Raw genomic sequence first — 70338 nt, 5'->3', positions numbered from 1 at the left:
GTTGCTACCTTGCAAGAGAGTAGCTGAAACGTTCGTGCTTGTAGCCTACTATAAATATATCCTATTTTCAATCTCCAAAATGCAACAGCCACAGGACAACTTTGTTTGAAAGTCATAAAGGATCATTAGCCCAAACCGACGAGATAAAGCTAGCTAGCTACCTCATTTTCCACGTGGAAAAAAAGGAGGACAGGGACTTGCTAGCTACGTTAGCTTGCTAGCTAGCTGGCTTTTCTACAAGGAATTTGGTGAGTTAAATAGCTAGCTTCTGTTCAACAACAGCTGTAGGTGGATTAATATTTTTGTGCACTTAAGAGCGACGAATGTTGACAGTCTAGATATGACGATATCGTCAATAATTCCAGTTTAGTGGTTCGTGAACAAACACGGCAGTGTAGGCCCGGCCCTGGCCATTCTGCCGCCCTAGACGAGACGACAACAAAAAAGCCGCCCTCCAAAACTAGAATAGTGTAGTCAGTGTCTGCGTGGTACCGTTTGTAAAACATACATTTCCATTGTGTTATTAGTCCTGATTCCTGTGACTAATCATTTTGGCTGTTTAAGCTCTGAATATCAGCTACCCAATTTTTATCAGTGAGCCTATTTGCAATGAGTCAATCTATTTACACAGCAGGAAATGCTCAACTATTGTATTTTTTTTGCTCTGATCAGTTCGTCAAAAACCATTAAGGAATATAAACTTGTAATCACTGATTATCATGATTTAGCCCGCAGGGTGGGACTCCTGGACAGCAGGTGTGGGTAGCCTGATTTTTAGGATGTAGTATTTGTTAAAATGTCATTCACACTGAATAGCTTTTTTTATTGCCTCAATTTTGTTTAGACTATTTGATCGGAGAAGCGTGCATGCATGATGTAAAAAGTGTGTTTCACGACATTGTCATAGATTTATGTAGATTATTTTTTGACGGAACGTTGATGGAGCGCCATAGCGGTGCATCTCTCTAACAGCACAATGGAGAAGCACGGACCAGCTAAATATTTGGCGAAAATAATTTATTAGTTTGTCTGCCACCAGTAAGAATCATAAATCTGGATGTCATTAGGTGAATGCACCAATTTGTAAGTCGCTCTGGATAAGAGCGTCTGCTAAATTACTTAAATGTAATGTAAATGTAAATAAATTACTCATTATAAATCTTAAAATGTGTCAGTTTCACAACTAAGCCGCATAAAACAGATCTTCGATGTCCCAATACCATGGCAACGGGTTTGAGCTATTATACGAAACAACAATAGATGCATCAATTCGTTCTTTTAAGTATAAGTTATGATGTAAAATTCTCTCCGGAAATAATTCTCAGTGTATATATGGAGTTTTGAACAGACAGACCGGTGCAGAGTCTGCCATGCGGACACAGAATCAATAGCGTGTCTCTTTGGTATTGTCCTTTAGGGCTGGGCAGTTTGGCTCAATAGCGTGTCTCTTTGGTACTGTCCTTTAGGGCTGGGCAGTATGGCTCAATAGCGTGTCTCTTTGGTCCTGTCCTTTAGGGCTGGGTGATATGGCTCAATAGCGTGTCTCTTTGGTACTGTACTTTAGGGCTGGGTGATATGGCTCAATAGCGTGTCTCTTTGGCACTGTCCTTTAGGGCTGGGTGATATGGCTCAATAGCGTGTCTCTTTGGTACTGTCCTTTAGGGCTGGGCAGTATGGCTCAATAGCGTGTCTCTTTGGTCCTGTCCTTAAGGGTTGGGCAGTATGGCTCAATAGCATGTCTCTTTGGTCCTGTCCTTTAGGGCTGGGTGATATGGCTCAATACTCATATCTCCATTTATGTTCAAATTTATTGGCGATTTACGATTTATCTTGATATTTTGAAATGTTATTCTCCAAATAAGTGTTGTTGTATAATGTTCAAGGTAAAATACACTGCATTTAAAAACGGTCAGCAATCATCTAATCAATCCCGAGCTTGTGAAATTATACCAAGACTGAATATATGCCTTCGACAACCATAAGACCCACTAATCATTTAATCAATATATATATATATATATATATATATATTTTTTTTTTTTTTTGCTATCACTGATCTGGCTTTCAGGTCTGTCTATACAAATTCCCTTTTTTGTTATAACTTTAGCTTGAACCATGCACATTCACTAATAATGTAGCAGGCATTATAGAACATTAACACTGGTCTCATAAACAATCTCTCCAGCACAAAGCCCACGTGCTAGTAGTGAGTAGCCAGCTCATATTTATATTTACAGGTTTTGAATCTATTTGCTAACAAGGCAGAACAGTTGAATTGTTATGAACACAGCCTTTCAGTCAGTCTCCAGCTGTTTGAACAGCATGCTAGCCTGTCCACTTTGTTCACATGTTGAAATCAAGTGGCCTACCTTCTCTCAGAATGAGAACGATTTGCCAATTCCTTATATAATTGTTTTATTCTTATTGCACATTCATAAAACACAGACTAAACAGCGAGTATAAGTCTTTATTTGACTGAAATGCTGCTAGCGGTACGTGGTACTGTAAAGCGCTCGCGACAAAATGAGCAGTTTTGCATCTGTTTTAGTAGTGTCTGATCTGCTTGAAATGTGAGGAGTTGTAACACAAACAGGGTTAGAGAGGTCAACTTCCCCTCTATCACAGTAACATAATAGTGTCTGATCTGCTTGAAATGTGAGGAGTTGTAACACGAACAGGGTTAGAGAGGTCAACTTTTCCTCTATCACAGTAACATAATGTCTCCATGTGTTTCAGTGTCCATATGACCGAGTGTTGGACCAAACAGCGAGTTGGAACTGCTTTGTCAGCGACGAAGAAGTGATCTCTCATCTTTGTTGTTGTGAGTGGGAGGGACTTGGGAGAAAGAGGTCCAGAGAGAGGTTTCACTCTCGACCAAAATAAGCCCAATGTGTTTCTATGTGCTTATTTTGAACCTAAGCTTGTCGCCTGTCTTCACTTTGGGACAACAACTCCTGTTGTTAGGGAGGAGACGTGAGCATTTCGTCATTATATACAGATATCTGATGTAAATGGGGAAAGTGCACACAGTAGAGAAGGACCAAAAAGACAGGATGAGAACAAGAGGACATGAACTTGATTCTGCAATACAGGCACTTGTAATCTTTCGCAGAAACATACATTAGAATAAATACAATTTAATGTGATATATCGCCCAGCCCTACTGTCCAGTAGGTGTGTAGTTTCTGGAGTCAGGTTCAGGAATAATATCAGGGTGTTGTTGGACCTGCTCACTGTGTTGCTGGGAGACTTGAAGGACCACCGTCAGTCAACAGGAAATATCATTGTGCTCTTGGGTTAAATGTTTATTTTTTGGGGACGTTTGGTCAGAAATATTGCAGATGGCGGGGTTCAAGTCCCTAGTGAGACACCATGGGAGAATGGAAGGATATATTGCGAGAGGAAATGGTAGAAGGATGATTTACTGGGAAAGGTTGGTTCTGATGCTGTCTGAAGGGTGGAATTAATTATTGTTGGAAAAATTATATACGCAAGTGTACAGTATAAATGTTTGAGGTCCTCCAATCGGATGTGAGGGTGGGGTTATTTAGATCCTCCAATCAGGGGTGAGGGTAAGGATGGGATTATGGATGTCCTCCAATCAGGGGTGGGGGTGGGAATGGGATTATTGTATGTTTTATATTTAGCTATTTATGTTTTGTGTTTCATGCTGTGACCGGTGTCTGCTGGTCCTGGTAGATTCATGCTGTGACCGGTGTCTGCTGGTCCTGGTAGATTCATGCTGTGACCGGTGTCTGCTGGTCCTGGTAGATTCATGCTGTGAGCGTTGTGTCTTCTGGTCCTGGTAGATTCATGCTGTGACCGGTGTGTCTGCTGGTCCTGGTAGATTCATGCTGTGAGTGGTGTGACTTCTGGTCCTGGTAGATTCATGCTGTGAGTTGTGTGTCTTCTGGTCCTGGTAGATTCATGCTGTGAGTGGTGTGTCTTCTGGTCCTGATAGATTCATGCTGTGACCGGTGTGACTTCTGGTCCTGGTAGATTCATGCTGTGAGTGGTGTCTTCTGGTCCTGGTAGATTCAGGCTGTGAGAGGTGTGTCTGCTGGTCCTGGTAGATTCATGCTGTGAGCGGTGTGTCTGCTGGTCCTGGTAGATTCATGCTGTGAGTGGTGTCTTCTGGTCCTGGTAGATTCATGCTGTGAGTGGTGTCTTCTGGTCCTGGTAGATTCATGCTGTGAGTGGTGTCTTCTGGTCCTGGTAGATTCATGCTGTGAGTGGTGTGACTGCTGGTCCTGGTAGTTTCATGCTGTGAGTGGTGTGTCTACTGGTCCTGGTGTAACGGATGTGAAATGGCTAGCTAGTTAGCGGTGGTGCGAGCTAGCAGCCTTTCAGTCGGTTACGTCACTCGCTTTGAGACCTTGAAGTAGTGGTTCCCCTTGCACTGTAAGGTCCGCGGCTTTTGTGGAGCGATGGGTAACGACGCTTCGTGGGTGACTGTTGTTGATGTGTGCAGAGGGTCCCTGGTTCGCGCCCGGGTCGGGGCGAGGGGGACGGTCTAAAGTTATACTGTTACACTGGTAGATTCATGCTGTGAGTGGTGTGTCTGCTGGTCCTGGTAGATTCATGCTGTGAGCGGTGTGTCTGCTGGTCCTGGTAGATTCATGCTGTGACCGGTGTGTCTGCTGGTCCTGGTAGATTCATGCTGTGAGAGGTGTGACTGCTGGTCCTGGTAGATTCATGCTGTGAGAGGTGTGACTGCTGGTCCTGGTAGATTCATGCTGTGACCGGTGTGTCTGCTGGTCCTGGTAGATTCATGCTGTGAGTGGTGTGTCTGCTGGTCCTGGTAGATTCATGCTGTGAGAGGTGTGTCTGCTGGTCCTGGTAGATTCATGCTGTGAGCGGTGTGACTGCTGGTCCTGGTAGATTCATGCTGTGAGTGGTGTGTCTGCTGGTCCTGGTAGATTCATGCTGTGAGCGGTGTGACTGCTGGTCCTGGTAGATTCATGCTGTGAGTGGTGTGTCTGCTGGTCCTGGTAGATTCATGCTGTGACCGGTGTGTCTGCTTGTCCTGGTAGTTATGGGTGCGCTCACATCCATGCCCGCCTGGGCGTACCAAGTCCCGCCCTTGAAAAATCCCTTTGGGCCTGGGCGGGACCTTGCCGATGTCTCTGGGCGAGTGGGGGCACGAGCACCCACTGACCAGAGCACCCACTGACCAGAGCACCCACTGACCAGAGCACCCACTGACCAGAGCACCCACTGACCAGAGCACCCTCTGACCAGAGCACCCTCTGACCAGAGCACCCTCTGACCAGAACACCCACTGACCAGAGCACCGTCTGACCAGAACACCCACTGACCAGAACACCCACTGACCAGAACACCCACTGACCAGAACACCCACTGACCAGAACACCCACTGACCAGAACACCCACTGACCAGAACACCCACTGACCAGAACACCCACTGACCAGAACACCCTCTGACCAGAACACCCTCTGACCCTCTGATGTGTGCAGCCATTTGTATTGTTGTTTTAAAGAAAATAAGAAAATCTATCTACATACAGTATCAGTCAAAAGTTTAGACACACCTACCCATTCCAGGGTTTTTCTTTATTTTGACAATTTTTTTCTACATTATAGAATAATGGTGAAGTCATCAAAACTATGAAATAACACATATGGAATTATGTAGTAACCAAAAAGGTGTTAAACAAATCAATAGTCAAAATAAAGAAAAACCCTTGCATGAGTAGGTGTTTTTAAACTTTTGACTGGTACTGTGTAAGAAAAATGGGCACTGCTTATCATGGGGTGACTTCAGCGCTCACTTAAATAGCCCATATGCCACTTGGGTGACAGAAAATGTCATTGTTTTTGGGCAGAATTATGTGAGCTGTTATGTGTTGTTGGAGGTGCGTCTTGTTCAGTTTAGCTCAGAATATACCGCCTTCATCAATTAGCCACACTTGTCGACCGCCTAATCCTGGCTAATGGGGCTGGGACCGACTATTACCCCCAAAAGTTCCCGCCCAACTTTGTCGGTGAACGTTAGTCTGATAATGACCTGTTTTAAAAAGACGATTAGCTCAAATCAACCATACAGTTCAATTTGCATGTCGCCTTTAAACTACGTTCTGAATAGCTGCAAAAATAGCAGCAGAGTTTTGTAATTGATTTGGTTGCGGCCATGTTGAAATGACGTCATTAGTCGAGATCTGAGTTCCCTTCTTTAGATCAGGAGACTGATAGCCCCAAGACGCTAATGTTAAGCAAGACAAACTCATTTGCACGATTTCACTAAATATCATCAATATCATTTTGGTGGGTAAATTAGAGCTTGTTTTGTGAAAACAAATCGTATTTTGTTGGCCTCTGGTACATTTTAAAGCCAGATTATATTTTCTATTTGCAACTATCAGGGAATAACTCTGATCACATTTTTTTCACACGTTTTACAGTGTTAATTTCATCAACTGTTGTATGATATGAGATAAAACACAGGAACATTTTTATTCTGCACTGGGCCTTTAAAGGATTTCTGTAAGAGTAGAGCAATGTAGGTATGAATTGAACAATCAAAACACATTTTATTTGTCACGTGGCAATTACAACTGGTGTAGACTTTAATTTAAAAATAAAATAGTAACATGAGGAATAAAATACAATACACAAGAATTGCGCTATATACAGGGAGTACCAGATCGATGTGGAGCTATATACAGGAAGTACCAGATCAATGTGGAGCTATATACAGGGAGTACCAGATCAATGTGCAGCTATATACAGGGAGTACCAGATCAATGTGGAGCTATATACAGGGAGTACCAGTACCACATCAATGTGGAGCTATATACAGGAAGTACCAGATCAATGTGGAGCTATATACAGGGAGTACCAGATCAATGTGCAGCTATATACAGGGAGTACCAGATCAATGTGGAGCTATATACAGGGAGTACCAGTACCACATCAATGTGGAGCTATATACAGGAAGTACCAGATCAATGTGGAGCTATATACAGGGAGTACCAGATCAATGTGGAGCTATATACAGGGAGTACCAGTACCAGATCAATGTGGAGCTATATACAGGGAGTACCAGTACCAGATCAATGTGGAGCTATATACAGGGAGTACCAGATCGATGTGGAGCTATATACAGGGAGTACCAGATCAATGTGGAGCTATATACAGGGAGTACCAGATCAATGTGGAGCTATATACAGGGAGTACCAGATCAATGTGGAGCTATATACAGGGAGTACCAGTACCAGATCAATGTGGAGCTATAAACAGGGAGTACCAGATCAATGTGGAGCTATATACAGGGAGTACCAGTACCACATCAATGTGGAGCTATATACAGGGAGTACCAGATCGATGTGGAGCTATATACAGGGAGTACCAGATCAATGTGGAGCTATATACAGGGAGTACCAGATCAATGTGGAGCTATATACAGGGAGTACCAGATCAATGTGGAGCTATATACAGGGAGTACCAGTACCAGATCAATGTGGAGCTATAAACAGGGAGTACCAGATCAATGTGGAGCTATATACAGGGAGTACCAGTACCACATCAATGTGGAGCTATATACAGGGAGTACCAGATCAATGTGGAGCTATATACAGGGAGTACCAGATCAATGTGGAGCTATATACAGGGAGTACCAGATCAATGTGGAGCTATATACAGGGAGTACCAGATCAATGTGGAGCTATATACAGGGAGTACCAGATCAATGTGGAGCTATATACAGGGAGTACCAGATCAATGTGGAGCTATATACAGGGAGTACCAGTACCAGATCAATGTGGAGCTATATACAGGGAGTACCAGTACCAGATCAATGTGGAGCTATATACAGGGAGTACCAGTACCAGATCAATGTGGAGCTATATACAGGGAGTACCAGTACCAGATCAATGTGGAGCTATATACAGGGAGTACCAGATCAATGTGGAGCTATATACAGGGAGTACCAGATCAATGTGGAGCTATATACAGGGAGTACCAGATCAATGTGGAGCTATATACAGGGAGTACCAGATCAATGTGGAGCTATATACAGGGAGTACCAGTACCAGATCAATGTGGAGCTATAAACAGGGAGTACCAGATCAATGTGGAGCTATATACAGGGAGTACCAGTACCACATCAATGTGGAGCTATATACAGGGAGTACCAGATCAATGTGGAGCTATATACAGGGAGTACCAGATCAATGTGGAGCTATATACAGGGAGTACCAGATCAATGTGGAGCTATATACAGGGAGTACCAGATCAATGTGGAGCTATATACAGGGAGTACCAGATCAATGTGGAGCTATATACAGGGAGTACCAGATCAATGTGGAGCTCCAGAAGACAGCTGGCGTGTGCTGTGTGGAGGCATCAACTCGTGTACTCTGCTCCAGAAGTTGTGACTCGTGGGATTATGGTGGTGCTTGAATGAACGGCCAATCATATTGCTCAACTACAAATAGCATGACATTTACGTGTGTAGTCTTCAAAGGTAGACTGCGTCAGAGCAGGAAAATGTTGAACTGGAATGCAAAAATGAGCGGAGAAGTTACTGGCCCTGTCGTGCGAGTGACTGATGAGATCCACTGGCCTGACTGACACGTTTTTTACGGGCCCAGCGTTCATGTCGGGCCCGGCACGCAAAATAAAATGTATGATTGTGCCATAAAACAACAGGCCAAGTGTTAGCAGGTGGGCTACAGTCATTGGACCGTATCCCCAACGCTATAGACCACGTCTCGTTAATGAATCATTAATCAGAGGTTTTAAGTGTCCAAATTCATCAATATGCTGAAATTAGTTGTGATTTTGTTGAAGACCAAGACATTCCTCTCTACACACACACACGACACACACACGTCACACACACACACACACACACATCACACTTGTTCAGATTACTTGTATTTTGCTAAAATACTACCTTTTTTAAAAAAGGACTTGGACTTCCTGCTGTCTTCTTCTACTACAGGTCATCTAAAGTGTATGGACTTCCTGCTATCTTCTTCTTCTACAGGTCATCTAAAGTGTATGGACTTCCTGCTGTCTTCTTCTTCTACAGGTCATCTAAAGTGTATGGACTTCCTGCTGTCTTCTTCTTCTACAGGTCATCTAAAGTGTATGGACTTCCTGCTGTCTTCTTCTTCTACAGGTCATCTAAAGTGTATGGACTTCCTGCTGTCTTCTTCTTCTACAGGTCATCTAAAGTGTATGGACTTCCTGCTGTCTTCTTCTTCTACAGGTCATCTAAAGTGTATGGACTTCATGCTGTCTTCTTCTACTACAGGTCATCTAAAGTGTATGGACTTCCTTCCGTCTTCTTCTTCTACAGGTCATCTAAAGTGTATAGACTTCCTGCTGTCTTCTTCTTCTACGGGTCATCTAAAGTGTATGGACCTCCTGCTGTCTTCTTCTACTACAGGTCATCTAAAGTGTATGGACTTCCTGCCGTCTTCTTCTACTACAGGTCATCTAAAGTGTATGGACTTCCTGCTGTCTTCTTCTTCTACAGGTCATCTAAAGTGTATGGAATTCATGCTGTCTTCTTCTACTACAGGTCATCTAAAGTGTATGGACTTCCTGCCGTCTTCTTCTACTACAGGTCATCTAAAGTGTATGGAATTCATGCTGTCTTCTTCTACTACAGGTCATCTAAAGTGTATGGACTTCCTGCCGTCTTCTTCTACTACAGGTCATCTAAAGTGTATGGACTTCCTGCTGTCTTCTTCTTCTACAGGTCATCTAAAGTGTATGGAATTCATGCTGTCTTCTTCTACTACAGGTCATCTAAAGTGTATGGACTTCCTGCCGTCTTCTTCTACTACAGGTCATCTAAAGTGTATGGACTAACTGCTGTCTTCTTCTTCTACAGGTCATCTAAAGTGTATGGGCTTCCTGCTGTCTTCTTCTACTACAGGTCATCTAAAGTGTATGGACTTCCTGCCGTCTTCTTCTACTACAGGTCATCTAAAGTGTATGGACTTCCTTCCGTCTTCTTCTTCTACAGGTCATCTAAAGTGTATAGACTTCCTGCTGTCTTCTTCTTCTACGGGTCATCTAAAGTGTATGGAATTCATGCTGTCTTCTACTACAGGTCATCTAAAGTGTATGGACTTCCTGCCGTCTTCTTCTACTACAGGTCATCTAAAGTGTATGGACTAACTGCTGTCTTCTTCTTCTACAGGTCATCTAAAGTGTATGGGCTTCCTGCTGTCTTGCCATTGACGGCATTGTCATTGTTCCCACCAGCAGGACAACATGAGTGGAGAGAAGGAAGCATTGCTGGAAGAAATTGAACAGAGTTTACACCCTCTAACGGAGGATCATTTACGATACCTGTGTAACCGCTGTGGAATAGATGGCTCCCAAGTTACAGGAAAGAACCATCGCTCGTTGCGACGTAAAATCATGGAGGAAATGTGGGTAAATGCAGATTCGGTCAAATCGGAGGAGCAGGGAATGTCTTGGTTACTCCGACTGAAAGATGACATCAGAAAGATACAGGAAGAATCTAGTGTGGCACCCATGAGTCCCAGCCAGTCTGATGATGATGATGATGATGATGATGATGATGATGCTACAGACTGCGATGAAGAATGGAACGTGGAGAACAATGATGAAGAGGGAGATTCAGATTCGATGTCATCAAGTAGGAACAATGGTGTGTATTAGACTACAGTCTGCTTCTGTAACAGTTCATTGATTGGTAAATATTTATTTATTGAGCCATATTTCCTGAACGTAACTATTCAGTGTTGTATAGCAGCTCATCTGTGTTGGATGGGGAAGATACTTAAACACTAGTTCATTGTGAAATACTTTGGTACATGTGAGGAACCTTAACTTCATGTCTTTGTTTCACAGGGGACAACCCTAACGGTCGCTCGCTCAGTGGGAGGGTCTTATCATCTGGGAAGACTCCAGGGTTGAAAGAGATCCAGCGACCTTATAGCTGTGATGTATGTGAGAAAAGTTTCCCACATTTAGGAGACCTAAAGAGACACCAGAGAATACACACAGGAGAGAAACCATATGGCTGTGATCAATGTGGGAAGAGTTTCCGTCAGCCAGGGCAACTGACTAAACACAAGGTAATACACACTGGAGAGAAATCTTTTCGCTGTGATCAATGTGGGAAGAGTTTTGCTCGAGCAGATTCCAGGACTGAACACAAGCGAACACACACAGGATGGAAATCTTATGTCTGTGATCAATGTGGGAAGAGTTTCACTACCTTAGGAGCACTGACTATACACCAGAGAATTCACACAGGAGAGAAACCTTATGTCTGTGCTGTATGTGAAAAGAGTTTCCGTCAGTCAGGACAACTGACTATACACAAGCGAACACACACAGGAGAGAAACCATATAATTGTGATCAATGTGAGAAGAGTTTTGCTGAAGCTGGTTCCCTGACTGAACACAAACGAACACATACAGGAGAGAAACCATATGTCTGTGATCAATGTGGGAAGAGTTTCACTACCTTAGGAACACTGACTATACACCAGAGAATTCACACAGGAGAGAAACCATATGTCTGTACTGTATGTGGAAAGGGTTTCCGTCAAACGGTACAACTGACAAGGCACAAGAGAACACACACGGGAGATAAATCTTATAGAAGCTTTGATCAATGAGGGGATTCGATCATCTCGCCTGGGTTGCCTCGGTACGAAGTGTTTGCATCTGGTGAAAGGTGGATTGCGTTCGTTTTGGAACCAGGAAAGCCCATGGCAAAGTCGGCTCAAAACAAAAGTGACATAGATTTAAGCTCGTGAAGTAATGACTGTGATTCTTTTTTTTTTTCAAAAGCAAGAAGTGATTGCTTTTGATAAAATCATCTTATCTGCCTTCTCAATGAAAACTCATTTGATGTTTTATGGAGAAGATATGTATGTTTCTGATGCACCGTGGTGGCTTGTTGACAACATGACCGAGCGATGCAGATTACTGTTACATTTCAGAAGGGCGCTCCTCCAACGCTTTCGCCCGTTTTACGTCACGGGCCATAGACGGGGGGGGGGGCGTGGCTTAGCATGATCCAATCCGCCCACTGACTTTACACAAGCTAACACACACACTGGAGAGAAGCCTTTCCAATGCTCTGTGTGGATAGAGTTACACCAACATAAGGCTTTTTTGAAATCTCAGGAGAGAAACCAAACCTCTGTGCTATATGTGGAAACAGTTTTCCGTCAGGCATTACACAACTGACTAGACACATGCTAACACACAGGGGAGAGGGCTGTGATCAATGAGGGAAGAGTTTTGCTCGAGCGGATTACCTGACTGATACTCACAGTTGAAGATGCATCAGCGAACACACACTGGAGAGAGAGACATTATAGATGTGTGGTCTGCTGTGAGTTTAGTTTATTAGGATCCCCATTTAGCCACAGGATTTTGGATCCCCATTCTTCACGGTTTTGGTACCGTGAATAAACTCCGTGGTGTGTCTGCTGGGGTATCTACAGTGTATTTGGAAAGTATTCAGACCCCGGGGGAGAAGGACCTTGGCCAGGGCGGTGACCAAGAACACGATGGTCACTCTGACAGAGCTCCTCAGTTCCTCTGTGGAGATGGGAGAACCTTCTAGAAGGACAACCATCTCTGCACTACTCCACCAATCAGGCCTTTATGGTAGAGTGTCCAGATGGAAGCCACTCCTCAGTAAAAGGCACATGACAGCCCGCTTAGAGTTTGCCAAAAGGCACCTAAAGGACTCTTAGACCATGAGAAACAAGCATCATGCTGTGGGGATGTTTTTCAGCAGCAGGGACTGGGAGACTAGTCAGGATCGAGGGAAACATGAACGGAGCAAGGTACAGAGAGATCCTTGATAAAAACCTGCTCCGGACCTCAGACTGGGGCGATGGTTCATCTTCCAACAGGACAATGACCCTAAGCACACAGCCAAGACGACGCAGAAGTGGCTTCGGGACAAGTCTCTGAATGTCCTTGAGTGGCCCAGCCAGAGACCGGACTTGAACCCGATCTAACATCTCTGGAGAGACCTGAAAATAGCTGTGCAGCGACGCTCCCCAGCCAACCTGACAGAGCTTGAGAGGATCTGCAGAGAAGAATGGGGGAAACTCTCCAAATACAAGTTGGTGTCATACCCAAGAAAACTCAAGGCTGTAATCGCTGCCAAAGGTGCTTCAAAAAAAGTACTGATTTAAAGGGTCTGAATAGTTATGTAAATATGTCATTTTTTAAACTTTATTTGTATACATTTGCAACAACAACAAAAAATTAAATTATCAGGTTTTCTTTCATCATGGGGTATTGAGTGTAGATTGATGATAAACAATTTAATCAATTTTAGAATAAGGCCGTAACGTAACAACGTGGAATAAATCAAGGGAACAGAATACTTCCTGTTCTGAAGTGTAATTACAAATACATTATACAAGTGGTGAATTCAACACACAAATATTTCTGAAGACAAGAAGTAGTCCATTTCTCCTCAACTCTCAACCATACAAGACTATCATCCATGTTGTTGATGTTAGTTATATATGCGTGTAGTTAAAGGGCAAGGCGTGCTGCTTTATTTTGAGCCAGGTTTGCTGGGTCTTTTCTGCACCTGATCATATGAGTAGACAGTCATCAAGATGGGACAAGACCAGAGTCTGGACAACTAGTACAGTTGATCTTTGTGTCAGAAACACAGAACATATTTTTATAACAGACACACCTCTCTCCATCTTCACAACAACTTAGTCAATATGACTAGACCATGTTAACTTCTCCCCATCTAAACAACAACTTAGTCAATATGACTAGACCATGTTAACTTCTCCCCATCTTCACAACAACTTAGTCAATATGACTAGACCATGTTAACTTCTCTCCATCTTCACAACAACTCAGTCAATATGACTTGACCATGTTAACTTCTCTCCATCTTCACAACAACTCAGTCAATATGACTTGACCATGTTAACTTCTCCCCATCTTCACAACAACTTAGTCAATATGACTAGACCATGTTAACTTCTCTCCATCTTCACAACAACTCAGTCAATATGACTTGACCATGTTAACTTCTCCCCATCTTCACAACAACTCAGTCAATATGACTTGACCATGTTAACTTCTCTCCATCTTCACAACAACTCAGTCAATATGACTTGACCATGTTAACTTCTCTCCATCTTCACAACAACTCAGTCAATATGTCTTGACCATGTTAACTTCTCCCCATCTTCACAACAACTCAGTCAATATGACTTGACCATGTTAACTTCTCTCCATCTACACAACAACTTAGTCAATATGACTTGACCATGTTAACTTCTCTCCATCTTCACAACAACTCAGTCAATATAACTTGACCATGTTAACTTCTCCCCATCTTCACAACAACTTAGTCAATATGACTTGACCATGTTAACTTCTCTCCATCTTCACAACAACTTAGTCAATATGACTTGACCATGTTAACTTCTCTCCATCTTCACAACAACTTAGTCAATATGACTTGACCATGTTAACTTCTCTCCATCTTCACAACAACTTAGTCAATATGACTTGACCATGTTAACTTCTCTCCATCTTCACAACAACTTAGTCAATATGACTTGACCATGTTAACTTCTCTCCATCTTCACAACAACTCAGTCAATATGACTTGACCATGTTAACTTCTCTCCATCTTCACAACAACTTAGTCAATATGACTTGACCATGTTAACTTCAACTTGTTCAATGGATACACACCCTTCACGCAACAACCCCAGTTGAGGTTTAGGTCTAAGAGAGAAAGGTTTGAGCCAAACACAATGCTTTTAGATGTATTTAAGTCCAGTGTATTCTGTAAGTCCTTGCTAAGAGTCTCCGTGAGCTCCCTGGCTGTTGGTGCTGATGTGTGGAGTCTGCAGTCGTCAGCAATACATCGTCATTTTAGCTTCTTGTAAGAGAAATGGCAAATCATTTGTAAACATAGAGAAGAAGTAAGGTGTGTTGGTTTGATGGCATGTTGAGGGTTTCACTCTGTGAGGGGTTATATTTACTTTACGACCTACTGTTAGTGCTTTCATCTTAAGATGGCGGAGAGACAGTCACTTTAAAAACGGGTTCATATTGTGGGCTCATATTGTCAATTAAAATGATGTTATAATGTAGAATGTTTTGCCAATGTTATAAGGTACAGTTTTCATGTTGGAATTTAATGTTATAGGTAGGAGTTTTCATGTTGTAATTCAATCGGTAGAGTTCATGTTTTTAATTCAATGTAATTAAAATTTAACGCATATGTGCTTTTAGTTTAATACATGCCACTGTATTTTTTGCTTTTAATGAGAATAAATACGAAGCTCCTATGAACTTTGGCATTCTTTTTTTCCCACTTATTCTTCAGAGAACAACTAAAAATGCAACAAGTTTTACCTGAAGTAAGATTAGCAACACGAAACATCATCCACGTAGACACACAATAGTTTCGTATCTCCTATTGGGGAAAGACTAATGAACTGACTGCACAGTCACTATGGGAGCTCTGTCTACAGCGCCCGGTTAAATTGTGCATACAAGCAATTATTTTTTTAAACTCTGCAAACGGTTAACCTCGTGAGATATACACTGCTCAAAAAAATAAAGGGAGCACTTAAACAACACAATGTAACTCCAAGTCAATCACACTTCTGTGAAATCAAACTGTCCACTTAGGAAGCAACACTGACAATACATTTCACATGCTGTTGTGCAAATGGAATAGACAAAAGGTGGAAATTATAGGCAATTAGCAATGCACATTTGTGGCCTGCTGGGGGTCATTTTGCAGGGCTCTGGCAGTGCTCCTCCTTGCACAAAGGCGGAGGTAGCGGTCCTGCTGCTGGGTTGTTGCCCTCCTACGGCCTCCTCCTCGTCTCCTGATGTACTGGCCTGTCTCCTGGTAGCGCCTCCATGCTCTGGACACTATGCTGACAGACACAGCAAACCTTCTTGCCACAGCTCGCATTGATGTGCCATCCTGGATGAGCTGCACTACCTGAGCCACTTGTGTGGATTGTAGACTCCGTCTCATGCTACCACTAGAGTGAAAGCACCGCCAGCATTCAAAAGTGACCAAAACATCAGCAAGGAAGCATAGGAACTGAGAAGTGGTCTGTGGTCACCACCTGCAGAAGCACTCCTTTATTGGGGGTGTCTTGCTAATTGCCTATAATTTCCACCTTTTGTCTATTTCATTTGCACAACAGCATGTGAAATGTATTGTCAATCAGTGTTGCTTCCTAAGTGGACAGTTTGATTTCACAGAAGTGTGATTGACTTGGAGTTACATTGTGTTGTTTAAGTGTTCCCTTTATTTTTTTGAGCAGTGTAGATTTTTTCTGTAAAGTGGGTAACATAATACTATCATCCTAAATTGAAAATGTTGATTTATTTGTACATATTAGATTATTTTATATTATAAACTATCACTCAAATACAGTGCCTTCTGATAGTATTCAGACCTCTTGACTTTTTCCACATTTTGTTATGTTACAGCCTTATTCTAAAAATGGATTACATTGTTTTTTTCCTTATATAATTTCCACACAATGCCCCAATAGACAAAGCAAAGCCTGGTTTTTAGACTTTTGCTAATTTTCTTTTTTAAGCGGAAATATCACATTTACATAAGTACTCAGTACTTTTGTTGAAGCAGCTTTCGCAGCGATTAAAGCATCCAGGCTTGGGTGTGATGCTACAAGCTTAGCACACCTGTATTTGGGGAGTTTCTCCCATTCTTCTCTGCAGAAAGGCAATTCCTTCGACCTCATGGCTTGGTTTTTGCTCTGAAATGCATTGCCAACTGTGGGACCTTATATAGACAGGTGTGCGCCTTTCCAAATCATGTCCAATCAATTGAATTTACCACAGGTGGACTCCAATCAGGTTGTAAAAACATCTCAAGGATGATCAATGGAAACACGATGCATCTGAGCTCAATTCTGAGTCTCATAGCAGAAGGTCTGAAGAGTTATGTAAATAAGATATTTCTGTTTGCAAAAATGTCTAAAAACCTGTTTTTGCTTTGTTATTATGGGGTGTAGATTGCTGATTTTTTTATTTTATTTAATCCATTTTAGAATAAGGCTGTAACGTAATAAAATGTGGAAAAAGTCAATAGGTCTGAATACTTTCCGAAGGCACTGTACTTTCCCAACCCTTGTCGGTTTTGATATCTCATGTCAAATTAAACAAGTTAAATACCAAAGCAATTTATTTGTTTCCTCACCCCATTTCGGGCAGCCTTCCAGAATCTCCATCTGACATTCTAGAATTTAGATGACTGTCTTCAACTAATTCTCTTCTAACCAGTGATGTAAAAGTTATTCTCAGATTCCGTGTGGCTTTTGAGTAGTGCTAGTTTGATTTCAAGGTGATATTGATAGAAGTGATGAACAAAAACGTGTAGCGTTACACTTATCGTGATGTGGACCCACTTGAATCATAATGCAACACATTGAAATGCATCCTGCCTGTCTTCTGCAGGTTGTCCTCTAACCAGTGATGAAAGAAATATCTCCAGTTTCCATGTGGCTAGGGAGGTGACCGAGAACCCAATGACCACTCTGACAGAACTACAGAATTCCTTTGCTGGGATGGGAGAACCTGACAAAAGGACAACAGTCTCTACAGCACCTCAACCAATCTGGGCTTTATGGGAGAATGGCCAGATTGGCTTCCATCTTCAGGAGTGGCTTCACTCCTGTGAAAAATGAAAAAGTCACATGACAGCAGGCCTGGAGTTTGCAAAAAGGCACTTGAAAGACTCAGAGCATAATTCAAAATATTCTGTGGTCTGATGAGACAAAAATGTAACTCTTCAGCCTGAATGCAAAGCGCTATGTCTGGAGAAAACCAGGCATAGCTCATCACCCATCTAACACCATCCATTCCTTGATGCATGGTGGTGGCAGCATCATGCTATGGGGATGCTTTTCAGTAGCAGGGACTGGAAAACTGGTAAGGATAGAGGGACAATGAATGGAGCCAAATACAGGCAAATCCTTGATGAGAACTTACTTCAGAGTGCAAACGACCTTAGGCTGGGGCGGAGATTTACGCTCCAACAGGACAATGACCCAAGCATACAGCGAAAACAATGCTGGAATGGCTTCAGAACAAGAATGTAAAAGTCCTTGAGTAGCCCAGCCAAAGCCCAGACTTGAATACCATTGAAAATCAGTGGAAAGACTTGAAGATTGCTGTTCACGCTGTGCCCCATCTAACTTAACAGAGCTTGAGAAGATATGCAAGGAAGAAAGGGAGAAAATCCCCAAATCCAGATGTGCAAAGCTGATCCAGACATACCCAAGACGACTCAAAGCTGATACAGACATACACAAGACGACTCAAAGCTGATCCAGACATACCCAAGACGACTCAAAGCTGATCCAGACATACCCAAGATGACTCAAAGCTGATCCAAATATACCCAAGACGACTCAAAGCTGATACAGACATACCCAAGGTGACTCAAAGCTGTAACCACCACCAAAGGTGCTTCTACAAAGCATTGACTCTGGGGTTTGAATACTTATGTAAATTTGACATTTCCGTATTTAATTTTCAATAAATTAGCTAAAATTGCTAAAAACATGTTTTCACTTTGTCATGATGGGTTATTGTGTGTAGATGGGTGAGACAAACATATATTTAATCCATTTTTAATTCCGTCTGTAAGACAACTAAATAAGTCAAGGGGTGTGAATACTTTCTGAAGGCACTGTATAAGTGTAGAATAGATAGTGGATTTTCCCCTGCCTGTAATTCTAAATCGATACTCGATTGCTTTGGCCTGTGTGACTGAACGCAACAACGGCAGTCAAGGCGGAAGTTGCTACCCTGCTAAATATGGATGCTGAAAGAGTCGTGCAGGTACTAGCCTTTACGCAAGATATCCTCCGAAATACATCAGCCACAGGACAGCTTTGTTTGGACGTCGTAATGGACCATTAGCCTTAACTGGATATAGCTAGCTAGCTACCTCATTTTCCACGTGGAAAAATACTTTAGCAAGCTATCTGGGATTTTCTACAAGGAATCTGGTGAGTTGGCCAGTTTCTGTGCACTTAAGGGCGACTAATGTTTGCAGTCTAGCTATTTATGACGACAATGTTACTAATTAGAGTTTTGTGAAGTGCAAACAAACACGGCAGTGCAACTATCACCCCGAAGTTATGTTCCCGCCTAACTAGTCGTCGGTGCATGTTAGCCTGATACTGTTCCCTTTTAAAAGATGAATAGCTCAAATCAACCATACGGTTTTATTTTCCAGTCAATGCCTTTAAACGACGTTATGAATTCCTGCCAAAATACCAGAGTTTTGTAGTTGATTTGGTTGCGTCCATGTTGAAATGACGTCATTAGTCGAGATCTCAGAATTCCCTAATTTGGCTAAAAATAATTCTGCAGTTTTTACCTGATAAAAAGCACGTTACCATTGGCAATGAATGTTGAAAGTTGCATTTATATTTATAAAACTTAAGTTGAAAATGATGCTGGCATTGCTTCCTGTTCACGAGACATTTTGATAAATAGCCAAATGTCATAACACAGTTTTAATGTCACTCCATAACCAATACGCAGGAACAGTGAAAACCTAAACATACAATTTGCTATCTAAAAAAAATTATAATGTTGGCACTGGAGGGGATGGCTTCCGTTTATGGGCTACTAACCATTTGTAGTATTTTCTTCCGGCTTGTTCAACACATTTTGTAAATATTGTTTCTGCCACCAGCGCTTATGACCATAAAGTGCTTATACACTGCTCAAACAAATAAAGGGAACACTTAAACAACACAATGTAACTCCAAGTCAATCACACTTCTGTGAAATCAAACTGTCCACTTAGGAAGCAACACTGATTGACAATAAATTTCACATGCTGTTGTGCAAATGGAATAGACAAAAGGTGGAAATTATAGGCAATTAGCAAGACACCCCCAAAAAAGGAGTGATTCTGCAGGTGGCGACCACAGACCACTTCTCAGTTCCTATGCTTCCTGGCTGATGTTTTGGTCACTTTTGAATGCTGGCGGTGCTCTCACTCTAGTGGTAGCATGAGACGGAGTCTACAACCCACACAAGTGGCTCAGGTAGTGCAGTTCATCCAGGATGGCACATCAATGCGAGCTGTGGCAAAAAGGTTTGCTGTGTCTGTCAGCGTAGTGTCCAGAGCATGGAGGCGCTACCAGGAGACAGGCCAGTACATCAGGAGACGTGGAGGAGGCCGTAGGAGGGCAACAACCCAGCAGCAGGACCGCTACCTCCGCCTTTGTGCAAGGAGGTGCACTGCCAGAGTCCTGCAAAATGACCTCCAGCAGGCCACAAATGTGCATGAGGTCAGAGACCTGCATCCGACCGCAATGCACTACAGAGGTTAGTGCGTATGGCACAGCACATCCAGGACCTCTGTACCAGGCTGTATCAGAGGAAGGTCTTAAATTAAAGACTCCAGCCACCTAAATCATAGACTTTTCTCTGCTGCCGCGCTGTACCGGAGCGCCAAGTCTAGGTCCAAAAGGCTCCTTAACAGCTTCTACTTCTACTTGTGTTCATCCTCCTTTACAACATTTTTTTATTTTCTTCTTCTGGAGAAGGTGTCTCAAGATGAACATTTTCACGATTTCACTAATATCATCAAAGTCAATAAATCGTCGCAGTTTTTTTTTTACCTGATTAAGTAGAATCCTGTTGAAAACAATAAGTTGATATTCATACTGTTGCTGCTTCCTGTAATTATAGCAAAGTGTCAAAACACCGGTTTTAAATGTCCAAATTCATCGTCAATATGCTGAAATGACTTGTGATATGTTGAAGACCAAGACATTAAAAATGACTCCCTACAAACACGTGTCACTCTTGTGCTCAGATTACTTGTATTTTAGTTACGACACAATTTAACAAAATACAAGTATCTTAACTACTCCCTGAACTACTCTCACTCTCTGTGAAACTGGAAACACTTATCTCCCTCACTAGCTTTAAGCACCAGCTGTCAGAGCAGCTCACAGATCACTGCACCTGTACATAGCCCATCTATAATTTAGCCCAAACAACTACCTCTTTCCCTACTGTATTTATTTATTTATTTTGCTCCTTTGCACCCCATTATTTCTATCTCTACTTTGCACATTCTTCCACTGCAAATCTACCATTCCAGTGTTTTACTTGCTATATTGTATTTACTTCGCCACCATGGCCTTTTTTTGCCTTTTACCTCCCTTATCTCACCTCATTTGCTCACATTGTATATAGACTTATTTTTTTCTACTGTATTATTGACTGTATGTTTGTTTTACTCCATGTGTAACTCTGTGTTGTTGTATGTGTCGAACTGCTTTGCTTTATCTTGCCAGGTCGCAATTGTAAATGAGAACTTGCTCTCAACTTGCCTACCTGGTTAAATAAAGGTGAAATAAATAAATAAAACTCACGCACCAACATTTACCAAGCGGTCACTCCAGACTGAAATGTATTAGCTTTTTCTAATGTTAACTATAGTGCGCACAAATTAATCACTCACATCAATATTGTATTGAAATCAATGAAACTGGGACAATCGCTGTGGCAGCACCTACCATTTGCTCTCTTCTAAAAGACAAACCAACACATTCCTGGGTATACTACATATATACCTGTTGATAGATGAGAACCTCATACCCAGCCTTATTGTGTTGTGATGTATCATTCTTCTATTACAGGTGTATGGACTTCCTGCTGTCTTCTTCTTCTACAGGTCATCTAAAGTGTATGGACTTCCTACTGTCTTCTTCTACTACAGGTCATCTAAAGTGTATGGACTTCCTGCTGTCTTCTTCTACTACTACAGGTCATCTAAAGTGTATGGACTTCCTGCTGTCTTCTTCTACTACTACAGGTCATCTAAAGTGTATGGACTTCCTGCTGTCTTCTTCTAAAGGTCAACTAAAGTGTATGGACATACTGCTGTCTTGCCATTGACTGTATTGTCAGTGTTCCCACCAGCAGGACAACATGAGTGGAGAGAAAGAAACATTGTTGGAAGAAATCAAACAGAGTTTACACCCTCTAACGGAGGATCATTTGCGATACCTGTGTGAACGTTGTGGAATTGATGGCTCCCAAGTTACAGGAAAGAACCATTGCTCGTTGCGACGTAAAATCTTGGAGGAAATGTGGGAAAATGCAGATTCGGTCAAATCGGAGGAGCAGGGAATGTCTTGGTTACTCCGACTGAAAGATGACATCAGAAAGATACAGGAAGAATCTAGTGTGGGACCCATGAGTGTCAGCCAGTCTGATGATGAAGAAACGGGTAAGAAGAATGGGGTCGCGGTAGGGGCCCGTGTGGGTCACAGGATAAAAAATAGCAACGATTAAAAAATAAAAATAAATTTTATAAATAGAATTCTGGGATGTAAGAGCGCTGTCAGTGTAAATGACTGAAACCAAATAAAATATGTAGAAAAAAAGAATGGAGACATATATATATATATATATATATATATATACTTTTGAATAATAGGCTGTAATCTATGAAGAACTTTGAAAGAGAAAAATCTCCCAGACAATCAGGCCGTTTGATAGGGTTCTAAAGTTTGAGCATAAGAATACAGCATTAGCCATGTCACAATGGGTAGAATTTTAGCAAATGGTCTTAAACTGCAACATGTTCTTTCAGTTCCATGGCAATGTGTGTGTGTATATATTTTCACTGCTCAACCGTTATTGGTTGGTTGTGACTCGATACATCTGTATTGGTGGGTCAAGAAGCAACATTTTTTTTGGCTACAATCTGCTTCTGCAACAGTTCATTGATTGGTAAATATTTATTTATTGAGCCATATTTCCTGAACGTAACTATTCAGTGTTGTATAGCAGCTCATCTGTGTTGGATCGGGAAGATACTTCAACACTAGTTCATTGTGAAATACTTTGGTGCATATGAGGAACCTTAACTTCGTGTCTTTGTTTCACAGGGGACAACCCTAACGGTCGCTCGCTCAGTGGGAGGGTCTTATCATCTGGGAAGTCTCCAGGGTTGAAAGGGATCCAGCGACCTTACAGCTGTGATGTATGTGAGAAGAGTTTCACTCAATCAGGAAACCTACGAAGACACCAAACAGTACACACAGGAGAGAAACCTTACAGTTGTGATCATTGTGGGAAAATCTTTTCTAGTTCAGGAGCCCTGACTATTCACAAGCTTCTACACACTGGAGAGAAACCTTACAGCTGTGATCAGTGTGGGAAAAGCTTTTCTAATTCAGGAGCCCTGATTATTCACAAGCGTCTACACACTGGAGAGAAACCTTACAGCTGTGATCAATGTGGGAGGAGCTGCAAAGATGCCACAGCCCTGAATGAACACATGCGTACACACACAGGAGAGAAACCTTTTAGCTGCGATGTTTGTGGAATTCGTTTTTCTCGACAAAGCAACCTGAAAGTACACATGCGCAGACACACAGGAGAGAGGCCTTACATCTGTGATCAATGTGGGAAGAGCTTCACTCGGTCAACGGACCTGACCAAACACAGACGCGTTCACACCAGCGAGAAACCATACAGCTGTGACCAGTGTGGGAAGAACTTCACTCGGTCAGGAAACCTGGCGAGTCATCAGAAAACCCACACAGTCAGAGAGAAAAACGAGGCCGGCGGCGGGAGAAGTCAGGCAGGTGGAGAGGGAACCCACACAGGAAAGATACAGGAAGCATCTACTGTGGTACCCGTGAGGCCCAGCCAGTCTGATGAAGATGCAGGTAAGAAGAATGGTGTGTATTAGTCTACAATCTGCTTCTGTAACAGTTCATTGATTGGTTAATATTTATTAATTGAGCCATATTTGCTAAACGTAACTATTCAGTGTTGTAGAGCAGCTCATCTGTGTTGGATGGGGAAGATACTTCAACACTAGTTCATTGTGAAATACTTTGGTACATATGAGGAACCTTAACTTCGTGTCTTTGTTTCACAGGGGACAACCCTAACGGTCGCTCGCTCAGTAGGAGGGTCTTATCATCTGGGAAGTCTCCAGGGTTGAAAGGGATCCAGCGACCTTATAGCTGTGATGTATGTGAGAAAAGTTTCCCACGTTTAGGAGACCTTAAGAGACACCAGAGAATACACACAGGAGAGAAACCATATGGCTGTGATCAATGTGGGAAGAGTTTCTGTACATCAGGACAACGGATTATACACAAGCGAACACACACCGGAAAGAAACCTTATCGCTGTGATCAATGTGGGAAGAGTTTTGCTCGAACTGATTACCTGACCGAACACAAGCGAACACACACTGGAGAGAAGCCTCATAGCTGTGATAAATGTGGAAAGGGCTTCACTCGGCCTAACTGCTTGGCTGCACACAAGCTAACACACACAGGAGAGAAGCCCTACCTCTGCTCAGACTGTGGGAAGAGCTTCTATACACCGGCAAAGTTGAAAGAGCACGAGCGTTCACACACAGAAGAGAACCCTTACGGGTGTGGTCTGTGTGGGAAGATCTTTGCTTGTTCGGATTCCCTGACTAAACACAAGCGTGTACACACTGGAGAGAAACCTTACAGCTGTGATCAGTGTGGGGAGAGCTTTGCTCGTTTGGGAGCCCTGACTATTCACAAGCGTCTACAAACTGGAGAGAAACCTTACAGCTGTGCTCAATGTGGGAAGAGCTGCAAAGATGCCACGGCCCTGAATGAACACATGCGTACACACACAGGAGAGAAACCTTTCCCCTGCTATGTCTGTGGAATGAGTTTTTCTCGACGAAGCACCCTGAAAGTACACATGCGCAGACACACAGGTGAGAAGCCTTACATCTGTGATCAATGTGGGAAGAGATATGCTCATCCAGGTGATTTGAAAATACACATTAGAGTACACACCGGAGAGAAACCATACAGCTGTGACCAGTGTGGGAAGAGCTTCACTCAGTCAACAAACCTGACTAAGCACAGACGTGTTCACTCTGGAGAGAAACCATACAGCTGTGATCTATGTTGTATGAACTTAGCTTATTTGTATCTTATTTCATGGGCTCATTGTCAATTAAATCATGTAGAATATTTTATCATTGTTATAGTAAGAGTTCATGTTTTTAATTCTATTTAATTCAAATTAAATCCATATGTGAATACATACCACTTTATTTTACTTTTAATAAAATTAAATACAAAGATCCTTTATAAATAGCTGTTATGAACTTTGGCATTCCTTTTTCTTCACTTTGACCCTGCTGGTTATCTATGAACAGTTGAACATCTTGGCCATGTTCTGTTATAATCTCCACCCGGCAGTGCCAGAAGAGGGCTGGCCATCCCTCATAGCCTGGTTCCTCTCTAGGTTTCTTCCTAGGTTCTGGCCTTTCTACGGAGTTTTTCCTAGCCACCATGCTTCTACGCCTGCATTGCTTGCTGTTTGGGGTTTTAGGCTGGGTTTCTGTACAGCACTTTGTGACATCAGCTGATGTAAGAAGGGCTTTATAAATACATTTGATTGACTTGACCTGTTCTTCAGAGAACAAGACAAAATGCAGCAAGTTGTTTCCTGAAGTAAGATTACAGCGACACAAAGCATCATGTGTTTAACGAAGGTGTTTCATCTCTTTTTGGGGAAGTCTAATGAAGGGGCTGCTGCACAGTGACTATGGGACCACTTTCTATACTGATCCTATGTAGAATTAAACAAGTTAAATAACAAAAAGCAACTGATTTGGTTTTCCTTCCCCGTTTCAGCAGCCTTCCAGAATCTCCATCCCATGTTTCAAAAATGTAGGTGACTTGTCTTCAGCAAATTCTCTTCTAACCAGTGAAATAAAAAATTATTCTCATATTCTGTCTGGCCTTTGAATAGTGTTAATTTGATTTCAACGTGATGTCGATAGGAGTAATTAACAAAAAAGTGTTGTGTTACACTTATCGCGCTGGCGACCCACTTGAATCAAAATGCAACACTCAAATGTAACTGGCTGTGTTCTACAGGTTTCCCTGTTTTTGAATCCAAAATAGGTGACCTACGTGATTCATGTAGATCCGATGACAAAAGTTTGGGGCTGGTGGGGGGCTTTGGATCACTACTGGCTGTAAGCTGGGGGATCACTACTGGCTGTAAGCTGGGGGATCACTACTGGCTGTAAGCTGGGGGATCACTACTGGCTGTAAGCTGGGGGATCACTACTGGTTGTAAACTGGGGGATCACTACTGGCTGTAAGCTGGGGGACCACTACTGGCTGTAAGCTGGGGGACCACTACTGGCTGTAAGCTGGGGGATCACTACTGGCTGTAAGCTGGGGGATCACTACTGGCTGTAAGCTGGGGGACCACTACTGGCTGTAAGCTGGGGGATCACTACTGGCTGTAAGCTGGGGGATCACTACTGGCTGTAAGCTGGGGGATCACTACTGGCTGTAAGCTGGGGGACCACTACTGGCTGTAAGCTGGGGGACCACTACTGGCTGTAAGCTGGGGGATCACTACTGGCTGTAAGCTGGGGGATCACTACTGGCTGTAAGCTGGGGGATCACTACTGGCTGTAAGCTGGGGGATCACTACTGGCTGTAAGCTGGGGGATCACTACTGGCTGTAAGCTGGGGGATCACTACTGGCTGTAAGCTGGGGGATCACTACTGGCTGTACGCTGGGGGCTTTGGATCACTACTGGCTGTAAGCTGGGGGATCACTACTGGCTGTAAGCTGGGGGACCACTATTGGCTGTAAGCTGGGGGACCACTATTGGCTGTAAGATGGGGGATCACTACTGGCTGTAAGCTGGGGGACCACTATTGGCTGTAAACTGGGGGTTCACTACTGGTTGTAAACTGGGGGATCACTACTGGCTGTAAGCTGGGGGGGTTTGGACCACTACTGGCTGTAAGCTGGGGGACCACTACTGGCTGTAAGCTGGGGGATCACTACTGGCTGTAAGCTGGGGGATCACTACTGGCTGTAAGCTGGGGGATCACTACTGGCTGTAAGCTGGGGGATCACTACTGGCTGTAAGCTGGGGGATCACTACTGGCTGTAAGCTGGGGGATCACTACTGGCTGTAAGCTGGGTGATCACCACTGGCTGTAAGCTGGGGGATCACTACTGGCTGTAAGCGGGGGATCACTAATGGCTGTAAGCGAACGAGTGATGCGTGTTTGGAGCAATACTGTCTGTATCCAAGGCTCAGCCAATCATTCACATAACAGAATGCAACACACGACTGAAGAGAGAAGAGACAACCAATGTGCTAGTTGTAGCATCATCGGCTCTCTGGAAAGACATCGGGAGAGTAGGAAAGACATCGGGAGAGTAGAAAGGCATTTTGTCAGTTACAGCAGTGCGTCCCCTGAATGATAACGAAGAGGTACTGTAGGTGAGAAGCCTGACCACGGGGGTGAGAAGGTGATGAAAGAGCACTTCATGAGCTGTAACCGAAAAACAACTGGCATTTGGAAAGTTTGAGGTGAGGGAAAAAGACCGAGGTAAAGACCGTTTCACGTAGGATATTCAACGGATATTCGCCTGTAGTTTTCCTTACGTCCACCAACAGCAGTTAGGGACTGTCAACATAGTGACAAATCAAAATGTACAAATTCCAATAGCTATTTAACCATTACTCCATTACCATTTTTATATATATATTTTTCTTCTAAAACTCGACTTCAAAACACTCTCCTGCAAACCCGCCTCACCAATTTAAAAAAAAAAAAAGTATTATTCACCTCAAATCTGAAATCCACAACAGAAGCTAGCCAGCTCACTGGTTAACGTTAGTATTCAGCTAACCACGGTTGGCGGTCATCAGCTATCCTTTAGCTCGAAAAGCTATCGCCAGTTTTGTACAACGCGACTCAGACCAGAGCATACCAGACCTATTTTCTTTCCATATCCCCGGATTTCTACCGCAAGCTCTGGACATTTACACCTGGATCTTGCAGCTAGCTAGCTGCTATCCGAGTGACTATTGGCTTACGTCGGTCCTGGAACAAACATCAATTATTCCGTAGCTAGCCAGCTGAAGAGTTCCATCAGCCACTCCTGGGCTACAATCACATATCCGGACCCGTTTTACTGCCGATACGGAGCCCCACCGGGCCTTCACGACTGGACTACCGACGTTATCTGCCCGAGGGAGTTATCCAACTGGCCCCACCGTCGCGACGTAAACTGAACGCCCATCTGCGGCCCGCTAATCGTTAGCTGTCTTATCGGCTGCTTTCTGAATAGGTCTATCGGACAATTTTCTTGGGTCACTAAAACTATCTATTTTGCCAATTGGATTGGTCCCCTCTACCACACAGAACCCCACTAATCTAACGAAGGAAACGCACGAGGTGGCTAAAAACAGACCTGCCAGCTTGCTACCCATGGCCCGGCTAGCTGTATGAATCGCCGTGACCCCAACCAACCTCACTACTCACTGGACCCTTATGATCACTCGACTAAGCATGCCTCTCCTTAATGTCAATTTGCCTTGTCTATTGCTGTTCTGGTTAGTGTTTATTGTCTTATTTCACTGTAGAGCCTCTAGCCCTGCTCATTATACCTTATCCAACCTTTCAGTTCTACCACCCACACATGTGATGACATCATCTGGTTTCAATGATGTCTCTGGAGACAATATCTCTCTCATCATCACTCAATGCCTAGGTTTACCTCCACTCTATTCACATCCTACCATACCTTTGTCTGTACATTATACCTTGAAGCTATTTTATCGCCCCCAGAAACCTGCTCCTTTTACTCTCTGTTCTAGACGACCAATTCTCATAGCTTTTAGCCGTACCCTTATCCTACTCCTCCTCTGTTCCTCTGGTGATGTAGAGGTGAATCCAGGCCCTGCAGTGCCTAGTTCCACTCCTATTCCCCAGGCGCTCTCTTTTGATGACTTCTGTAACCGTAATAGCCTTGGTTTCATGCATGTTAACATTAGAAGCCTCCTCCCTAAGTTTGTTTTATTCACTGCTTTAGCACACTCTGCCAACCCGGATGTCCTAGCCGTGTCTGAATCCTGGCTTAGGAAGACCACCAAAAACTCAGAAATCTCCATCCCCAACTACAACATTTTCAGACAAGAAGAACGACCAAAGGGGGGGGCGGTGTTGCAATCTACTGCAGAGATAGCCTGCAGAGTTCTGTCCTACTATCCAGGTCTGTACCCAAACAATTTGAAATTCTACTTTTAATAACCCACCTCTCTAAAAACAGGTCTCTCACCGTTGTCGCCTGCTATAGACCACCCTCTGCCCCCAGCTGTGCTCTGGACACCATATGTGAACTGATTGCCCCCCATCTATCTTCAGAGCTCGTGCTGCTAGGTGACCTAAACTGGGACATGCTTAACACCCCAGCCATCCTACAATCTAAACTTGATGCCCTCAATCTCACAAAGATTATCAATGAACCTACCAGGTACTACCCCAAAGCCGTAAACACGGGCACCATCATAGATATCATCCTAACCAACTTGCCCTCTAAATACACCTCTGCTGTTTTCAACCAAGATCTCAGCGATCACTGCCTCATTGCCTGCATCCGTAATGGGTCAGCGGTCAAACGACCTCCACTCATCACTGTCAAACGCTCCCTGAAATACTTCAGTGACCAGGCCTTTCTAATCGACCTGGCCCGGGTATTCTGGAAGGATATTGACCTCATCCCGTCAGTAGAGGATGCCAGGTTATTTAAAAAAAGCCTTCCTCACCATCTTAAATAAGAATGCCTCATTCAAGAAATGTAGAACCAGGAACAGATATAGCCCTTGGTTCTCTCCAGACCTGACTGCCCTTAACCAACACAAAAACATCCCATGGCGTTCTGTATTATCATCGAACAGCCCCTGTGATATGCCACTTTTCAGGGAAGTTAGAAACCAATATACACAGGCAGTTAGAAAAGCCAAGGCTAGCTTTTTCAAGCAGAAATTTGCTTCCTGCAACACAAACTCAAAAAAGTTCTGGGACACTGTAAAGTCCTTGGAGAATAAGAACACCTCCTCCCAGCTGCCCACTGCACTGAGGATAGGAAACTCTGTCACCACCAATAAATCCACTATAATTGAGAATTTCAAGAAGCATTTTTCTACGGCTGGCCATGTTTACCACCTGGCCACCCCTACCCCAGTCAACAGCACTGCACCCCCCACAGCAACTCGCCCAAGCCTTCCCCATTTCTCCTTCTCCCAAATCCAGTCAGCTGATGTTCTGAAAGAGCTGCAAAATCTGGACCCCCACATATCAGCCGGGCTAGACAATCTGGACCCTTTCTTTCTAAAACTATCTGCCGAAATTGTTGCAACCCCTATTACTAGCCTGTTCAACCTCTCTTTCGTGTCGTCTGAGATTCCCAGAGATTGGAAAGCAGCTGCGGTCATCCCCCTCTTCAAAGGGGGGGACACTCTTGACCCAAACTGCTACAGACCTATATCTATCCTACCCTGCCTTTCTAAGGTCTTCGAAAGCCAAGTCAACAAACAGATTACCGACCATTTCGATTCCCACCGCACCTTCTCCGCTATGCAGTCTGGTTTCAGAGCTGGTCACGGGTGCACCTCAGCCACGCTCAAGGTCCTAAACGATATCTTAACCGCCATCGATAAGAAACATTACTGTGCAGCCGTATTCGTTGACCTGGCCAAGTCTTTCGACTATGTCAACCACCACATCCTCATCGGCAGACTCGATAGCCTTGGTTTCTCAAATGGTTGCCTCGCCTGGTTCACCAACTACTTCTCTGATAGAGTTCAGTGTGTCAAATCGGAGGGCCTGTTGTCCGGGCCTCTGGCAGTCTCTATGGGGGTGCCACAGGGTTCAATTCGTGGGCCGACTCTCTTCTCTGTATACATCAATGATGTCGCTCTTGCTGCTGGTGAGTCTCTGATCAACCTCTACGCAGACGACACCATTCTGTATACTTCTGGCCCTTCTTTGGACACTGTTAACAACCATCCAGATGAGCTTCAATGCCATACAACTCTCCTTCCGTGGCCTCCAACTGCTGTTAAATACAAGTAAAACTAAATGCATGCTATTCAACCGATCGCTGCCTGCTCCTGCTCCAGCATCACTACTCTGGACGGTTCTGACTTAGAATATGTGGACAACTACAAATACCTAGGTGTCTGGTTAGACTGATGTGAGTCTGGAAGGAGAGTTTACAAACATCTCCAATCCAAAGATAAATCTAGAATTGGCTTCCTATTTCGCAACAAAGCATCCTTCACTCATGCTGCCAAACATACCCTCGTAAAACTGACCATCTTACCGATCCTCGACTTCGCCAATGTAATTTACAAAATAGCCTCCAATACCCTACTCAACAAATTGGATGCAATCTATCACAGTGCCATCCGTTTTGTCACCAAAGCCCCATATACTACCCACCACTGCGACCTGTACGCTCTCGTTGGCTGGCCCTCGCTTCATACTCGTCGCCAAACCCACTGGCTCCAGGTCATCTACAAGACCCTGCTAGGTAAAGTCCCCCCTTATCTCAGCTCACTGGTCACCATAGCAGCACCCACCTGTAGCACGCGCTCCAGCAGGTATATCTCTCTGGTCACCCCCAAAACCAATTCCTTCTTTGGCCGCCTCTCCTTCCAGTTCTCTGCTGCCAATGACTGGAACGAACTACAAAAATCTCTGAAACAAGAAACACTTATCTCCCTCACTAGCTTTAAGCACCAGCTGTCAAGCAGCTCACAGATTGTTGCACCTGTACATAGCCCATCTATAATTTAGCCCAAACAACTACCTCTTCCCCTACTGTATATATTTATTTATTTTGCTCCTTTGCACCCCATTATTTCTATTTCTACTTTGCACATTCTTCCACTGCAAATCTACCATTCCAGTGTTTTACTTGCTATATTGTATTTACTTCGCCAACCATGGCCTTTTTTTGCCTTTACCTCCCTTATCTCACCTCATTTGCTCACATTGTATATAGACTTATTGTTCTACTGCGTTATTGACTGTATGTTTGTTTTACTCCATGTGTAACTCTGTGTTGTTGTATGTGTCAAACTGCTTTGCTTTATCTTGGCCAGGTCGCAATTGTAAATGAGAACATGTTCTCAACTTGCATACCTGGTTAAATACAATATAAAAAATGTTTTTAAAAACTCCAAAAACTTTCAAAACTGATTCTAGCTAACTCGAAGGCATAGACACACATTGCACATTTATTTTTTGTCGATTTACATCTCGCACTATTTTAAATAATTTATTTACATTTTTGAATTTCAATAGCTCATTGTTTGAGCTCAATAACTCAAACAAGATTCAGAATGTCCACTGAATGGGCACATTGCACACCCTTTAGTTTGTCCATTTTCATCTCACAGATTTTACCAGAATTTTTCAAAATGTAAATTTTCAATAGCTCCTTGGTTATGTGACCTAATGACTTCAAACAAGGTTCAGACCCACTGAGTGGACATTCTGAACCTTGTTTGAAGTCACTAGGTCACATGACCAAGGAGCTATTGAAATTCTAAATGTTGAAAAATTCATCTAAAATCTTGTGAGATGAAAATGGACAAACTAAAGGGTGTGCAATATAGAAGGGTAGTCGGTGGAAGTTCTGAACCTTGTTTGAGTCAAGTAGGTCACATGACCAATGAGCTATTGAAATTCAAATGTAAAAAGAGTTTGTACTTTGTTTACGCTCCCTAACTAATTCAACTAGGAATACAAAATGCTGCTCACATTTCCACATGTTTATTAGTTTTGGAACGCAAATTAATGTTCAAATCGTGAAAATAAGACCTGTGCAATGTTGTGTGCAATTTTTCAACATAGTGACGCTTATTTGGAGTCTGTGGCTCAAGTGATTTGAAAGCTATTGAGGTTTGAAAGCGCTAATATCCATCGACTATCCAACTTTAAACTGTCTTTACCTCAGTGGGGAAAAGTGGTGGAACAAGTATTGTTAGCATTGTTAAATATCTTGCTAGCCAGAGAAATGTTGAGCAACATTAGCAAACTTAACAAATATTTGAGTTTATGGTGTGAAAGTTAGCTGGTTAATAAAGTCAGACAGCTAGCTAACGTTACAACATCAGATGAGCTAACGTTAGTAACCTAACCAATCCGCTATAGTAACTGTTATAGACTCCTTGCCGTTCCTCAAGTTGTAACGCGTTAGTTGATTACTGGACCCTGGCAATCTGTGAAATGTTAACTAGCTAACGAACTAACTATCTGTGATGTGAACTGATGTTTTCCCTCTAAAGTATGTAGTTAATTTTCAGAATGAGAGAATTAGAAATTGAGTTAAGTGTTTACTGAGTATAATATACTTTTACAATCGCCAATATTTTGATATAATTTTTAAGACAAATTAGGCTGGCAGGTTCTCTGGCCCACCCTCCAGTACAGTAGGTGGTGATAATACACTATTAACGTTGGATACCAACTTTCAATAAACCCCACTGAAAAATACGTTTACTTATATAAAATAGGGTGGATCGAGTTCACTCAGGCTCTGTTTACCATTGAAAACCATTGAGGGAAAATGATCAGTTCTGATCTACTTAATTCATGGACTTTCATTGAACCAGAAAAAAACGGGACTCCCTAAAAACACCCCACTTCAATTTAAGTGACTTCGTAGCAGGTTAGTAAAGCATTTTCATAACCTGCTACATTAATTATCCTAACCTGCTGCGTAAAGTCGTAGCTGTATTGAAGTGGCGTGTTCAAGAGTCCCAAAAAAAACAAACAGCGAATGGGATGTCTCGCTTCCTCTTCTGTCGATACTCGATTGCTCTGGCCTGTAACTGAACGCCACAAAACCAGACAAAACGGAAGTTGCTGCCCTGCTATTAAAGATGGTAGCCAGTTAAGAGTCGAGCTAGTAGCTTTTAAGCAAGATATTCATCTCAATATAAAACAATACAGCGCCGTAGAAAATGACCATTAGTCGAAACTGACGAGATACAGCCTACCTGCCTTTCCACGTGGAAGAAAACGGGGGACAGAGACTTGCTAACTACGTAGTTGGCTTTTCTACAAGGAATCTGGTCAGTTGGCTAGCTTTTGTTCAACAACAGCTTTAGCCGGATTTATGTTTTTGTACCTTCATGAACGAGGAATGTTTACAGTCTAATTATGACGATAATGTTACAAATTCTAGTTCTGTGAGGTTCAAACAAACCCGGCAGTTTGTGAGTATGACACGGAAGTTTATGCACAACTAGTCGTCGGTTAAGGTATATATTTGTAAAACCTTTAACGTTAGCTGGTCTGATATTGCTCCGTTTTAAAATATAAATAGCTCAAATGAACCATAACGTTATTTTTTCTTCATGTCGATACCTTTTAAACGACGTTATGAATTGCTCCAAAAATAATACCGGAGGAAGTTTTGTAGATTATTAGGTTGCGGCCATGTTGATGGCGTCATTAGTCGGCCTGAGTTCAGTTCTTTACGTCGGGCGAGTGTATGGAAGCGTTTAGCTGCCAAAACTCAATTGGAATTGCAAATGGACAAATGATAAATCAATATAATGTTTGCAATTCCTTTTCCTACCTGGGTATGCATTTCCTAAATTGGTATTTTCATGGTTGAGTATGCATATTGTCTGCCAATTTACAAAATAAATAGCAAACTGTGTTTGATATTTAAGTTCCATGGTACTATCCAGTACAACACTGATACATTTAAAATGTAAATGCTTAAATGACAAATAATTTGTCATGTTTGCCATTTCATTTCCTTGTTGTGATAGCATGAATTGTGACAAAAAGAAAAATGATTCTCAATTGACAATGCTTTTCCATACTCTATGGTTCAAGACTGATCATTAGAATTTTGACGATCAAATTCGATAAATCAATTGCAATGCTTCATTTTGCTATTTTGTTTCCTCATGAAGTGTTATCGTTTTCGATCTGTGCTGATTGTCAAACACTGAAGATGTGTCAGGAAAAGTGCAGTATTATCATAAGGAGACTTATACTTGGAATATGGAGGAGGAATGGAGGGGCAAAGAGAGGCAGGAGGTTTGAGAAGGAGGAAGAGGGTGAGCTTGAGTTGGTTAAAAATGGTGGGGAAAAGGGCGATGGTTTGTTAAAGAAGAATGATAGAAAGTGTAAGCAGGGTGAGCTGAAGACCGGAGGAGAAATGGAAGTGAATGAGGGCGTAGTATCAGAGGTGGTCGGTGTGGTGAAGTTCTCGGAGCCCGAGGCACCGAGGGTCAGGATAACGATGAGTCTGTGATGGTAGGAGTGAAGTTTTTGGAAGAAGTGGACTCTTGCCTTTTGGCTGATCCATTTGTGGTTTCAGGGTGGGTGCAAACAGAGTTGGGTGCTGTGGAATCGGTGAGGGTAACCAGAAGTGGTCTTGTGATAATTGTTGTTTCTGCTGGTGCTCCGCGTTAAATGAATGGGGGCAAGAAATGTGAATTGTTTTGCGCTCAAGAAAAGGGCGCCATTAGGCCTCCCGAGTGGCGCAGGGGTCGAAGGCATCGCAGTGCTAGCTGCATCACTATAGATCCTGGTTCGATACCAGAGACCCATGAGGCAGCGCACAATTGACCCAGCATCGTTAGGGGGAGGGTCGTCCGGGTTAGGGGGAGGGTCGTCCGGGTTAGGGGGAGGGTCGTCCGGGTTAGGGGGAGGGTCGTCCGGGTTAGGGGGAGGGTTTGGCCGTCCGTTTGCTTTATCAATCGAGATGGGCAACAGCAGTAAACACCAATTGATCATGTAATTTCAGATACTTGAGGGTAGCCTCACGACATCAATACAAATGGCACATGTTGTTTACTTGGCTAGCTAGCTAGCTACATGCCAAATGGATCTGCCTACCCTCACATATCTGAAAATACATGATCCATTGATTTTTACTGATCATGAAAAGCATGCAGTTACTTGCTGTATAACTCTGACAGAGATACACGTGGAATAATTCGAAATGTGTAGTTCTGACTAGGCGCTTAAGAGGTGATGATATTAAAACCAACATTTATTTAACAATCCCCTGAAAACGGCACGTAGTTGTCAAGGGTTTTAGTGGAGCTGGTGGTCCCCTTGCCCCACAGCAGCCAAATGGAACGTTCTGTACCGTATTGTGATGTTTTATTGATAACAAACTATCCTCAATAGGATCTTCTGACTGGGGGAGTGTTTAAGAGGCCTGACACTTGCTGTAAACATTAACACGCATCGCTTGCTGTAAACATCAACACGCATCGCTTGCTGGTAACATGAACACTACTTGCTGTACGTATTTGGAAACATAAGGAACGTACTGTATCTTTCATATCAGCAAGAAATTATTTTCAAAAAAAATGTTTGAATGAGTTACACACTGCTTTGTAGGGTTATGATTCCCACACGGCCTTGTCTTCGTGTTACATCGCTTGTTGACTGAGGGTTCCCACACGGCCTTGTCTTCGTGTTACATCGCTTGTTGACTGAGGGTTCCCACACAGCCGTGTCTTCGTGTTACATCGCTTGTTGACTGAGGGTTCCCACACGGCCGCGTCTTCGTGTTACATCGCTTGTTGACTGAGGGTTCCCACACGGCCGTGTCTTCGTGTTACATCGCTTGTTGACTGAGGGTTCCCACACGGCCGTGTCTTCGTGTTACATCGCTTGTTGACTGAAGACATAGGTGACCACCTGTGTTAATTAGCTGTCTAACGTGCTCTGAACACCTGTGTTAATTAGCTGTCTAACGTGCTCTGAACACCTGTGTTAATTAGCTGTCTAACGTGCTCTGAACACTTGTGTTAATTAGCTGTCTAACATGCTCTGAACACTTGTGTTAATTAGCTGTCTGACGTGCTCTGAACATCTGTGTTAATTAGCTGTCTAACGTGCTCTGAACACCTGTGTTAATTAGCTGGGGAGGAAGTGTAGTTCAGCTGGAGGCACAAACAGCGTATGGATCTGTGACAAACTGCTACAGGAAGTGTAGTTTTTTTTATTTGAAAGATTCTTTCTCGCTGATTAGAAGTAGTTGAATTAGCTGATGAGGAGAACACTGGTAAATAATAATATTACACTGTCAATACTGTGTTGTAATGTATCATTCTTCTATTACAGGTGTATGGACTTCCTGCTGTCTTCTTCTACTACAGGTCATCTAAAGTGTATGGACTTCCTGCTGTCTTCTTCTACTACAGGTCATCTAAAGTGTATAGACTTCCTGCTGTCTTCTTCTTCTACAGGTCATCTAAAGTGTATGGACTTCCTGCTGTCTTCTTCTACTACAGGTCATTTACAGTGTATGGACTTCCTGCTGTCTTCTTCTTCTACAGGTCATCTAAAGTGTATGGGCTTCCTGCTATCTTGCCATTGACTGCATTGTTGTTCCCAACAGCAGGACAACATGAGTGGAGAGAGGGAAACATTGTTGGATGAAATCGAACAGACTTTAAACTGTCTAACCAAGGACAATTTACTTTACCTGTGTGAACGCTGTGGAATTGATGGCTCCCAAGTTAAAGGAAAGAACCATCGCTCGTTGCGACGTAAAATCATGGAGGAAATGTGGGAAAATGCAGATTCGGTCAAATCGGAGGAGCAGGGAATGTCTTGGTTACTCCGACTGAAAGATGACATCAGAAAGATACAGGAAGAATCTACTGTGTCACCCATGAGTCACAGCCAGTCTGATGATGATGCTACAGACTGCGATGAAGAATGGGACATGGAAAACAAGGATTGGTTTCTTAGCAACGGGCTGGAGGCAGCTCCAGAGAACCACACCCCAGAGCAGTGGCAGAGGGGTGTGAGTATTTCCCAGAAAGTCTCAGCAGTATTTCCTTGATTCCTCTCGTTCTCTGGACCTCCTGTTATAAATTCATTGGAGGATAAAGTCAAAGGAGGAAGCTCAGGTAGTCTCCTTAATGCATTTTATATTTGGAGGTCCAGAGAATGAGAGGGATCACGGAAATACTGCTGAGACTTTTGAGGATTCTAAATTTCTGGACCAGTAGGAGAGTGTTTCCTTCCTGATTTTATACTGGCTCTCTTTTTTGTGGTTTTCAGGACACGTCTCTCCCACCCGCCTCCCCTCTCCCCGAGTCCCCAGGTCCTGCCTCTCCCGCTAGCACATTACTACTGGGTTTGAAGAGGGTGTCTGTGCGGCTGGTTGACTGCAGGAAAACACTGGAGCTGAGTGGAACTACGAGAGTAGGAGGAGAAGAGAAGGGATATGGAGATTCAGATTCGACGTCATCAAGTAGGAACAATGGTTTGTATTAGACTACAATCTGCTTCTGTAACAGTTCATTGATGGATCAATATTTATTTATTGAGCCATATTTGCTAAACGTAACTATTCAGTGTTGTATAGCAGCTCATCTGTGTTGGATGGGGAAGATACTTCAACACTAGTTCATTGTGAAATACTTTGGTACATGTGAGGAACCTTAACTTCATGTCTTTGTTTCACAGGGGACAACCCTAACTATCGCTCGCTCAGTGGGAAGAACTTATCATCTGGGAAGGCTCCAGGGTTGAAAGTGATCCAGCGACCTTATAGCTGTCATGTATGTGAGAAGAGTTTCACTCAATCAGGAAACCTACGACGGCACCAAAGAGTACACACAGGAGAGAGACCATATGTCTGTCTTATATGTGGAAAGAGTTTCCGTATGTCAGGAACACTGACTAGACACAAGAGAACACACACAGGAGAGAAACCATATGGCTGTCCTATATGTGGAAAGCGTTTCCGTACATCAGGACAATTGACTATACACAAGCGAACACACACTGGAGAGAAACCTTATAGCTGCGATCAATGTGGGAAGAGTTTTACTCAAGCTTGTTCCCTGACTGAACACAAGCGAACACACACTGGCGTGACGTTCCACTGCTCAGACTGTGAGAAGAGCTTCCCTACATCAGTGAAGTTGAAACGGCACCAGCAAACACACACAGGAGAGAAACCTTATCGCTGTGATCAATGTGGGAAGAGTTTTGCGAGAGCTTATTCCCTGACTGAACACAAGCTAACACACACAGGAGAGAAACCATATGTCTGTGATCAGTGTGGGAAGAGATTTACTAACTCAGGAACACTGACTTTACATAAGCCAACACACACTGGAGAGAAACCTCGTAGCTGTGCTATATACAGCTGTAAGCACTGTGAGTGGAGTTTTGCTCATTCAGAAGACCTAGCAAGACACCACCAGAGAAAACACATGTGGGAGGGTATTCATGTCTGTGATCAATGTTGGAAGAGTTTTGCTAGTTCTGGAGACCTGAATATACACAAGCGTATACACACAGGCGAGAAACAATATGTCTGTGATCAGTGTGGAAAGAGTTTTTCTAGTTCGGGAAACCTGAATATACACAAGCGTATACACACAGGCGAGAAACCATATGTCTGTGATCAATGTGGGAAGAGCTTTGCTTCATCGGGATTCCTGACTAAACACAAGCATATACACACCGGAGAGAAACCTTACAGTTGTGAACAGTGTGAGAAGAGATACATTTCCAAAGGAGAGTTGAGAACCCACCAGCTTGTACACCCCAGACAGAACTCTCTTTTCCTGTGCGATCGATGTGGGAAGAGCTTCACACACATGGGATCCCTGAATGTACACATGCGTAGGCACACAGGAGAGAAACCCTACCGCTGCGATCAATGTGGGAAGAGCTTTATTCAGCCAGTAGAATTGAAAATGCACCAACGAGTGCACACTGGAGAGAAACCCTACAGCTGTGATCTATGCAGGAAGAGATTCGCTCAGTCAGGACTGCTGACTGTACACAAGAGAACACACACTGGAGAGAAACGTTATAAATGTGACATATGTGGGAAGAGATTTGCTCAGTCAGGAAACATGAAGAGTCATCAGAAAACCCACACAGGCGGAGAGAGAACCCGCACAGGCGGAGAGAGAACCCGCACAGGCGGAGAGAGAACCCGCACAGGCGGAGAGAAAATCCACACAGGTGGAGAGAGAAGTCATTCAGACAGAGGACTGAATCACCTCCACACCTCCATCCTCTCAGGCATCAGTTCTCAGGATCCCTCTGTCGACTCTGGGCAAACATCACAGGATCCCTCTGTCGACTCTGGGTAAACATCACAGGATCCCTCTGTCGACTCTGGGCAAACATCACAGAATCCCTCTGTAGACTCTGGGTAAAATAGCCCACTTTGTATTCCATATACAGTGTACATTGCATGGAGGCGGCAGAGGACGAAGTGCTGCTGGATATGTACGACACAGTCCCCCTCAAGTAATATTGGTTAGTATTTTGTTACAATACGAATATCCGTAAGTGATTTTAATATGCGTTTGTGCCTGACCATGTCCACCGGGAATGTTTATTGGTGGCTATGTTTTGTTTTAAAGTGACCATGTTTTAAATTACTAGCCTAGAATATATTGCCTTACGAGAATTTTGTCCATAGAGGGACACCATTATCAAGTTTCCTGCAGATTCAGTCATTCGGTTGCAGAGGAGTAACGTTTTAAGGGTTTTTCACTCAATTCAAAGTGGCAGAAAATCCATCATGGCGGTCCTTATGGTTCTCTGAGGCACATGTGTTCCTTTTTTTTTACCCCCTTTTCTCCCCAATTTTGTGGTATCCAATTGGTAGTCGTTACAGTCTTGTCTCATTGCTGCAACTCCCATACGGACTTGGGAGAGGCGAAGATCGAGAGCCATGCGTCCTCCAAAACACAACTCAACCTAGCCGCACTGCTTCTTGACACAACGCACATCCAACCTGGAAGCCGCACCAATGTGTTGGAGGAAACACAGTACACCTGGCGACCTGGTCAGCGTGCACTGCGCCCGGCCCGCCACAGGAGTCGCTAGTGCGCGATGAGACTGCATCGCAGTGCATCGGCCAAACCCTCCCTAACCCGGACGACGCTGAGCCAATTGTGCATCTCCCCATGGGCCTCCCGGTCACGGCCGGCTGCGGCAGAGCCTGGGCTCGAACCCAGAATCTCTGGTGGCACAGCTAGCTAGACCACTGCACCACCCGGGAGGCCCGCAAATATGTTCCTTGTGAGTAGAAGGATCTATATCCTGCATTTCATGACTTTAGGTCAAACGGGGTGAAGGGCGCGATCTTTCAAAGTTTGCATTTTCAATCTCTTGTTATAGCGCCACCGTCTGGTCAATCAGTGTGATCTCTAAATGGCAGGACGCATCATTCACCCAAGTTTTGTCAAAATCGGGCCAGTGGTGTCGGAAATCGTGTGTAAACATACCTGAACATGTACAAACGGATCAACATGGTGCTTTCCAGATAACTGGGAACTCTGTTGGGAGGGGAGGGGCAATGTGTTCCAGATGAGGTCATGACATCGGTGATCTATAACGGCTGAAACATGCAATAGGAGTGTGTTCCTATGCTTAGACGTTGCTGACTACTGACAGCTCTTACAATGCCTGGATAGGTATTTCACCTATCAGCTCTTACAATGCCTGGATAGGTATTTCACCTATCAGCTCTTACAATGCCTGGATAGGTATTTCACCTATCAGCTCTTACAATGCCTGGATAGGTATTTCACCTATCAGCTCTTACAATGCCTGGATAGGTATTTCACCTATCAGCTCTTACAATGCCTGGATAGGTATTTCACCTATCAGCTCTTACAATGCCTGGATAGGTATTTCACCTATCAGCTCTTACAATGCCTGGATAGGTATTTCACCTATCAGCTAACCACATATTGTTATAGCCTGGCGAGGAGAAGCTCTGCAGACCGTGTCCTGAAGTAATTTAGCCGCACTCTGTAGAGTTGCTATTTTCTCAAGTTTTCTCAATGAACTTGACATTCCTGGATTACTCATTATATTAATGAAGTCTGATTCAATCAACAAATACGATGGTCCATTTTTTTTTTTTAAAGGTTAAGGGTCCAAGACTGTGTACATATCTGGTGGCTGTGTTGGCAAAATCACTGCAAATCCCATCGTGCCATGTAGGGAGAGGCTGCCCGTTGTCACAGTTCCAAGACCAGTCAGTAACGTCCAGCTAAACCCCTACGTCAATGACGCCGGTGGATCTTTAAACTGATCTTAGGTTTGCTTTAAGTTGCAATAAAACACGACGGATGGTTCGAACCAGTCATGACTATTCAACAAAACAATAAATCCTTTTCAACTTTCTTTGAATCTGCCCCAAGTCGTTATTTATATATTTTTTTTATTGTGCATTTTGCTATTTGCCTCGTGACTCCTGCATACTTTGTTGACTACAAACTTTCTTTAACCAACTGTGGGACAGGCTGTTTGTTCCCACACTCAGGACTCTGACTCTCTATTGGTTACACAGACTTTTGGCCTCTCATCCTATTCTAATCACCTCTCACCGGCTTTGTATTCATGTTACCTGATGAAATTTCTGTACAATATGATCTTGTTGCCATCTGATGCACATTCAAATGTTATAAATCAGCACTGCAGAGCTCTCCCTGTACTATGTGGTGCCTTGATTGTATTACTGTTGATGATATCTGGAAATGTGCATGTACAGCCTGGCCCCTCTACTGTTGCTAGGCCCAATTCTGACTTGTGCTCTGATATCTGATTCACTGATTTCTGCTCTCGTAAAAGCCTGGGTTTTCTGCACGTTAACACTAGAAGCTTATTACCTACAATGGATCAATTGAAAGTGCAGTTCCACAGCTCCAATCCAGATGTGTTGGTCATTACTGAGATGTGTTTAAAAAATATATATATTTAACCTTTATTTAACCAGGTAGGCTAGTTGAGAACAAGTTCTCATTTACAACTACGACCTGGACAGGATAAAGCAAAGCAGTGCGACACAAACAACAACACGGAGTTATACATGGAATAAACAAACATACTGTCAATAACACGATAGAAAAAAAAGTTGGAGTGTTTTGAATACTGATGTTAACCTTTCTGGTTATAACCTTTTTCGGCACGACAGATCTTCCAACGATAGGGGAGTGGCAATCTTTACCAAGGATCACCTCCAGTGCTCGGTTGTCTCCATCAAGTCTGTCCCCAAACAATTTGATTTGCTGGTTTTAAGCATTAAACTTTCAAATAGGTCTTTGTTGACTGTTGCTGGGTGTTATCATCCTCCATCAGCACCGGCCTGTACCCTACCTGCCCTAAGGTCTCTCCTGGCCCCTTACACTAAGTCTGAATTTGCCCTGCTAGTTGACCTAAACTGGGACATGCTTAAACCACCTGACCAAGTCCTAAAGCAATGGGACTCCCTAAATCTTTCTCAGATTATTACCAATCCCACGAGGTATGACTCCAAACACCCAGAAAATGCTACTCTCCTCGACGTTGTCCTCACAAATAATCCTGATAGGTATCAGTCTGGTGTTTTCTGTAATGACCTTAGTGATCACTGTTATACAGCCTGTGTTTGTAATGGCTGCTCAGTGAAACGACCTGTGTTGAGTTGTCATAGACGCTTGCTAAAAAACTTTTAATGAGCAAGCCTTCCTTCATGAACTGGCCTCTGTGAAATGGTATAGAATCCGCTTGATCCCCTCTGTTGAAGACGCTTGGACATTTTTTATATTTTCAGTGGTATTGTTAACAAACACTTCCCCATAAAGAAAATTTGAATTAAAAACCGGTTCAGCCCCTGGTTCGACCGTGATCTTGCAGAGTTACTCCACCTCAGGATTTGCATTTGGCGAAAGGCACACGCATACTTCTTAACTGACTTGCCTAGGTAAATTATACAAAACATATGCATATCCTTGCTTCAGGTCCTAATCTACAGGCAGTTACATTTGGGTATGTCATTTTAGGGAAATTAAAAAAAAAAAAAAAAGGGTCCGATCTTTAAGAGGTTTTAAACCGATGTTTTAAATTAACCTGAATCTAGAAAATGAATGGTGAAGTCGCTTCTGGACACTGTAGACTCCACTCTACAGCAATCTTCCAGTCGATGACATGCACACAACCATTGGTTGACGCATGCAACATTGTGATGAACGTCGGGAACCGAATCGCATAGGTGAAAGATATGTTCTGTTTGGCTCCCTGGTTTGCCTACTGCTGCTACTCCTTTAGGAGCTCAGAGCAATTATCTGCAGATCATTTACTAAATATTTATATAAAGAGGGTGAATCCTCAATGCAGAAACAAATAGTGGGGAGAGTGCGACAAGCTGATTTTTGTAGTGCTTTAAAAAGAGATCTAATTAGTCCAGGAAAAAAATATATTTGAAGGCGCATTTCATGATCGGACATAATGGTAGCCTACTTTTTTTGCGCTTTACGTTGGAGATAAAATATCTTATGGTTCTAGGTTGATTTTTAAGTATTTTGAGAGAAGAGCTGTTTGCGAGCCAAATTTAGCCGGCTCTTTTACTTGAACGGAGCCAGTGTTTTAGCAATGTTATATTAATTGTCCATGTTTTAATTCAAATGGATTACACATGATTATAGTAAATACATACCACTTTATAATAAGATCAAATACAAATCTCTTATGAACTTTGGAATTCCTTTTTACTTTACTTTACTATTTCTTAAGTGAACAAATAAAAATGCATCAAGTTTTACCTGAAGTGTAAGATTACAGTTACACGAAGCGTCATCCATGTATTTATTCAAAATAGAATATAAAAACTATGTCGATACTCGATTGCTGTGGCCTGCGTGACTGAACGTAATAACGTCAGTCAAAGCGGAAGTGGCTGCTAAAGATGGTAGCTGACAGAGTCGTGCTACGCATGTAGCCTTCAAGCGATATATTATTCTCTTAATAAACTAAATACAATATCCACAGGTCAACTTTGTTTTGACGTAAAGGATCATTAGCTGAAACTGAAGAGATATGGGTAGCTAGCTATCTACCTTTTCCATGTGGGGAAAAAAACGGTGGGCAGACGCTTGGTAGCTACCTAACGTTAGCTGTTTTCTACAAGGTACCTGGTAAGTTGGTAACTTATGTTCTACAACCGGATGTTTTTGTTCACCTATGAACGACGTAGCTGGGTTTTCAGCGTTCATATGACGATACTAATTCAAGTTTTGTGACGCAAATAAACACGACAGTGTGACTGTCACACAAACATTGTTGTTACTAACTAGTCCTTGGTGAACTTAGCTTTACACGTTAGCTAGCCAGATAATGCGCCGTTGCAAAGACGAGTAGGTCAAATCAACCATACAGTTTTATTTTCATTTCGATGCCTTTAAACGACGTTGTGAAATGCCGCAAGCAGTTGATTTGGTTGCGGCAATATTGACCTGACATGGGTGTTGCTAACTATTTTTAAGTAAGATTAGCTAGAGTACCACCGTATGAGTCGCAATACACATAAAGCCTAGCGGTCAAACAATGAAGTTTTTCCACCATTCACATTTCCCATATGGGATTTTTAGAAACACTTAAAATAAGGGCTTTGTTTCTTGTAGGCGTACCCTGGCGTGACATTTTGATAACCGTGTAACTCTCTTTAGGACAAGATGACTTATCAATATATTCTGCTCTATTTACTCTGTTTCAAATAATAATTTGTATCAAAGTAGATATGCAGGACTACAAGTCCCTGCAAGCTAACTTCATGTCATAGCTAGCTGACTCCTGTGCCAACAGGTATTGTGTCAATTTAAAACCTGCACAAGACAGTTCACAGAATTGTCAATTTAAAGAAATTACAATTTATTAATTACTACATTTAGCTAGCATTAGTTAATCCAAATATTATTACTTTTGCCTCAATTCGGCAGGCTCATCCAGATCATCATGGCATTTATAGTTCCTTATGATAGCCACATTTATCGTTACATTTTTAGGGGGTAAATACAGGCGACTATATTGATAAGAGTCACCTTGTCCTAGAGAGATTTACACTTATCAAAACGTCACGTCAGGGTAAGTCTACACAAACACAACCCTTATTTGAAGTGGTTCTAAAATCCCCTGTGGGGAAAATTAGTGGAACCATTTCCCTGTTTGATAACTAGGTTTTCTGGGTATTATGACTCATACTGTGGCACTCATAGTCATAAAACCATAGTCATAATATTTTTTTCACCATGAATTTGTGCATCTGGGATTTTAGAACTACTTTGTGTAGTCTTACCCTGGCGTGACCTTTTAATAACCTCACAAATCTTTAATGGACAAAGTCACTTTTATCAATGATTAGCATTGCTACTTTTGGAGAGCAAATTGAGGCAAATATTTTGATAAAATTCACCTTGCCCTAAGATAATTACACGGCTATCAAAGCGTCATGCCAAGTTGAGCTTACACCAAACACACAATTACTTTTTATTTTTTATTCACTATATGGAAACTGAATGGCGGGAAAACTATTGGAGCCATTTCTGTGTTTTTATGGTTATTTTAACTGTCCACTGTGCCGGACTATTGGCTCTTTGATTAGTCGCTAGATGGCGTTTTAACGTTGCCGTGGTGACGTCACAGAACCAATTTGCCTTATTGCAGCACAACTGCGTTCCCCGACGGAGCGTTTTCTACCCAACCCCATTTGTTATTTTCTGCTTCTCCAGCTCTCGTTTGCGGCAGAATTGAGTGGGAGAACTCGCTAAATGCTATCCCAACCATAGAAATCTTCAAAGTCAGTCTGAACTGTAGTTGAATTTGTCGCTAGCACCGTTTACCAATAAAAGTCAACTGGAGGGTTCTGAACACTCCCTAAATATAGCCACATAGTCGTTAAATTTCGCAACAGTAGGCAAATCATTGCGACATGTAATGGAAACGGCAGATATAGGATTTGACTTGCGTGATGGAAACTGCAGATATAGGATTTGTCTTTTGCCTAACTTTATTTGTGACAAATGATGATGAATAATTGATGATTGCCGTATACATTTAAAGGTACGTGATGTCATCGTGTAGCTCCACTCCACATTTTTAATTGTAACTAATAAAACATTTTCTTTGCAGGATAAGTATTGTCCTGACTTTCAAGAATATCTGAATTGCTTTACCTTGCTTTTTTTCTGATTGGCTGGATGCAAGTTTCACCATCCAATTATTTCAGATCTATGGGAGTGCATTCTATCCATGCTGGCTTTCGCCGGGGCTACCTGAGACATCGAACAGATGGGTGTGAGTAGGGCTGTTACGGTGATCGTATTACCCCCACACCGGTGGTCACGATGCCAGTTAAATTCCACGTGACCGTTTAGTCACAGTAATTAGGCTTCTCCGAGCTCTGATACTGCTGAGGGTCATTTAGTAGCCTACCAAACTTCTGAACTCCCTGGTACTCAGCACTCTATTGTCCCTCTAATCACTCTGACATCAATGCAAATGTGATCGAAAATCTAATCAAACACTTCATGTTGAGCAACATTTCTATAGGCTATGTAATTGCGTGAGAAAACAGTTTTGATGGACTATTAAAAAGAGGAGAATCCCATCAACGTTAACGTTAGCTGGTGAACGGTTCTTGTGGACTAGGAGACTAACGTTAATAATGAAAACATTACATAAACATACAGACTAAGGAAATACTGCTCTCTCTTATAAAGGGGCCTTGGACACTCACTTACCTTGACATGAAGAATCTAAATGTATTAAACAAGTCCCTTCGTTGTGTAGTCGATAAACTTGGAATTTCTTCTTAATTGTCATTTTGCGACGCCATCAAAAAATTCCAACCAAACATCTGAATCTCACAAATAGTGGAAGCCTCTTGTGGCTGATCTAGGATCAGCCTACACCTAGATCTACAGTAGTTGCATTAGGTGATGAGAAGAGAACACTGGTAAATGTCGTAAATAATCATATTACACTGTCAATACTGTGTTGTAATGTATCATTCTTCTATTACAGGTGTATGGACTTCCTGCTGTCTTCTTCTACTACAGGTCATCTAAAGTGTATGGACTTCCTGCTATCTTCTTCTTCTACTACAGATCATCTAAAGTGTATGGACTTCCTGCTGTCTTCTTCTACTACAGGTCATCTAAAGTGTATGAACTTCTTCTTCTACAGGTCATCTAAAGTGTATGGACTTCCTGCTGTCTTCTTCTACTACAGGTCATCTAAAGTGTATGGACTTCCTGCTGTCTTCTTCTACTACAGGTCATCTAAAGTGTATGGACTTCCTGCTATCTTCTTCTTCTACTACAGGTCATCTAAAGTGTATGGACTTCCTGCTATCTTCTTCTTCTACTACAGGTCATCTAAAGTGTATGGACTTCCTCCTGTCTTCTTCTTCTACTACAGGTCATCTAAAGTGTATGGACTTCCTCCTGTCTTCTTCTTCTACTACAGGTCATCTAAAGTGTATGGACTTCCTGCTGTCTTCTTCTACTACAGGTCATCTAAAGTGTATAGACTTCCTGCTGTCTTCTTCTACTACAGGTCATCTAAAGTGTATGGACTTCCTGCTATCTTGCCATTGACTGCATTGTTGTTGTTCCCAACAGCAGGACAACATGAGTGGAGAGAGGGAAACATTGTTGGATGAAATCGAACAGAGTTTATTTACTCTAACTAAGGACAATATACTTTACCTGTGTGAACGTTGTGGAATTGATGGCTCCCAAGTTAAAGGAAAGCACCATCGCTCATTGCGACGTAAAATCATGGAGGAAATGTGGGTAAATGCAGATTCAGTCAATTCGGAGGAGCAGGGAATGTCTTGGTTACTCCAACTGAAAGATGACATCAGAAAGATACATGAAGAATCTACTGTGGCACCCATGATTCCCGGCCAGTCTGATGATGACGATGCTACAACCTGCGGCGAGGAATGGGACATGCAGGACAATGATTGGTTTCCTAGCAACGGGCTGGAGGCGGAGTCATCTCCAGAGAGCCACACCCCGGAGCAGAGGGAGAGTGGTGTGAGTACATCCCAGTCAGAAAGTGTTTCTGGTTCTCAACAGTCTGTCTTGGATTCTTCTTGATTCAGACTCCTTCTATACTGTACATACATTGGAGGAGAATATCTGAGGTTCCTCCTCTTGGACTTTCTCCAACAATGCTTTTTGAGGAGGCAGAATAGCCCGATTGAGGAATCAAGGAAAGACTTGAGATTTCAAAATTCAGTTTGTCAAGATCACGTTCAGTGCTAAAATGCCAGCCGAGAAATAGCGCTCAGATTTTTTTTTAAACATACCCAAGAAAAATGTCCGCCTGTGCAACATGAACCTAGTAAGACCAGTTCTGTAGTCTGTGCAGTAGACTTAATACATTATCACAGAATATTGGCTATGTTTGGCCTGCCAATATTGTTCTTCTCAGACCATATCATATTTCAAAACTTGAGCTATGATAAAATAGATCAGTTGATGTATTACTTGCGAGGCAGAGCTGAGCATAAATTGAAATAATGTGCTTTTTTTATTTTACTTGACTGATGGTACCGGCATGGTGACCACTTCTTTAAATAAATAGGAGTGCAAGGCTTTATCGTTGGCATGGTGACCACTGCTTTACAAGTAGGAGTGTTTCCCTCCCTGCTTCATCTAGTCTCTTTCTGTCTCTATTTTTTGGATTTCCAGGACAAGCCTACTATGCCACCTTCCTCCCTCCAGTCTTTGGGTTGTACCTCTCCCAGGAGTGCCTTATTTCGGGGTCTGAAGAGGGCGTCTGTGTGGCTGGACGACTGCAGGAAAACACCCGGGCTGAGTGGAACTGTGAGAGGAGGAGATGAAGAGGGAGATTTGACTGATCAAAGTAAGTAGAAGGTTTTAGTGGTGTGTTGATGAGTTAATAATGTGGTCTGGAGGGTTAAGGGGTGTGTTGGTGTGTTGATAATGTGGTCTGGAGGGTTAAGGGGTGTGTTAATGTGTTGATAATGTGGTCTGGAGGGTTAAGGGGTGTGTTAATGTGTTGATAATGTGGTCTGGAGGGTTAAGGGGTGTGTTAATGTGTTGATAATGTGGTCTGGAGGGTTAAGGGGTGTGTTAATAATGTGGTCTGGAGGGTTAAGGGGTGTGTTGATGTGGTCTGGAGGGTTAAGGGGTGTGTTGATGCATTAATAATGTGGTCTGGAGGGTTAAGGGGTGTGTTGATGCATTAATAATGTGGTCTGGAGGGTTAAGGGGTGTGTTGATGTGTTGATAATGTGGTCTGGAGGGTTAAGGGGTGTGTTGATAATGTGGTCTGGAGGGTTAAGGGGTGTGTTGATAATGTGGTCTGGAGGGTTAAGGGGTGTGTTGATAATGTGGTCTGGAGGGTTAAGGGGTGTGTTGATAATGTGGTCTGGAGGGTTAAGGGGTGTGTTGATAATGTGGTCTGGAGGGTTAAGGGGTGTGTTGATGATGTGGTCTGGAGGGTTAAGGGGTGTGTTGATGCATTAATAATGTGGTCTGGAGGGTTAAGGGGTGTGTTGATGCATTAATAATGTGGTCTGGAGGGTTAAGGGGTGTGTTGATGTGGTCTGGAGGGTTAAGGGGTGTGTTGATAATGTGGTCTGGAGGGTTAAGGGGTGTGTTGATAATGTGGTCTGGAGGGTTAAGGGGTGTGTTGATAATGTGGTCTGGAGGGTTAAGGGGTGTGTTGATGCATTAATAATGTGGTCTGGAGGGTTAAGGGGTGTGTTGATGCGTTAATAATGTGGTCTGGAGGGTTAAGGGGTGTGTTGATGTGGTCTGGAGGGTTAAGGGGTGTGTTGATGTGGTCTGGAGGGTTAAGGGGTGTGTTGATGTGGTCTGGAGGGTAAAGGGGTGTGTTGATGCGTTAATAATGTGGTCTGGAGGGTTAAGGGGTGTGTTGATGTGGTCTGGAGGGTTAAGGGGTGTGTTGGTGTGTTAATAATGTGGTCTGGAGGGTTAAGGGGTGTGTTGATGCGTTAATAATGTGGTCTGGAGGGTTAAGGGGTGTGTTGATGTGGTCTGGAGGGTTAAGGGGTGTGTTGATGTGGTCTGGAGGGTTAAGGGGTGTGTTGATGTGGTCTGGAGGGTAAAGGGGTGTGTTGATGCGTTAATAATGTGGTCTGGAGGGTTAAGGGGTGTGTTGATGTGGTCTGGAGGGTTAAGGGGTGTGTTGGTGTGTTAATAATGTGGTCTGGAGGGTTAAGGGGTGTGTTAATAATGTGGTCTGGAGGGTTAAGTGGTGTGTTGGTGTGTTGATAATGTGGTCTGGAGGGTTAAGGGGTGTGTTGGTGTGTTGATAATGTGGTCTGGAGGGTTAAGGGGTGTGTTAATGTGTTGATAATGTGGTCTGGAGGGTTAAGGGGTGTGTTAATGTGTTGATAATGTGGTCTGGAGGGTTAAGGGGTGTGTTAATGTGTTGATAATGTGGTCTGGAGGGTTAAGGGGTGTGTTAATAATGTGGTCTGGAGGGTTAAGGGGTGTGTTAATGTGTTGATAATGTGGTCTGGAGGGTTAAGGGGTGTGTTAATGTGTTGATAATGTGGTCTGGAGGGTTAAGGGGTGTGTTAATAATGTGGTCTGGAGGGTTAAGGGGTGTGTTGATGTGGTCTGGAGGGTTAAGGGGTGTGTTGATGCATTAATAATGTGGTCTGGAGGGTTAAGGGGTGTGTTGATGCATTAATAATGTGGTCTGGAGGGTTAAGGGGTGTGTTGATGTGTTGATAATGTGGTCTGGAGGGTTAAGGGGTGTGTTGATAATGTGGTCTGGAGGGTTAAGGGGTGTGTTGATAATGTGGTCTGGAGGGTTAAGGGGTGTGTTGATAATGTGGTCTGGAGGGTTAAGGGGTGTGTTGATAATGTGGTCTGGAGGGTTAAGGGGTGTGTTGATAATGTGGTCTGGAGGGTTAAGGGGTGTGTTGATGCATTAATAATGTGGTCTGGAGGGTTAAGGGGTGTGTTGATGCATTAATAATGTGGTCTGGAGGGTTAAGGGGTGTGTTGATGTGGTCTGGAGGGTTAAGGGGTGTGTTGATAATGTGGTCTGGAGGGTTAAGGGGTGTGTTGATAATGTGGTCTGGAGGGTTAAGGGGTGTGTTGATGCATTAATAATGTGGTCTGGAGGGTTAAGGGGTGTGTTGATGCGTTAATAATGTGGTCTGGAGGGTTAAGGGGTGTGTTGATGTGGTCTGGAGGGTTAAGGGGTGTGTTGATGTGGTCTGGAGGGTTAAGGGGTGTGTTGATGTGGTCTGGAGGGTTAAGGGGTGTGTTGATGTGGTCTGGAGGGTAAAGGGGTGTGTTGATGCGTTAATAATGTGGTCTGGAGGGTTAAGGGGTGTGTTGATGTGGTCTGGAGGGTTAAGGGGTGTGTTGATGTGGTCTGGAGGGTTAAGGGGTGTGTTGATGTGGTCTGGAGGGTAAAGGGGTGTGTTGATGCGTTAATAATGTGGTCTGGAGGGTTAAGGGGTGTGTTGATGTGGTCTGGAGGGTTAAGGGGTGTGTTGATGCGTTAATAATGTGGTCTGGAGGGTTAAGGGGTGTGTTGATGTGGTCTGGAGGGTTAAGGGGTGTGTTGATGTGGTCTGGAGGGTTAAGGGGTGTGTTGATGTGGTCTGGAGGGTAAAGGGGTGTGTTGATGCGTTAATAATGTGGTCTGGAGGGTTAAGGGGTGTGTTGATGTGGTCTGGAGGGTTAAGGGGTGTGTTGGTGTGTTAATAATGTGGTCTGGAGGGTTAAGGGGTGTGTTAATAATGTGGTCTGGAGGGTTAAGTGGTGTGTTGATGCATTAATAATGTGGTCTGGAGGGTTAAGGGGTGTGTTGGTGTGTTAATAATGTGGTCTGGAGGGTTAAGGGGTGTGTTGGTGTGTTAATAATGTGGTCTGGAGGGTTTAGGGGTGTGTTGATGTGTTAATAAAGTGGGTTGGAGGGTTTAGGGGTGTGTTAATAATGTGGTCTGGAGGGTTAGGGGTGTGTTGGTGTGTTAATAATGTGGTCTGGAGGGTTAAGGGGTGTGTTGATGTGTTAATAATGTGGTCTGGGGGGTTAAGGGGTGTGTTGATGTGTTAATAATGTGGTCTGGAGGGTTAGGGGTGTGTTGGTGTGTTAATAATGTGGTCTGGAGGGTTAAGGGGTGTGTTGATGTGGTCTGGAGGGTTAAGGGGTGTGTTGGTGTGTTATTAATGTGGTCTGGAGGGTTAAGTGGTGTGTTGATGCATTAATAATGTGGTCTGGAGGGTTAAGGGGTGTGTTGGTGTGTTAATAATGTGGTCTGGAGGGTTAAGGGGTGTGTTGGTGTGTTAATAATGTGGTCTGGAGGGTTTAGGGGTGTGTTGATGTGTTAATAAAGTGGGTTGGAGGGTTTAGGGGTGTGTTAATAATGTGGTCTGGAGGGTTAGGGGTGTGTTGGTGTGTTAATAATGTGGTCTGGAGGGTTAAGGGGTGTGTTGATGTGTTAATAATGTGGTCTGGGGGGTTAGGGGTGTGTTGATGTGTTAATAATGTGGTCTGGAGGGTTAAGGGGTGTGTTGATGTGGTCTGGAGGGTTAAGGGGTGTGTTGGTGTGTTATTAATGTGGTCTGGAGGGTTAAGGGGTGTTAATGTGTTAATAATGTGGTCTGGAGGGTTAAGGGGTGTGTTAGTGTGTTAATAATGTGGTCTGGAGGGTTAAGGGGTGTGTTGGTGTGTTAATAATGTGGTCTGGAGGGTTAGGGGTGTGTTGGTGTGTTAATAATGTGGTCTGGAGGGTTAAGGGGTGTGTTGATGTGGTCTGGAGGGTTAAGGGGTGTGTTGGTGTGTTATTAATGTGGTCTGGAGGGTTAAGGGGTGTTAATGTGTTAATAATGTGGTCTGGAGGGTTAAGGGGTGTGTTAGTGTGTTAATAATGTGGTCTGGAGGGTTAAGGGGTGTGTTGGTGTGTTAATAATGTGGTCTGGAGGGTTAAGGGGTGTGTTGATGTGTTAATGATGTGGTCTGGAGGGTTAAGGGGTGTGTTGGTGTGTTAATAATGTGGTCTGGAGGGTTAAGGGGTGTGTTGATGTGGTCTGGAGGGTTAAGGGGTGTGTTGATGTGGTCTGGAGGGTTAAGGGGTGTGTTAATAATGTGGTCTGGAGGGTTAAGGGGTGTGTTGATGTGGTCTGGAGGGTTAAGGGGTGTGTTGGTGTGTTATTAATGTGGTCTGGAGGGTTAAGGGGTGTGTTAATGTGTTAATAATGTGGTCTGGAGGGTTTAGGGGTGTGTTGGTGTGTTATTAATGTGGTCTGGAGGGTTAAGGGGTGTGTTGATGTGGTCTGGAGGGTTAAGGGGTGTGTTGATGTGGTCTGGAGGGTTAAGGGGTGTGTTGGTGCGTTAATAATGTGGTCTGGAGGGTTTAGGGGTGTGTTAATAATGTGGTCTGGAGGGTTAAGGGGTGTGTTGGTGTGTTAATAATGTGGTCTGGAGGGTTAAGGGGTGTGTTGATAATGTGGTCTGGGGGTTAAGGGGTGTGTTGATGTGTTAATAATGTGGTCTGGAGGGTTAAGGGGTGTGTTGGTCTGGAGGGTTAAGGGGTGTGTTGATGTGGTCTGGAGGGTTAAGGGGTGTGTTAATGTGGTCTGGAGGGTTAAGGGGTGTGTTGATGTGGTCTGGAGGGTTAAGGGGTGTGTTGATGTGGTCTGGAGGGTTAAGGGGTGTGTTGGTGTGTTAATAATGTGGTCTGGAGGGTTAAGGGGTGTGTTGGTCTGGAGGGTTAAGGGGTGTGTTGATGTGGTCTGGAGGGTTAAGGGGTGTGTTAATGTGGTCTGGAGGGTTAAGGGGTGTGTTGATGTGGTCTGGAGGGTTAAGGGGTTTGTTGATGTGGTCTGGAGGGTTAAGGGGTGTGTTGATAATGTGGTCTGGAGGGTTAAGGGGTGTGTTAATGTGTTAATAATGTGGTCTGGAGGGTTAAGGGGTGTGTTGATGTGGTCTGGAGGGTTAAGGGGTGTGTTGATGTGGTCTGGAGGGTTAAGGGGTGTGTTGATGTGGTCTGGAGGGTTAAGGGGTGTGTTGATGTGGTCTGGAGGGTTAAGGGGTGTGTTAATGTGGTCTGGAGGGTTAAGGGGTGTGTTGATGTGGTCTGGAGGGTTAAGGGGTGTGATAATGTGGTCTGGAGGGTTAAGGGGTGTGTTGATGTGGTCTGGAGGGTTAAGGGGTGTGATAATGTGGTCTGGAGGGTTAAGGGGTGTGTTGGTGTGTTATTAATGTGGTCTGGAGGGTTAAGGGGTGTGTTAATGTGTTAATAATGTGGTCTGGAGGGTTTAGGGGTGTGTTGGTGTGTTATTAATGTGGTCTGGAGGGTTTAGGGGTGTGTTAATAATGTGGTCTGGAGGGTTAAGGGGTGTGTTGGTGTGTTAATAATGTGGTCTGGAGGGTTAAGGGGTGTGTTGATGTGGTCTGGGGGTTAAGGGGTGTGTTGATGTGTTAATAATGTGGTCTGGAGGGTTAAGGGGTGTGTTGGTCTGGAGGGTTAAGGGGTGTGTTGATGTGGTCTGGAGGGTTAAGGGGTGTGTTAATGTGGTCTGGAGGGTTAAGGGGTGTGTTGATGTGGTCTGGAGGGTTAAGGGGTGTGTTGATGTGGTCTGGAGGGTTAAGGGGTGTGTTGGTGTGTTAATAATGTGGTCTGGAGGGTTAAGGGGTGTGTTGGTCTGGAGGGTTAAGGGGTGTGTTGATGTGGTCTGGAGGGTTAAGGGGTGTGTTAATGTGGTCTGGAGGGTTAAGGGGTGTGTTAATGTGGTCTGGAGGGTTAAGGGGTGTGTTGATGTGGTCTGGAGGGTTAAGGGGTGTGTTAATGTGGTCTGGAGGGTTAAGGGGTGTGTTGATGTGGTCTGGAGGGTTAAGGGGTGTGTTGATGTGGTCTGGAGGGTTAAGGGGTGTGTTGATGTGGTCTGGAGGGTTAAGGGGTGTGTTAATGTGGTCTGGAGGGTTAAGGGGTGTGTTGATGTGGTCTGGAGGGTTAAGGGGTGTGTTGATGTGGTCTGGAGGGTTAAGGGGTGTGTTGATGTGGTCTGGAGGGTTAAGGGGTGTGTTGATGTGGTCTGGAGGGTTAAGGGGTGTGATAATGTGGTCTGGAGGGTTAAGGGGTGTGTTGATGTGGTCTGGAGGGTTAAGGGGTGTGTTGGTCTGGAGGGTTAAGGGGTGTGTTGATGTGGTCTGGAGGGTTAAGGGGTGTGTTGATGTGGTCTGGAGGGTTAAGGGGTGTGTTGATGTGGTCTGGAGGGTTAAGGGGTGTGTTGATGTGTTAATAATGTGGTCTGGAGGGTTAAGGGGTGTGTTGATGTGGTCTGGAGGGTTAAGGGGTGTGTTGGTGTGTTATTAATGTGGTCTGGAGGGTTAAGGGGTGTGTTGGTGTGTTATTAATGTGGTCTGGAGGGTTTAGGGGTGTGTTAATAATGTGGTCTGGAGGGTTAAGGGGTGTGTTGATGTGGTCTGGAGGGTTAAGGGGTGTGTTGATGTGTTAATAATGTGGTCTGGAGGGTTAAGGGGTGTGTTGATGTGGTCTGGAGGGTTAAGGGGTGTGTTGATGTGTTAATAATGTGGTCTGGAGGGTTAAGGGGTGTGTTAATGTGTTAATAATGTGGTCTGGAGGGTTAAGGGGTGTGTTGATGTGTTAATAATGTGGTCTGGAGGGTTTAAGGGTGTGTTGATGTGTTAATAATGTGGTCTGGAGGGTTAAGGGGTGTGTTGATGTGTTAATAATGTGGTCTGGAGGGTTAAGGGGTGTGTTGATGTGGTCTGGGGGGTTAAGGGGTGTGTTAATGTGGTCTGGAGGGTTAAGGGGTGTGTTAATGATGTGGTCTGGAGGGTTAAGGGGTGTGTTAATGCATTAATAATGTGGTCTGGGGGGTTAAGGGGTGTGTTGATGCATTAATAATGTGGTCTGGAGGGTTAAGGGGTGTGTTAATAATGTGGTCTGGAGGGTTAAGGGGTGTGTTAATAATGTGGTCTGGAGGGTTAAGGGGTGTGTTGATGTGGTCTGGAGGGTTAAGGGGTGTGTTGATGTGGTCTGGAGGGTTAAGGGGTGTGTTGATGTGGTCTGGAGGGTTAAGGGGTGTGTTGATGTGGTCTGGAGGGTTAAGGGGTGTGTTAATGTGGTCTGGAGGGTTAAGGGGTGTGTTAATGTGGTCTGGAGGGTTAAGGGGTGTGTTAATGTGGTCTGGAGGGTTAAGGGGTGTGTTGATGTGTTAATAATGTGGTCTGGAGGGTTTAGGGGTGTGTTGATGTGTTAATAATGTGGTCTGGAGGGTTAAGGGGTGTGTTGATGTGTTAATAATGTGGTCTGGAGGGTTAAGGGGTGTGTTGATGTGGTCTGGAGGGTTAAGGGGTGTGTTGATGTGGTCTGGGGGGTTAAGGGGTGTGTTAATGTGGTCTGGAGGGTTAAGGGGTGTGTTAATGATGTGGTCTGGAGGGTTAAGGGGTGTGTTAATGCATTAATAATGTGGTCTGGGGGGTTAAGGGGTGTGTTGATGCATTAATAATGTGGTCTGGAGGGTTAAGGGGTGTGTTAATAATGTGGTCTGGAGGGTTAAGGGGTGTGTTAATAATGTGGTCTGGAGGGTTAAGGGGTGTGTTGATGTGGTCTGGAGGGTTAAGGGGTGTGTTGATGTGGTCTGGAGGGTTAAGGGGTGTGTTGATGTGGTCTGGAGGGTTAAGGGGTGTGTTAATGTGGTCTGGAGGGTTAAGGGGTGTGTTAATGTGGTCTGGAGGGTTAAGGGGTGTGTTAATGTGTTAATAATGTGGTCTGGAGGGTTAAGGGGTGTGTTAATGATGTGGTCTGGAGGGTTAAGGGGTGTGTTGATGTGGTCTGGAGGGTTAAGGGATGTGTTAATGTGTTAATAATGTGGTCTGGAGGGTTAAGGGGTGTGTTAATGATGTGGTCTGGAGGGTTAAGGGGTGTGTTGATAATGTGGTCTGGAGGGTTAAGGGGTGTGTTAATGATGTGGTCTGGAGGGTTAAGGGGTGTGTTAATGATGTGGTCTGGAGGGTTAAGGGGTGTGTTAATGATGTGGTCTGGAGGGTTAAGGGATGTGTTAATGTGTTAATAATGTGGTCTGGAGGGTTAAGTGGTGTGTTGATGCATTAATAATGTGGTCTGGAGGGTTAAGGGGTGTGTTGATGCATTAATAATGTGGTCTGGAGGGTTAAGGGGTGTGTTGATGCATTAATAATGTGGTCTGGAGGGTTAAGGGGTGTGTTAATAATGTGGTCTGGAGGGTTAAGGGGTGTGTTGATGCATTAATAATGTGGTCTGGAGGGTTAAGGGGTGTGTTAATGTGGTCTGGAGGGTTAAGGGGTGTGTTAATGTGTTAATAATGTGGTCTGGAGGGTTAAGGGGTGTGTTAATAATGTGGTCTGGAGGGTTAAGGGGTGTGTTGATAATGTGGTCTGGAGGGTTAAGGGGTGTGTTAATAATGTGGTCTGGAGGGTTAAGGGGTGTGTTAATGTGTTAATGATGTGGTCTGGAGGGTTAAGGGGTGTGTTGATGTGTTGATAATGTGGTCTGGAGGGTTAAGGGGTGTGTTGATGTGGTCTGGAGGGTTAAGGGGTGTGTTGATGTGTTGATAATGTGGTCTGGAGGGTTAAGGGGTGTGTTAATAATGTGGTCTGGAGGGTTTAGGGGTGTGTTGATGTGTTAATAATGTGGTCTGGAGGGTTAAGGGGTGTGTTGATGTGTTAATAATGTGGTCTGGAGGGTTAAGGGGTATGTTGATGTGGTCTGGAGGGTTAAGGGGTGTGTTGATGTGGTCTGGAGGGTTAAGGGGTGTGTTGATGTGGTCTGGGGGGTTAAGGGGTGTGTTAATGTGGTCTGGAGGGTTAAGGGGTGTGTTAATGATGTGGTCTGGAGGGTTAAGGGGTGTGTTAATGCATTAATAATGTGGTCTGGGGGGTTAAGGGGTGTGTTGATGCATTAATAATGTGGTCTGGAGGGTTAAGGGGTGTGTTAATAATGTGGTCTGGAGGGTTAAGGGGTGTGTTGATGTGGTCTGGAGGGTTAAGGGGTGTGTTGATGTGGTCTGGAGGGTTAAGGGGTGTGTTGATGTGGTCTGGAGGGTTAAGGGGTGTGTTGATGTGGTCTGGAGGGTTAAGGGGTGTGTTGATGTGGTCTGGAGGGTTAAGGGGTGTGTTAATGTGGTCTGGAGGGTTAAGGGGTGTGTTAATGTGGTCTGGAGGGTTAAGGGGTGTGTTAATGTGGTCTGGAGGGTTAAGGGGTGTGTTAATGTGTTAATAATGTGGTCTGGAGGGTTAAGGGGTGTGTTAATGATGTGGTCTGGAGGGTTAAGGGGTGTGTTGATGTGGTCTGGAGGGTTAAGGGATGTGTTAATGTGTTAATAATGTGGTCTGGAGGGTTAAGGGGTGTGTTAATGATGTGGTCTGGAGGGTTAAGGGGTGTGTTGATAATGTGGTCTGGAGGGTTAAGGGGTGTGTTGATGTGGTCTGGAGGGTTAAGGGGTGTGTTAATGATGTGGTCTGGAGGGTTAAGGGGTGTGTTAATGATGTGGTCTGGAGGGTTAAGGGATGTGTTAATGTGTTAATAATGTGGTCTGGAGGGTTAAGTGGTGTGTTGATGCATTAATAATGTGGTCTGGAGGGTTAAGGGGTGTGTTGATGCATTAATAATGTGGTCTGGAGGGTTAAGGGGTGTGTTGATGCATTAATAATGTGGTCTGGAGGGTTAAGGGGTGTGTTAATGCATTAATAATGTGGTCTGGAGGGTTAAGGGGTGTGTTAATAATGTGGTCTGGAGGGTTAAGGGGTGTGTTGATGCATTAATAATGTGGTCTGGAGGGTTAAGGGGTGTGTTAATAATGTGGTCTGGAGGGTTAAGGGGTGTGTTGATAATGTGGTCTGGAGGGTTAAGGGGTGTGTTAATGATGTGGTCTGGAGGGTTAAGGGGTGTGTTGATAATGTGGTCTGGAGGGTTAAGGGGTGTGTTAATAATGTGGTCTGGAGGGTTAAGGGGTGTGTTAATGTGTTAATGATGTGGTCTGGAGGGTTAAGGGGTGTGTTGATGTGTTGATAATGTGGTCTGGAGGGTTAAGGGGTGTGTTAATAATGTGGTCTGGAGGGTTAAGGGGTGTGTTGATCTGGTCTGGAGGGTTAAGGGGTGTGTTGATGTGTTGATAATGTGGTCTGGAGGGTTAAGGGGTGTGTTAATAATGTGGTCTGGAGGGTTAAGGGGTGTGTTGATGTGTTGATAATGTGGTCTGGAGGGTTAAGGGGTGTGTTGATGTGTTGATAATGTGGTCTGGAGGGTTAAGGGGTGTGTTAATAATGTGGTCTGGAGGGTTAAGGGGTGTGTTAATGATGTGGTCTGGAGGGTTAAGGGGTGTGTTAATGTGGTCTGGAGGGTTAAGGGGTGTGTTAATAATGTGGTCTGGAGGGTTAAGGGGTGTGTTGATGCATTAATAATGTGGTCTGGAGGGTTAAGGGGTGTGTTGATGTGGTCTGGAGGGTTAAGGGGTGTGTTGATGAGTTAATAATGTGGTCTGGAGGGTTAAGGGGTGTGTTAATGATGTGGTCTGGAGGGTTAAGGGGTGTGTTGATGCATTAATAATGTGGTCTGGAGGGTTAAGGGGTGTGTTGATGATGTGGTCTGGAGGGTTAAGGGGTGTGTTGATGCATTAATAATGTGGTCTGGAGGGTTAAGGGGTGTGTTGATGTGGTCTGGAGGGTTAAGGGGTGTGTTGATGTGGTCTGGAGGGTTAAGGGGTGTGTTAATGTGGTCTGGAGGGTTAAGGGGTGTGTTGATGCATTAATAATGTGGTCTGGAGGGTTAAGGGGTGTGTTAATGTATTAATAATGTGGTCTGGAGGGTTAAGGGGTGTGTTGGTGTGTTAATAATGTGGTCTGGAGGGTTAAGGGGTGTGTTAATGTATTAATAATGTGGTCTGGAGGGTTAAGGGGTGTGTTGGTGTGTTAATAATGTGGTCTGGAGGGTTAAGGGGTGTGTTGATGTGGTCTGGAGGGTTAAGGGGTGTGTTGATGTGTTAATAATGTGGTCTGGAGGGTTAAGGGGTGTGTTAATGTGTTAATAATGTGGTCTGGAGGGTTAAGGGGTGTGTTGATGTGTTAATAATGTGGTCTGGAGGGTTTAGGGGTGTGTTGATGTGTTAATAATGTGGTCTGGAGGGTTAAGGGGTGTGTTGATGTGTTAATAATGTGGTCTGGAGGGTTAAGGGGTGTGTTGATGTGGTCTGGAGGGTTAAGGGGTGTGTTGATGTGGTCTGGGGGGTTAAGGGGTGTGTTAATGTGGTCTGGAGGGTTAAGGGGTGTGTTAATGATGTGGTCTGGAGGGTTAAGGGGTGTGTTAATGCATTAATAATGTGGTCTGGGGGGTTAAGGGGTGTGTTGATGCATTAATAATGTGGTCTGGAGGGTTAAGGGGTGTGTTAATAATGTGGTCTGGAGGGTTAAGGGGTGTGTTAATAATGTGGTCTGGAGGGTTAAGGGGTGTGTTGATGTGGTCTGGAGGGTTAAGGGGTGTGTTGATGTGGTCTGGAGGGTTAAGGGGTGTGTTAATGTGGTCTGGAGGGTTAAGGGGTGTGTTGATGTGGTCTGGAGGGTTAAGGGGTGTGTTGATGTGGTCTGGAGGGTTAAGGGGTGTGTTAATGTGGTCTGGAGGGTTAAGGGGTGTGTTAATGTGTTAATAATGTGGTCTGGAGGGTTAAGGGGTGTGTTAATGATGTGGTCTGGAGGGTTAAGGGGTGTGTTGATGTGGTCTGGAGGGTTAAGGGATGTGTTAATGTGTTAATAATGTGGTCTGGAGGGTTAAGGGGTGTGTTAATGATGTGGTCTGGAGGGTTAAGGGGTGTGTTGATAATGTGGTCTGGAGGGTTAAGGGGTGTGTTGATGTGGTCTGGAGGGTTAAGGGGTGTGTTAATGATGTGGTCTGGAGGGTTAAGGGGTGTGTTAATGATGTGGTCTGGAGGGTTAAGGGATGTGTTAATGTGTTAATAATGTGGTCTGGAGGGTTAAGTGGTGTGTTGATGCATTAATAATGTGGTCTGGAGGGTTAAGGGGTGTGTTGATGCATTAATAATGTGGTCTGGAGGGTTAAGGGGTGTGTTAATAATGTGGTCTGGAGGGTTAAGGGGTGTGTTGATGCATTAATAATGTGGTCTGGAGGGTTAAGGGGTGTGTTAATGTGGTCTGGAGGGTTAAGGGGTGTGTTAATGTGTTAATAATGTGGTCTGGAGGGTTAAGGGGTGTGTTAATAATGTGGTCTGGAGGGTTAAGGGGTGTGTTGATAATGTGGTCTGGAGGGTTAAGGGGTGTGTTAATGATGTGGTCTGGAGGGTTAAGGGGTGTGTTGATAATGTGGTCTGGAGGGTTAAGGGGTGTGTTAATAATGTGGTCTGGAGGGTTAAGGGGTGTGTTAATGTGTTAATGATGTGGTCTGGAGGGTTAAGGGGTGTGTTGATGTGTTGATAATGTGGTCTGGAGGGTTAAGGGGTGTGTTAATAATGTGGTCTGGAGGGTTAAGGGGTGTGTTGATGTGGTCTGGAGGGTTAAGGGGTGTGTTGATGTGTTGATAATGTGGTCTGGAGGGTTAAGGGGTGTGTTGATGTGTTGATAATGTGGTCTGGAGGGTTAAGGGGTGTGTTAATAATGTGGTCTGGAGGGTTAAGGGGTGTGTTGATAATGTGGTCTGGAGGGTTAAGGGGTGTGTTAATGATGTGGTCTGGAGGGTTAAGGGGTGTGTTAATGTGGTCTGGAGGGTTAAGGGGTGTGTTAATAATGTGGTCTGGAGGGTTAAGGGGTGTGTTGATGCATTAATAATGTGGTCTGGAGGGTTAAGGGGTGTGTTGATGTGGTCTGGAGGGTTAAGGGGTGTGTTGATGAGTTAATAATGTGGTCTGGAGGGTTAAGGGGTGTGTTAATGATGTGGTCTGGAGGGTTAAGGGGTGTGTTGATGCATTAATAATGTGGTCTGGAGGGTTAAGGGGTGTGTTGATGATGTGGTCTGGAGGGTTAAGGGGTGTGTTGATGCATTAATAATGTGGTCTGGAGGGTTAAGGGGTGTGTTGATGTGGTCTGGAGGGTTAAGGGGTGTGTTGGTGTGTTAATAATGTGGTCTGGAGGGTTAAGGGGTGTGTTAATGTATTAATAATGTGGTCTGGAGGGTTAAGGGGTGTGTTGGTGTGTTAATAATGTGGTCTGGAGGGTTAAGGGGTGTGTTAATGTATTAATAATGTGGTCTGGAGGGTTAAGGGGTGTGTTGGTGTGTTAATGATGTGGTCTGGAGGGTTAAGGGGTGTGTTAATAATGTGGTCTGGAGGGTTAAGGGGTGTGTTGATGTATTAATAATGTGGTCTGGAGGGTTAAGGGGTGTGTTAATGTATTAATAATGTGGTCTGGAGGGTTAAGGGGTGTGTTGGTGTGTTAATGATGTGGTCTGGAGGGTTAAGGGGTGTGTTGATGTGGTCTGGAGGGTTAAGGGGTGTGTTGATGTGGTCTGGAGGGTTAAGGGGTGTGTTGATGTGGTCTGGGGGGTTAAGGGGTGTGTTGATGCGTTAATAATGTGGTCTGGAGGGTTAAGGGGTGTGTTAATAATGTGGTCTGGAGGGTTAAGGGGTGTGTTGATGCATTAATAATGTGGTCTGGAGGGTTAAGGGGTGTGTTAATGTGTTAATAATGTGGTCTGGAGGGTTAAGGGGTGTGTTAATGTGTTAATAATGTGGTCTGGAGGGTTAAGGGGTGTGTTGATGCGTTAATAATGTGGTCTGGAGGGTTAAGGGGTGTGTTGATGTGGTCTGGAGGGTTAAGGGGTGTGTTAATGATGTGGTCTGGAGGGTTAAGGGGTGTGTTGATAATGTGGTCTGGAGGGTTAAGGGGTGTGTTGATGTGGTCTGGAGGGTTAAGGGGTGTGTTGATGTATTAATAATGTGGTCTGGAGGGTTAAGGGGTGTGTTGGTGATGTGGTCTGGAGGGTTAAGGGGTGTGTTAATGTGTTAATAATGTGGTCTGGAGGGTTAAGGGGTGTGTTGATGTGGTCTGGAGGGTTAAGGGGTGTGTTGATGTGGTCTGGAGGGTTAAGGGGTGTGTTAATAATGTGGTCTGGAGGGTTAAGGGGTGTGTTGATGTGGTCTGGAGGGTTAAGGGGTGTGTTGATGTGGTCTGGAGGGTTAAGGGGTGTGTTAATAATGTGGTCTGGAGGGTTAAGGGGTGTGTTGATGTGTTAATAATGTGGTCTTGAGGGTTAAGGGGTGTGTTAATGTGTTAATAATGTGGTCTGGAGGGTTAAGGGGTGTGTTAATGTGTTAATAATGTGGTCTGGAGGGTTAAGGGGTGTGTTGATGTGGTCTGGAGGGTTAAGGGGTGTGTTGATGTGGTCTGGAGGGTTAAGGGGTGTGTTAATAATGTGGTCTGGAGGGTTAAGGGGTGTGTTGATAATGTGGTCTGGAGGGTTAAGGGGTGTGTTGATAATGTGGTCTGGAGGGTTAAGGGGTGTGTTGATGTGGTCTGGAGGGTTAAGGGGTGTGTTGATGTGGTCTGGAGGGTTAAGGGGTGCGTTGATGCATTAATAATGTGGTCTGGAGGGTTAAGGGGTGTGTTGATGCATTAATGATGTGGTCTGGAGGGTTAAGGGGTGTGTTGATGCATTAATGATGTGGTCTGGAGGGTTAAGGGGTGTGTTGATGTGGTCTGGAGGGTTAAGGGGTGTGTTGATAATGTGGTCTGGAGGGTTAAGGGGTGTGTTGATGTGGTCTGGAGGGTTAAGGGGTGTGTTGATAATGTGGTCTGGAGGGTTAAGGGGTGTGTTGATAATGTGGTCTGGAGGGTTAAGGGGTGTGTTGATGTGGTCTGGAGGGTTAAGGGGTGTGTTGATGTGGTCTGGAGGGTTAAGGGGTGTGTTGATGATGTGGTCTGGAGGGTTAAGGGGTGTGTTAATAATGTGGTCTGGAGGGTTAAGGGGTGTGTTAATGTGTTAATAATGTGGTCTGGAGGGTTAAGGGGTGTGTTAATGTGGTCTGGAGGGTTAAGGGGTGTGTTGATAATGTGGTCTGGAGGGTTAAGGGGTGTGTTGATAATGTGGTCTGGAGGGTTAAGGGGTGTGTTGATAATGTGGTCTGGAGGGTTAAGGGGTGTGTTGATAATGTGGTCTGGAGGTTTAAGGGGTGTGTTGATAATGTGGTCTGGAGGGTTAAGGGGTGTGTTGATAATGTGGTCTGGAGGGTTAAGGGGTGTGTTGATGTGGTCTGGAGGGTTAAGGGGTGTGTTGATAATGTGGTCTGGAGGGTTAAGGGGTGTGTTGATGTGGTCTGGAGGGTTAAGGGGTGTGTTGATGTGTTAATAATGTGGTCTGGAGGGTTAAGGGGTGTGTTAATGTGGTCTGGAGGGTTAAGGGGTGTGTTGATGATGTGGTCTCGAGGGTTAAGGGGTGTGTTAATAATGTGGTCTGGAGGGTTAAGGGGTGTGTTGATGTGGTCTGGAGGGTTAAGGGGTGTGTTGGTGTGGTCTGGAGGGTTAAGGGGTGTGTTGGTGTGGTCTGGAGGGTTAAGGGGTGTGTTGATGTGGTCTGGAGGGTTAAGGGGTGTGTTGATGTGGTCTGGAGGGTTAAGGGGTGTGTTGATGTGGTCTGGAGGGTTAAGGGGTGTGTTGATGCGTTAATAATGTGGTCTGGAGGGTTAAGGGGTGTGTTGATGTGGTCTGGAGGGTTAAGGGGTGTGTTGATAATGTGGTCTGGGGGGTTAAGGGGTGTGTTGGTGTGTTAATAATGTGGTCTGGAGGGTTAAGGGGTGTGTTGGTGTGTTAATAATGTGGTCTGGAGGGTTAAGGGGTGTGTTAATGTATTAATAATGTGGTCTGGAGGGTTAAGGGGTGTGTTGGTGTGTTAATAATGTGGTCTGGGGGGTTAAGGGGTGTGTTAATGCGTTAATAATGTGGTCTGTAGGAGGAAGTAATATTGTTTTGACAACACAGCTGTGCGATTCAACTTCTCTAGGACTGATAGTTTATGATGAAGACTTGCACTGTATTCACTGTTTTATAATTGGTTTTGTTTACACAGGAGAGAGATATGACTATCCTGGATCCTCTGGGGCGCCTCAACAACATCCTGATGCTGATGAGGCAGAGAAAAGTTTATCCAGATCAGAACACCTCGAGAAACATGAATGGAGACCCACAGGGATGAAACATCACCGCTGCTCTGACTGTGAAAAGAGTTGCAAATCTTCATCAGAACTAAAAAAACACCAGAGAATCCATACAGGAGAGAAACCTTATAGCTGTTCCCAGTGTAGGAAGAGTTTTGCTCAGTTACAAGAACTGAAAGTACACCAGAGAACACACACAGGAGAGAAGCCGTATAACTGTGATCAATGTGGAAAGAGTTTTTGTTATTCAAACCAGTTTAAAGTACACCTGCAGAGACACACAGGCGAGAAGCCTTATAGCTGTTCAGACTGTGGCATAAGCGTTTGTACCTCAAGTCAGCTGTTATTGCACAAGCGAACCCACACAGAAGAGAAGCCTTACAGCTGCTTACTGTGTGAGAAAAGATTTTCGTCAAAATATAGTCTGAAATTACACCAGCGGGTCCACACTGGAGAAACAAATTATGGCTGCGATCAGTGTGAGAGTTTCACCTCGTCGGCAGACCTCAGAACTCACCAGAGAATCCACACTGGAGGGAAACCTCACCTCTGCTCTCAATGCGGGAAGCGATTCCGCCAACAATCGGGCTTGAAAAGCCACGAGAGGATTCACACAGGAGAGAAACCTTTCCAGTGTTCCCACTGTGGGAAGACATTCAGCCACAGGGCCACGTTTAAAGCACACCAGCGGACTCACACCGGAGAGAAGCCTTACCAATGCTCCCAGTGCAGGAGGAGTTTCTCCCAAATGGGCCACCTGAAAGTACACCAACAGACGCATGCTAAAGTGAGGTCTCACCTCTGCCCGCAGTGTGGTAAGGGGTACTACTCTCTAGACATCTACAATGCACACATGAGAACACACAACGGGGAGAAGACTCACCACTGCGCCGACTGTCCCAAGAACTTCCTCACCCTGACTCAGCTCAAAACACACCAGCGGACACACACAGGAGAGAAACCGTACGTCTGCGACCAGTGTGGGAAGAGCTTTGCCGAATCGGGAAGCCTGACTCTACACCAGCGCTCGCACACCGGGGAAAAACCTTACCACTGCTCTGAGTGCGGGAAGAGCTTTGCTCGCTCCGGGGCACTGAAGAAGCACCAGCTTACACACACTGGGGAGAAGCCTTACAGCTGTGGTCAGTGTGGGAAGAGGTTTCCCAGGTCAGATACTCTGGCTACACACATGAGAACACATACAGGAGAGAAGCCCTATAGGTGTGATCCATGTGGTGAGAGGTTCTCCTATCATAGGTGCCTGGTGAAACACATGAAAACACATGTAGGAGATACACCAGCCCTCGAGCGACCAATCACCCTAGGCCTCGGGGTTGAATGACCTATCCATCAACCAATCACACCAGGCCTAGGGTAAAATATGAACAGCATGGTAGCAATTGAAAGAAAAACGTTGAGGGCACAACAGTTCACCTGACACAAGACTGAATCCAAATATTACTGTTGATTTGATATTTTCTGTACTTTAGGCCACATTGATAACATGTTACTGAACAGCCATTGCGTTCCAATTTCAACCTGTATACGGGTATGAGTGTAAAGGGTTAATGGCATGTAATAATATTGTTAGTATTATTATTCTATATTGTTATTATTATGGGTTCGTTGCTGAGTGTTGTATTTGTGCTATATTTCTTGAAATGATTTCAGAATGTGTTGACCCTGATTTGTTAGATACTCCCCCGCCCCCAGCATTTACAAGCTGAGTTGTTATGTTGTTGACTTGATTGTACATTCAGGACGTTTCTAAATATCTGTTTTATACCAGGTTCTAACGTGCATCCTTTTGTCCTGATCTTGTCCACATTCTGATTTTGACCACATTTTAAGACGGGTGTAAACAATCAAAAGACACCATTGCCATCAGATCTTCCTGCCTACCCCCGGAGGTATTCAGGCACACATTGTGCTGATGGATCTGGACAGTGGAACCATTTTTAAAACATAATTATTCCGACCCTCTAAAATCATTGACAGGTGTCACCGTTGACTTATAGCATCAATGTGTCAAATAACTCAAGTAGGCAGCATCGATGTGTTTTAAAATATTATTATGAAAGAGTACCTGTCAAATAACTTGCATTCAGGTAGGGGCCAGGAAATCTGGTCACAATGTGGACACAGTGGACGGATAAGAGACACATTTTAATACCATGTGTAGACGTATGTCTGAAAATGTGGGCACAATCAGAATGTGGAGTTATATTAGAACCAAGTATAAACAAATCTGTGTCATAGTCCCAAATGCCACCCTGTTCACTAGGACATACACTACTGTTCAAAAGTTTGTGGTCACTTAGAAATGTCCTTGTTTTTGTCCATTTTTAAAATAACATCAAATTGATCAGAAATACACTGTAGACATAGTTAATGTTGTAAATCACTATTGAAGCTGGAAATGGCTGTTACAAAAAAAAAATGGAATATCTACATAGGCCCATTATCAGCTACCATCACTCCTGTGTTCCAATGGCATGTTGTGTTAGCTAATCCAAGTTTATCGTTTTAAAAGGCTAATTGATCATAAGAAAACCTTTTTGCAATTATGTTAGCACAGCTAAAAACTGTTGTCCTGATTTAAAGAAGCAATAGAACTGGCCTTTAGACTATTTGAGAATCTGGAGCATCAGCATTTATGGGTTTGATTACAGGCTCAAAACGTCCAGAAACAAACTTTCTTCTGAAACTCGTCCGTCTATTCTTGTTCCGAGAAATGAAGGCTATTCCATGCGAGAAATTGCCAAGAAACTGAAGATCTCGTACAACACTGTGTACTACTCCCTTCACAGAACTTCTATTCTGGCTCTAACCAGAATAGAAGCTAACACAACGTGCCATTGAAACACAGGAGTGATGGTTGCTGATAGTGGGCCTCTGTAAACCTATGTAGATAATCCATACAAAATTAGCTGTTTCCAGCTACAATAGTCATTTACAACATTAACAATGTCTACACTGTATTTCTGATCCATTTGATGTTATTTTAAACAAGGACATTTCTAAGTGACCCCAAACTTTTGAACAGTAGTGTATGTTTATATATAGAGCTACAGTCGTAGTCCCAAATGGAACCCTATTCACTAGGACATATATAAAGCTACAGTCGTAGTCCCAAATGGAACCCTATTCACTAGGACATATATATAAAGCTACAGTCAGTTGTAGTCCCAAATGGAACCCTATTCACTAGGACATATATAAAGCTACAGTCGTAGTCCCAAATGGAACCCTATTCACTAGGACATATATATAAAGCTACAGTCAGTCGTAGTCCCAAATGGAACCCTATTCACTAGGACATATATATAAAGCTACAGTCAGTCGTAGTCCCAAATGGAACCCTATTCACTAGGACATATATATAAAGCTACAGTCAGTTGTAGTCCCAAATGGAACCCTATTCACTAGGACATATATATAAAGCTACAGTCAGTTGTAGTCCCAAATGGAACCCTATTCACTAGGACATATATATAAAGCTACAGTCAGTTGTAGTCCCAAATGGAACCCTATTCACTAGGACATATATATAAAGCTACAGTCAGTTGTAGTCCCAAATGGAACCCTATTCACTAGGACATATATATAAAGCTACAGTCAGTCGTAGTCCCAAATGGAACCCTATTCACTAGGACGTGTATATATAAAGCTACAGTCGTAGTCCCAAATGGAACCCTATTCACTAGGACATAAATATAAAGCTACAGACAGTCGTAGTCCCAAATGGAACCCTATTCACTAGTACATATATATAAAGCTACAGTCAGTCGTAGTCCCAAATGGAACCCTATTCACTAGGACGTGTATATATAAAGCTACAGTCATAGTCCCAAATGGAACCCTATTCACTAGGACATATATAAAGCTACAGTTGTAGTCCCAAATGGAAGCCTATTCTCTAGGACATATAATGCACTACATTTGACCAGAGTCCTATGGGAATAGTATCTTGTCATTTTGGGTTTCATCAAAAGACAAAATTGTCTTTATTACTGTGCCGGTGTACAAGTAGAGTTATTCAGTTATCTATTACTCCCAAGTTGTCAATAAAAAAAAGACATTGACTAACAATATGAGTGAAATGTGTTTTTACCGCAATGACAAACTGACAAATCGTTTTGAGATTGGGGATCAGCAAGATTATAACCTGTGACCTTACCCTCTCTATCCCAGCGCCAGTCAGAAGGTAGATTAGTCCACCTCCTAGCATGAGGGAGGCTCCACACCTGTGACCTTACCCTCCCTATCCCAGCGCCAGTCAGAAGGTAGATTAGTCCACCTCCTAGCACGAGGGAGGCTCCACACCTGTGACCTTACCCTCCCTATCCCAGCGCCAGTCAGAAGGTAGATTAGTCCACCTCCTAGCACGAGGGAGGCTCCACACCTGTGACCTTACCCTCTCTATCCCAGCGCCAGTCAGAAGGTAGATTAGTCCACCTCCTAGCACGAGGGAGGCTCCACACCTGTGACCTTACCCTCCCTGTCCC

The 70338-nt window shown here is 43.9% G+C and overlaps 4 protein-coding genes across 9 annotated transcripts in view; all 4 read left to right on the top strand.

Moving 5' to 3' along the window:
- Positions 1 to 15324, top strand: part of LOC129843493 (zinc finger and SCAN domain-containing protein 12-like) — a 17273-nt gene extending 1949 nt beyond the window's left edge. The window contains exons 1-4 of one of the 3 annotated variants that reach the window (XM_055912240.1): positions 1 to 248; positions 2737 to 2821; positions 10178 to 10654; positions 10858 to 15324. The exon at positions 1 to 248 is cut by the window's left edge and continues 1949 nt beyond it. In XM_055912240.1, the coding sequence (XP_055768215.1) occupies positions 10252 to 10654; positions 10858 to 11633 (1179 nt within the window). In that variant the 5' untranslated portion in view covers positions 1 to 248; positions 2737 to 2821; positions 10178 to 10251 and the 3' untranslated portion in view covers positions 11634 to 15324. The remainder of the gene's footprint in view (positions 249 to 2736; positions 2822 to 10177; positions 10655 to 10857) is intronic. The other 2 variants (XM_055912241.1, XM_055912239.1) reach the window with 2 other exon arrangements.
- A 79-nt stretch (positions 15325 to 15403) lies between these two features.
- On the top strand, positions 15404 to 25749 carry LOC129843482 (zinc finger protein 271-like). 2 transcript variants are annotated; one of them, XM_055912217.1, is made up of 4 exons: positions 15404 to 19037; positions 21699 to 22291; positions 22956 to 23741; positions 23957 to 25749. In XM_055912217.1, exons 2-4 carry the CDS (start codon positions 21991 to 21993, stop codon positions 25090 to 25092), a joined length of 2223 nt encoding a protein of 740 aa, XP_055768192.1. In that variant the 5' UTR covers positions 15404 to 19037; positions 21699 to 21990; the 3' UTR covers positions 25093 to 25749. The 2 variants fall into 2 exon arrangements, with proteins under 2 accessions (XP_055768192.1, XP_055768193.1); XM_055912218.1 differs by lacking the exon at positions 15404 to 19037 and having other exon boundaries at positions 20560 to 22291.
- Positions 25750 to 33761: 8012 nt separating this feature from the next.
- On the top strand, positions 33762 to 42083 carry LOC129843480 (zinc finger protein 345-like). 2 transcript variants are annotated; one of them, XM_055912216.1, is made up of 4 exons: positions 33762 to 33991; positions 37297 to 37707; positions 37968 to 38172; positions 38376 to 42083. In XM_055912216.1, exons 2-4 carry the CDS (start codon positions 37306 to 37308, stop codon positions 40022 to 40024), a joined length of 2256 nt encoding a protein of 751 aa, XP_055768191.1. In that variant the 5' UTR covers positions 33762 to 33991; positions 37297 to 37305; the 3' UTR covers positions 40025 to 42083. The 2 variants fall into 2 exon arrangements, with proteins under 2 accessions (XP_055768191.1, XP_055768190.1); XM_055912215.1 differs by having other exon boundaries at positions 37020 to 37707.
- Positions 42084 to 44578: 2495 nt separating this feature from the next.
- Positions 44579 to 69922, top strand: LOC129843486 (zinc finger protein 883-like). 2 transcript variants are annotated; one of them, XM_055912225.1, is made up of 4 exons: positions 44579 to 44845; positions 48329 to 48748; positions 49409 to 49583; positions 65743 to 69922. In XM_055912225.1, the coding sequence occupies exons 2-4, from the start codon at positions 48338 to 48340 to the stop codon at positions 67170 to 67172; spliced, it is 2016 nt and encodes a 671-aa protein (XP_055768200.1). In that variant the 5' UTR covers positions 44579 to 44845; positions 48329 to 48337; the 3' UTR covers positions 67173 to 69922. The 2 variants fall into 2 exon arrangements, with proteins under 2 accessions (XP_055768200.1, XP_055768201.1); XM_055912226.1 differs by having other exon boundaries at positions 47730 to 48748.
- The last annotated feature ends 416 nt before the right edge of the window (positions 69923 to 70338 follow it).

This window comes from Salvelinus fontinalis, unplaced genomic scaffold (assembly GCF_029448725.1).
Source record: "Salvelinus fontinalis isolate EN_2023a unplaced genomic scaffold, ASM2944872v1 scaffold_0144, whole genome shotgun sequence".
Classification (NCBI taxonomy): domain Eukaryota; kingdom Metazoa; phylum Chordata; class Actinopteri; order Salmoniformes; family Salmonidae; genus Salvelinus; species Salvelinus fontinalis.
Note: the sequence above shows the minus strand (reverse complement) of the source record. Positions and strands in the feature narration are given on the sequence as shown.

What these genes read in the sequence shown, in the direction of transcription:
- LOC129843482 (XM_055912217.1), top strand. Translation starts at nt 21,991, where the DNA reads ATGAGTGGAGAGAAAGAAACATTGTTGGAAGAAATCAAACAGAGTTTA. An exon ending in GTCTGATGATGAAGAAACGG is followed by an intron (nt 22,292 to 22,955) that starts GTAAGAAGAATG and finishes TTTGTTTCACAG; the next exon opens with GGGACAACCCTAACGGTCGC. An exon ending in CCAGTCTGATGAAGATGCAG is followed by an intron (nt 23,742 to 23,956) that starts GTAAGAAGAATG and finishes TTTGTTTCACAG; the next exon opens with GGGACAACCCTAACGGTCGC.
- LOC129843486 (XM_055912225.1), top strand. Translation starts at nt 48,338, where the DNA reads ATGAGTGGAGAGAGGGAAACATTGTTGGATGAAATCGAACAGAGTTTA. An exon ending in CGGAGCAGAGGGAGAGTGGT is followed by an intron (nt 48,749 to 49,408) that starts GTGAGTACATCC and finishes TTGGATTTCCAG; the next exon opens with GACAAGCCTACTATGCCACC. An exon ending in GGGAGATTTGACTGATCAAA is followed by an intron (nt 49,584 to 65,742) that starts GTAAGTAGAAGG and finishes TTGTTTACACAG; the next exon opens with GAGAGAGATATGACTATCCT.
- LOC129843480 (XM_055912216.1), top strand. Translation starts at nt 37,306, where the DNA reads ATGAGTGGAGAGAGGGAAACATTGTTGGATGAAATCGAACAGACTTTA. An exon ending in CAGAGCAGTGGCAGAGGGGT is followed by an intron (nt 37,708 to 37,967) that starts GTGAGTATTTCC and finishes TGTGGTTTTCAG; the next exon opens with GACACGTCTCTCCCACCCGC. An exon ending in GTCATCAAGTAGGAACAATG is followed by an intron (nt 38,173 to 38,375) that starts GTTTGTATTAGA and finishes TTTGTTTCACAG; the next exon opens with GGGACAACCCTAACTATCGC.